The following is a 72,089-nucleotide window of genomic DNA, read 5'->3' on the forward strand; positions in this document are numbered from 1 at the left end:
AGCTGTGACCTTTGTAATGACCTTGTGCATGCATCATTCTGAAAATACAACGCAGGTAATTGATTAATTCCTAGTCTGTTTGGGTTAAAATTGAACATCTGACATATATCTTTGCCCAATAAAATATAATTTAATTGATTTTCTCTGACTACAAAACTACAAAAGTCACGGTACGTAGTCTATACATTGACTTCCAAACAGTCAACAAAATCAGAGTGACTTTAAATTTACTGATCAAACCTCTCCCGTATGTTATTACTACTTCAATTCACCATGTAAATCAGCTCTGGTATTAATCGCTGTAAAACAGTAACAGTGTAAAGGAACAAATCTGTATACAACATATCACTAAAATACTTTTAAATATGTATTTATGTTTGTCTTGTTTTATCTATATGTTGTACATTCATAATTTTTAGCTCGACTATTCGAAGAATAGTCTAGCTATTCTACTCACCCTGGCGTCGGCGTCGGCGTCGGTGTCACACCTTGGTTAAGTTTTTGCATGCAAGTACATACAGTCATCAATTAAAGGCATATAGATTTGAAACTTATTTTTTCTTTTTCTAGGTCAATTACCAACCTCTCTGGGTCAAGTCCCATAACTCTGACATGTATTTTGAGCAAATTATGCCTCCTTTTGGACTTAGAAAATTTTGGTTAAAGTTTTACATGCAAGTTACTATCTCCAAAACTAATGCAGATATTGAATTGAAACTTCACATGTGTCTTCGGGGTTATAAAACTAGTTGATAGCAGCAAGTCCCATAACTCTGACCTTCATTTTGGCCAAATTATGCCCCCTTTTGGACTTAGAAAATTCTGGTTAAAGTTTTGCGTGCAAGTACATACAGCTATTTCTAAAAGGCATATAGATTTGAAACTTATTTTTTCTTTTTCTAGATCAATTACCAACCTCACTGGGTCAAGTCCCATAACTCTGACATGTATTTTGAGCAAATTATGCCCCCTTTTAGACTTAGAAAATTTTGGTTAATGTTTTGCGTGCAAGTACATACGGCAATTACTAAAAGGCATATAGATTTGAAACTTTTTTTTTCTTTTTCTAGATCAATTACCAACCTCACTGGGTCAAGTCCCATAACTCTGGCATGTATTTTGGGCAAATTATGCCCCCTTTTGGAATTTGAAAATTCTGGTTAAAGTTTTAGATGCGAGTTTCTATCTCCAAAACTAATGTAGATATTGAATTGAAACTTCACATGTGCCTTCGGGGTTATAAAACTAGTTGATAGCAGCAAGTCCCATAACTGATATGCATTTTGGTCAAATAATGCCCCCTTTTGAACTTAAAACTCTTTTGATATTTAACCTTTTTGGGTAATATTTCCTGCTTCTGGGACAATATTTCGAATAGTCGAGCTTGGCTGTCTTACGGACAGCTCTTGTTTGTTAAATTGTTTAATACATTTTCTGTTTGCGTTGAATGCGTATTTGCTTGCATTGTTTGCAATTTATTCTGTAAAACACTTTTGAACATGTACATGTGCACGAAAAGAGTGCTATATAAATGTGGTATAAAATATATGTTATGGTTATGCTAGCAGGCACGTGTCCAGGTGGGGGGCAAGGCCCCCCTCCCCCCCAGCTGGCTGGCTAGTTACGATTTTTATTACTATGGGCCCCTCAATTAACAAATTTATACACCAGCGCAACTGGCTTGATTTGACAGCAATACACAGGCTGTAAAGAGCCATAAAACCGTGTCCAGTAGTGGAAATTAGCCCCAGGCATGTCTCAGGTAAAAGTTTATCTGTGCATGCTTCATTGATCGCTTGGTCGGTACTTGATTGGGTAGTGGAGAAACTATTATGTTTTTTTTTTTACTCTTTGGAAGTGTTATAAAATGATCATTATTCATTGTTGGTTTTGTTAAGTAAATCATAAAATGAATTTGAAAATTGAAACATTATGATGGTTGTATTTTGTTTTTACATTAAGGCACATTCCCCAAATTTATTAAATTGATAGATATTTATCCTATCTTTTTATTTTACAACAATTATGAATTTGAAACTACTGTATCAATTTTACTCTTTTGGGTCCAATAACCTTACTTAAAAACTCTCATAGTTTTAAAAGTAGTTTCTCAGTAAATCTTACAAAACGCATCTAAAACTCGTTACTTATGAGGGGTTTTATACATAAAACAGGCCCGTGTGCAGGATTTGTTTGCTGGGGGGGAACCCAATCTGGGGTGGGTTCCCCTCCCGATTGCGAAATTTTTTTAATATGGCACATGAATAGATGCATTTTCCTGCTACCTGAAACACCTTTAAGGATGCATGAATGTATCATATATTTAAGGAAAAGTCTACTTTTTAATCATTTCATCAAGCCTTTTTTCAATATATGTATGATTGTACAGTCACAGTGTATGGACTTATTTTTCTGTATGATACCCAGTTGAAAAAAATGTTGAAGTTTTAAGATGATTATTAAGAAGACTAGCTCCTAGACTATGATAAATTTTTTTCCACATTTTTATGATTTCATGTAATGAACTGAGCCAGTCTATATACTATGTCCAATATCACAATTTTAACATCAGTCCTCTTAGAAAATCTCTAGAATAGACTGGCTTTTGTCTCTATGAACATAAAAAAGAGAAAAAAATCATAGAAACTAGTGGCTAGTCTAATTATTAAGGGTATCCTATTTGCAAAATGGCCAAATGTTTTTAGATTTCCAACAAAACAAATGAAGTATTATGACAATTACTATTTACATCATAGATTTCAAATGACAATGAACTCTTAACTGTACCAAAGATCTATAAAAATAAATAGATGTGTATTTTATACTTCTTTGACTGTACAAACTATAACATCACAGCACATATTAAATGATATTTTTATGTATAAAACCCCTCATAAGTAAAGAGTTTTAGATGCGTTTTGTGAGATTTACTGAGAAACTACTTTTAAAACTATGAGAGTTTTTAAGTAAGGTTATTAGACCCAAAAGAGTAAAATTGATACAGTAGTTTCAAATTCATAATTGTTGTAAAATGAAAAGATGGGATAAATATCTATCAATTTAATAAATTTGGGGAATGTGCCTTAATGTAGAAACAAAATTCAACCATCATAATGTTTCAATTTTCAGATTCATTTTAAGATTTACTTAACAAAACCAACAATGTTCTGATCATTTTATAACACTTCCAAAGAGTAAAAAACATAATAGTTTCTCCACTACCCAATCAAGTACATGTACCGATCAAGCAATCAATGAAGCATGCACAGATAAACTTTTACCTGTGACATGCCTGGGGCTAATTTCCACTACCGGACACGGTTTTATGGCTCTTTAGCCTGTGTATTGCTGTCAAATTAAGCCAGTTGCGCTGGTGTATAAATTTGTTAATTGAGGGGCCCATAGTAATAAAAATCGTAACTAGGCAGCCAGCTGGGGGGGGGGGGGGCGGGGCCCCTGGCCCCCCACCTGGACACGTGCCTGTAAAAATATCATTTAATATGTGCTGTGATGTTATAGTTTGTACAGTCAAAGAAGTATAAAATACACATCTATTTATTTTTATAGATCTTTGTTACAGTTAAGAGTTCATTGCCATTTGAAATCTGTGATGTAAATAGTAATTGTCATAATACTTCGTTTGTTTTGTTGGAAATCTAAAAACATTTGGCCATTTTGCAAATAGGTTACCCTTAATAATTAGACTAGCCACTAGACTGATAATTACGATATTTCTATGATTTTTTTTCTTTTTTGTGTTCATAGAGACAAAAGCCAGTCTATTCTAAAGATTTTCTAAGAGGACTGATGTTAAAATTGTAATATTGGACATAGTATATAGACTGGCTCAGTTCACTACATGAAATCATAAAAATGTGAGAAAAAAATCATCATAGTCTAGGAGCTAGTCTACTTAATAATCATCTTAAAACTTCAACATTTTTTTCAACTGGGTATCATACAGAAAAATAAATCCATACACTGTGACTGTACAATCATATATACATTGAAAAGGCTTGATGAAATGATTAAAAAGTAGACTTTTCCTTAAATATATAATACATTCATGCATCCTTAAATTAAAGGTGTTTCAGGTAGCAGGAAAATGCATTTATTCATGTGCCATATTAAAAAAATTTCACAATCGGGAGGGGATACCCTTCCCCAACCCACCCCAGGTTGGGCCCCCAGCAAACAAATCCTGCGCACGGGCCTGGCTAGTATCATGCAATGCGTCTTTGATTTCTAAAAAAAAGTGAAATGTGAAATAAACCTAACAACATTGTCAGTTGGATAGCATAAGCGTTCAGTTTAGTGATGTCGTTCATAAGGTTAACAAAATGATCAATGATGAAGTATAAGCTATCCCTGTCCGTACTCCTATTATCATCAAGCGTTTTAGAAATATAATTCAGAAAGACTATTCTTAAGTACATCTCTTTCACTTCCATTGATTAAAATGGCAAATATTTAAAAACTGGCAACGATTTTGTTGAGCAGAAAATAATAATCGCAAACAACCATTACATAACGACTGAAAAAAACTTCTTATTATCGACTGAGTACAAAATAAAGCACACTCACAACACTAAACATAGAGCTAAATCACATTTTATTATATATATGTTTTTTCTAGCTGACAGTTCAATATTAGCCACTTCAGTAACATCAATCTGGCTGCCGTTTGGGAACTATTCCAGACAAAATATTGGCATCATGGCAATAAAATATATTTTCCAACAAAATTGCTTTTACAAAAGTTCCAGGTTTTAACATAAAGTAAAGGTTATTGTCATTTTTAGGCCAAAACGAGACAATATATTGTATTTAATACAGAAACAGCAGTAAGGAATCTGTCGCTAACTGTACATGACTTCCTTAAAAGATCTCTGTAAAACTATAGTGATTTATTACATAGAAGTATTGTGCTGTCTTAATGACGTATATTCTAAATATAACAAGGTCTGAATTACTACATTACTAGATACGTGAGGTAAATATCCCTGCCCCCCTCCCCCCACCCCCCACCAGATCTACATCAAGATATCCTACTTTCTCAACTTATGAGGCTGAGCAAATGTTAACATATCCAATGTCACATTTCTAGCAGCTTTTAAATACAATTAGTACTAATTTAATTCAAAGCAATAACATTTGAAAAAATAAAATCGTAATTATTACAAAATTGCAAGGTCTAAGGTTCCTGGCTTACGTACTCGTCTAATGATGGTAAAGAAGTATATAAGAGGTCAAGGATGTAACAGTTAGTTTCAAGAAAAAAGGACACAACCAAAATTACTTTACTTTACCAAAACTGACGCAACGATCAAGTAATTATGATGCCTAAACCACTTATACTGTAAGTTCAAACATACTATCTACTTTTTGCTTTATTAGAGAATCTGCGCACGAAGGTATTCCATTGGCAGGTGCAGCGAAATCAATAACTTCCCATAATGTCGTCTGCTCAGTTATGTGCTTCGTCATTTGTCCATACAAACCAGTCCATATTTAGGGCCCTTAAAGACAAGAAAAAGATACATTAGTAGTCGTGTTCTAAGAATACAATCCTCTTAAAGAGAAACCATACAGAAAAACGCATTCAAACAGTGCATATTGTACAGAGTGCTGTAAAACCTAGCTGTTTCATTCAAGAATCAATGCGCTGATAGCGCTGCAAGAACAGGGTTTTACAGATGTTGATGCGAACTGCCCAAAATCGGCGAAAGAAAAATATATAAATATATATAACACATATAAACAGTGTATATAGATTATTACGGAAAAAACTTCTTACACTATGGCTACAAATAGACATTGTCGGTTTATGTGAAGTCTGACTGTGAACATCGAATACGGACTGTCTAGGGAGCGTTTCAAAACACATTTATTCATTTGTTGGTTTGTTTTGGTAAGCGCCGTTTTTTACAGTATTTCTGTTATGTAACGGCAGGCAGTTGGCCTAACCAGTGTTCCTGGATTGTTTACCGGTACAAGTTAACCTGTTCTCAGCAAGTAACTGTTGCTGTTTTTTTTTTTTCATGGAAAATGTTAGGCCTAAAATGTACCAAGCAAACTATTTTTAAGTTGCTTTAACACAGTGACAAATCGCACCCATTAACTGTGCATACTGAAATTAGACTGATCGGAGACCATGTTATTACAGTTTGGTGATCATCTGAAGTTCACTTTAAGCTAGTGTTGAAATTTTAAACTCTCACTTTTTATAAATGTGTATCCATAGTTGATGAAACTGGTAGAAGCCGTGCATTTCATTTTCATGTGCTTAAAGTGCGCAATCCTAAACAAATTATCCTCTTTTTTACATTATTTTCTCGATAGTCTCTTATACATGAAAGTGCTCTCCCATATATAATCATGCTTGAGAGATATTTCATAAACGATTTTTCTCTCTTGCTGAGAAAATAAAACGGGGAAAGTAATGTTAACTTCCCAACAATGAAACATATACTGTAAGGGCGTAGCAAGCGGTGAGAAGGGAGGGGTGCGACGGGTGCGATCGCACTCCTTTTTCGGCAAAGCTTCCATTTTTCATTATATCAAAATATCCTTGGATGTCCATTCTTTTTTATTCGGCTCGCTACGCTCGCCAACTTGCCTATATTTACTATTATTGACGCTGTAACCTTTATATAAAGTTTGATGATGATTCTTTATATTATAGAATATGATTTTTAGAAAGGTCAGAGCATTACTTTTATGCGAAACTGATTAATATGTATAACTATTTACCTTTTCACAATAGCTGAATGAAATGTATATAAATGACAGTTTACATTTACATTAAGTTTCTAAAAAACGATGTAAAATAAATAATGTAAACTTTGTAACTGAATACTGAATGAAATTTTTAACGGTGTTATGTGAACATTAGTTCATATATCAGTGAAAAATTGTTTAGCGGCAGGACCCATACCTAGGTTTGCTACTCATTTTATTCAAAAATTATTTTAAGAGAAATAACTCCGCAAACAATATTTCGAGCGGACGTGCCAATGATATGCTCAACAAGGCTTTATACCAAGCACTTCCTACTATCATTGAAAGCTGGACTAGAATTTTGAAATGAAGCGTTGACAAAAATTTCTAGCAGGGCTTTTTCCCCTATAAATCTGCCTCCAGTAAAAGGAGGTAATCCCAAAGCAAAGAAAGTATTTTTTCCACAATTCTGAATTTAGTATACCCAAATTAGTGTTCTGCTCAACCTGGGGCTAGAGGGCGTGGACGGTAGCATGCATTTCCACTACCGTCCATGAACAGGCTCAATCAAACCGAGCCTGCAACATTTTCGTTTTTGTCGTGTTGAGCGACCTGTGAAGTTTCCACTTTTCTCTATTTTACCTTTCTGAAATGCAGTCCATTAATATTTTAAACAAAAATATCTTTACATAGATTTTGTTTATTTGCAAATTTTCTCAAATAAAACAATTTTCAAGAGGATTTTCCTAATTCCACTGGTGTTGATGACGTTCCCAAAATGATGAAAAGGACCTGTCTACATAATTTTTATCTCTAATAATGAATTAATATTAATTCGTCAAATCATTCAACGTACAATCCATAACTGATGAATAATATAGACCTGCAACTATCATTCCTAAGACGTTTCAGTCAAATCATACAAACAGTATAATAGGAGTAGTCCGAACATTTTTTTTCCAGTAAAATGAATAATGGACATAAGTCCGAGAAAATATTTAGAGCAGTATGTACCAACGATATGCACATCTTATTTCAATAAATCCCTTAGGCTTCAATGAAATTTGGAGATGAATTACAGAAAAAATCTCTTCATGGACTTTATGTATGATAATCAAATGGCCATTACTCAGTACAAGATCATTTAAATATGAACCTCGTGATACATGCTCAGCTAGAATTTGTACGGATCATTCCTATGAAATTTGTTTCAAATCCTGCTAATTATAAAGCAGTTTGGACAAATTTCATTCAAAAACTACTTTTAAGGGACCCTTACTCCACAAAAAACCGAGGATACGCACAACAAGGCTTCATAATATCATTTCTGTGAAGTTTAAATCCTAGCAGAGGATTTTGAGAAGCTAGATCAGGCTATATGAAGACGGACAGACGGACTTACATATGACGAAGGCAGAAACGAAATGTATCAAATGAAATGGGAAACACAGTGTATGGAACTTTTGTAGAATTATTATCTTTTTTTTAAAGAAATCTTATTCTAAGTACATGTACATTTTGGAGAGCTCTTGATAAAACACTTTACTCATGCTTGGTTAAAGCAACTCTTCTAATGTCTTATGAGAACATTCCTTTACTAACATTCATTTATATTGTCCCAAATTTAATTACTTCCTATACAAACATAGAACATAACCAAGACTCAGTTCCATTCAGTCTGTTTATATAATACTTGAAGACGTTCTGTCATGAACAATGTCAGCTAATGTAAGTTACTAACAGTGAATGAAATATTAGTATGCCTTGAGAAGACCCCGAGTATTTACAGCACATTCACAGTTCATTGTCCACATCAACTTAAGCCGACAATATCTAATAGGAAACAATAGACCTACATATTGTAAACAGTCATAAAACGAAGACACCGAAATTTTTCACAGTCCGTGGTCAGATATTGCTTAATAATTTCATTGAATTATTTTCCAGAAAACGGAAAAAATAACAATAAAAGATTAAAAAGATGAAAAAGTAAAAAAAAAAATAAGAAAAAACAAAATGAAATTACTGGGATTCGAACTCACGACCCTAGGTTTGGGAAGTTTGCATATCTTTACTACTCAATTTGACAGGCGCTCTAACCGACTGCACTATGGAGTCAATTATATAAAACACTCCGGAACACGGCGCAGTAATTATTAATATTGATAACCATAACTATTTGAAATGATGCAATCGTAACCACAACATATGATTCAACGTAATACAAACTTGGCTTGGTTTGTTTCATTTTGATTTCCTACTTGCACAAACATGTGTAATTAAACACTGACGCAGAGCTATCTTGCGTTGTTTGGCGCATGACAAGTTTTTCTAGAACAAAACTGTTGCTCGACTTCAAATGCTGGTTACACTGAACAGAATTGCAAGCAACCCTGTTCAAAAAGGACAAAACAAAATACACATAACCGGAGCTGACAAGCGAATAATTATAATACCATTTATAACACACTGGATAACCGGCTATCCTGACGCCCGCTGGAAATGTAACCCAGCTGGAAATGTAACCCAGCTGTAAATAGGTAGGTAAAGTGTTTCATTTATTTCTATTAAAACGAAGCCAATTCTTGCAAATCAACTTGACAGTTTTGTCAAGGAATGACCATGGCTTACATTTACAATTTCTGGACCAAATACGATCGTTACGTTTTGAGATATTCGCTAACAATTTCTTCAGTTTGAAAAAAAATCGATCAAAAATCCAAAGTTTTGCGCAAATTGTTTTGTTTATGAACAACCTGTGAAATTTTGTATCATCTGGTTTAACAGATTTGTCCTTTCGGAAGACGTGTGTAAAGTTTCCGGGTTCTACGTTATTCCTGAAAAAGAATATTAGCCGTTAAATAGGCATGGTCGAAAAAAAAAGACTGTCGGAAACGGCCGCTAGTGCTGTCGTTGAACTCGGATGTTAACATTTATAGACTATCCATTAACTCCGATGATTTTGAATACTTTTGTATGTAAAAAGTATTACTGGCAGTGATTTGACGGAAACGTAATTATTTTTAAAAATGACACTTTCATTTCAAGAGGCTTTAGGACTATATTCCTTTACACCCGGGCTGAATTTTAATCTAGTTCACGCGTTCTTGCCATTTTGCCGCCATGCGGAAGCCAACCATATGAGCCGTGCCATGAGAAAACCAACATAGTGGGTTTGCGACCATCATGGATCCAGACCAGCCTGCGCATCCGTGCAGTCTGGTCAGGATTTATGCTGTTCGCTTTCAAAGCCTATTGCAATTAGAGAAACCATTAGCAAACATCATGGATCCTGACCAGACTGCGCGGATGCGCAGGCTGGTCTGGATCCATGCTGGTCGCAAACCCAATATGTTGGTTTTCCCATGACGTGGCTCATATATTTTTTTGCACTTACACCGAAGCAATATAGTACATATTGCCTTTTTGCCAGCTTTTGATGGTGGAGGAAAACCACTACAGGTGCCTCCGGACTACTGCAGAAAGTAATTTCACCTCGGGTTTTGCAAGTGCAAATGATTGCTTCTGGTCGTCAGTCCTTTGAATTTCGTTTGAAGAATTCAGTATCTTTAATGAATCTCAAATGCCCGTTCTTGTTTTGAAAAGTGTTCTTGATAGGTGTATAATCTTATTTGCTCATACATAATTATTTGATTGCTCCTAATGTAAATCTGCCATTTTGTTTTATTCATAAATACCTTTTCAACAGTTTATTCATGGTCTAAAACTGCAAGTTGTTGATGTATAGAGGCAAACGATTGAAAACGATTGTTTCAGATCTAATTAAGCAGAACTTTGCAAAATCTCACATGACTGTTAATCAGTTATTTCTTAACTTGGCAGCCACATGAAGCTTTAATCAACATATAACAAGGTAGATCGGAACTCTTCTTTGCTTGTTTACGATCTTACACAGTCAGCTATCAAATAAAACCGCATGAAAATAAAAGCTATACTATACGACACAATATATTTGAAATTTTGTCTATGCATGTAGGAATTGCCAGTCTGACTCAAAATACTTATTTATAGCTCTGTGTTAAAGATTTTTTTTGTTATACTGACATTGGAGGTGGTCATTAATGAATGGGCCTCACTGATACTTGTATCATTGGTAACACATGTTTGAAGTATAAAAATCAATACTTAAAAATCAGTCCATGCATGTAGAATCAGAGCCCGGACAAGACACTGCGAACGGACGGACGGACGAAAGGAACAAAGCAACTTTTAGACCCTAAACCAAAAGGACAATGATAATGAAATCAACCAGAATTACTCGACATGGCAATAAGGACCATACATAAGTATAAACAAACTGTTTACTGACTGCAAGTATACACATTTTACACAAATGAAAAACGAAAGAAATCGCAAAAAACACAGACAGACTAAACAGATACAAAATATACATCACGAACAAGAAGAGACACTACGGGGCATATAAAATGTCTACAAGACAGTTTTTTTTTACTTTTATACAGCTGTATTCTCGATAGCCGACAGCTGACTTCAACGACTGCCTATTTCAAATACAGCGATCGTTTTCGACAGTCTTTTTTTCTCGACCATGCCTATTCAACGGCTAATATACTTTTTCAGGAATATCGTATTTGGCCCAGAAATTGTAAATGTAAGCCATGGTCATTCCTTGACAAAACTGTCAAGTTTATTTGCAAGAATTGGCTTCGTTTTAATAGAAATAAATGAAAAACGTTACTTACCGATTTACAGCTGAGTTACATTTCCAGCGGGAGTCAGGATAGCCGGTTATCCAGTGTGATGATGTAAGTCCAAATTCTACCTACTTTTTGCCTTATTACAGAACGTGCGCACGAGGATATTTATTGTCAAGATGCAGTGCAATAACTAATAATGTCTATTAGATAATTTTATCTGCTAAATTATGCATCATTTGATTGGTTTTGTTTCGGCTTTTATAAAGCCCCAAAAATATTGGAAAGATACAGCAGTAGAACGCAATACCATACAAAATAGCGCACTCAAGTTGTTATATTGTATAATATGTTGTAAAACCTTGGTTATATGGGGCCCAAGTTGTTAACTTAATTACAAAATTGATGATTGTAAGATATTTTATTCCCAATACTGGCCTATACAGTTTTGTAATCATAAGACTTAATTTTAGTATAATAAGTTTTGTTTTGTCTGTTTAGAGATTTAAAAACATTTCCAGAAATAGTGTGATATTCTTTCTAAATATAATAAAGCCATTGCGCATAGTTCAATAGATCGAGCGCAGATCTACGGATCGCATGGTCGTGAGTTCGATCCCATGGCAAGTCGATTGTTTAAAAACTGAGCCCTCGTGAAATTATTACGCTCGACGTATAACCGCCCAGCGTGTATAAATAGCGTTAAAATACGGATTTGCTATAAATCATTTCTTAATTACAAAACTTTCAGAGAGAAACAATATAGCTTCTCTGGTCCCGATCTGTTAAAAAGACTAAAATGTCACTGCTGATTTGTGAGACATGATAAGAGATTTGAGTGTACAAGCGAATGTAGAACCAATACGATTGTGTAGCTTTTAAAAAAGCATCGAAACTTGTGGACTTGTTTTGGAAGATACACGTCCTTTGGTAATGCTAGGCGCTTTTATCGTAATTTGTCTGGTATATTAGGGTGGTGATAGTTACTATAAATTCTCTCTACTTCATCATCAGCGTAATTACGTTTGAAAATTGAAAAAGAATATACTATGAAGTTTGTGTTATCCTCTACTACAAAATCATTTTCATGAAGTTTTGAAAATCTTAAAAATTTAGAATGTCAGTATTATTTTAAGGCATTTAAATTCATAACTGATCTCATTTTAGTTTAAAACGATTGAATTAATACAGAATACGCATATGTTACATGGATCGCACTATCTTGATGCTAATCTCTCATCTATTGTCAGACGGCTGCAGAGAATTGTCTGGTATAATTCAGTGTATTGACAACGACATTTCAATAAATTTATTTGATTCTTTGAAATAAAATCACATTTACATTTCAATGAAATGAACTATTTGACCGAAACAAATGTCGTACAAAACACTCATACCTCGGAATAAAATATTCGTCCTTTTCAAGTGGGTATGAAGTTTCCGATTCAACATCCGATTGGATAATTGTTTGACCCCCTAAGATATTTGAACATTAAGGTTTCTGAATGTTTTATACACCTATTTTGACAGAAATATGATGGTGCATGCGTCCATTTGTCCGTCCGACATTTTTCGTGTTCGGGCATAATCTAATAAGGATAAGTCAAAGGTCAATGTTGCAAATGGAACTCAAAAGTCAATGTCACAAATGGAGCTCAAAGGTCACCCCTGTCCATTATATTTCGTGTCCGGCGCATAACGTAGCCATTCAAGGTATGTATTGTCATTAAACTGGACATATAGGTAGTTGGCGATGAGGTAAAGTGCATAGTGCATTACCCGGGTCAGTAGGTCAAAGGTCAATAATTCAAACTCAAATGAAACGTTAAATTTATCATTCGTATTTGGAATATAGGTAGGTGATAATGAGACGATATGCAACAATCCATATTACCATTCCCCTCCACAGCCAAATATTAACTCCACGCCCGCCAAAATTTCCAAAAACATCACTTACATTATTGTGCCTTAGTATCCCGTCATCGCCGCCACACAGAACTGTACATATATATTTGTAGGATTTTATTAAGACTTGCTTATCAATGTCACCATGTTACATTAGTAATGCTTTCTTAGTAACAGTTGCATTTCATTAGAAAGAGTTGTATCAATTATAAAGAAACAATCACCAGAATACAACACTGATGATCTTGTTCCTTATGCCAATGACTATGATCAAGATGGAGAAATTATATATTATATCTTAATTTTAATTACTTTTTATCGTTGGAACACGTAAAAACCAGATATTACATACTCGTCTACGGCTCGGTTGCAGCTTTTTAAATTTTGACCTTCACAGGAAAAACATTACCGACACCGCTCTCTGCAGATGCGAAGCCCCTGAGACTGTTTCCCGTTTCTTGCTTCAATGCTTTACACCATGCATAGACAAGAAAACCTTGGCAATCTCCCATGTGCAAAAACAGTTAGCAATCTCCTTTATGGAGTTGAGCACCTCACGTTCGATCAAAACAGTCGTGTTTCTAAAAGTGCAAAGCTTTATATCTTCTTCTAAACGATTCAGTCAATGTATTCGTATTTTGGACTGATGTCAAGAGCTGTGTGAGCCCCTCCTTTTTCTTCTTTTCTTTTCTATCGATTTTATTGTTCTAACTGATTTCTCACATTAAATTTTTATTTGATTGTAGTAACGTGACATATACACATGTTTAAAAGAGTCTGTATAGTTAGGTTATTTCTCAAGACGCTTTACCCCAAACAACTTTAAGTTACCAACTCTTGAAACATTATTCAAGTATAGATTTAATTACCTCGTTACAATGTTTATAAATGTCATACTGATCGCAACCTTGTACATTCTGTGTTGTAAATTTGTTTATTGGAAAAGAATTTACATAAGCTGTCAGCTTGTTTTTCAATCCATGTATTTGACATGTAAAAATTTGTTGTACATGTTACGTGTATGTTTCTTCAAAAATAAAATATTGTTTAAACTAATTTAATTAAGTTCAAAGTTGCATATTTCCTTATTCAGGCTTTCACAAATCACAAATCAGTTTCTTCATGACATGGATTAAAAGATTAATTTTTAACTACCACTTTGTTGTCTGCCAAATACAGTTGGTGTTATTTTAACATAGGTGTTTGATTACAGTTTTCAATTGGGTAGCTAAACGTGCAGCTATAAACAGGATGGTCCTGTTAGATGGTCAAGTTTGGACAGTTGATATGGTGTTACTCAAACAGTCGTTTTCATAAAACAGGAAAGGTTGGCCCTCTACCTATTTGAAAATAAGAGCAGTACATTTAGATGTCATGAAATACAGTGAAACACCGCTCGCTCGAGGTCGCAAGGGGATGAGCAAAATACTCGAGTTATCCATGGTTTCGAGCGACCCAAACATTGACCAACATACGAAGAAAATTGAAGTTTGTTTTACCAATTGTCACCGGGACCATTTGCAGAGGAAACGGTGATGCGTAATAATAACACACTCGTGACATTTTCAAAAAACGTATTACAAACGTTATTTATGATAGATCGTAAATGGCACATGTGAAAAAACAGCTAAGACATTTTATTTATTTGAAATACTGTAATCGAATTCGCAATTTTTTTCTCCAAATTAAGATCTCATAATTGTCGTCTCATTTTTATGAAAAGGCTATATTATTTCCTTTATTTGCATGCAAACAATTGTTGAATAAAATATTAAGATCTCATAATTATCTTCTCGATCCCACAAAAAATGTAATAATTAATAACAATTTGGATCAATAAAATTTTTCTTCCACCTTTCATCAATAATTAATCTCATTATCAGATCAAATATACCAACAAACAAACATTTAAGACAGTCGGGGAATAGACCATGCAATTCTCATGGCGTGAGAAAATTTTAAAATAACCGATACATTCTGACTGCCGAAGGTGTGAAAAATTTTGCTCGAGTTTGCCATAAGCAACAAAGAGTAAATTAATACACAGGGACCAGGTGTCATGCTCGAGCGATCGAGTTATCGATGCTCGACCCAGTCATGGTAATTTCACATAGAAAATAGAAGGAAATCGGCCGGGACTACATGAATTGCTCGAGCGAGCCCGGGTGCTCGAGTCATCGATGCTCGAGGGAGCGGTGTTTCACTGTAGCTTCAGTTCTGCTTTGATGAGTGTTTGTGCATATTATCAAAGCAGTGAAGACGTCGAGTCGACGGGTGGGGATGAAAGTGTGGTATTGTAACAAAGCAACATTGATAGGAAGGTTGTTGTAACAAAGCTATATTGCACTGGAACGCAGAAAATAATTCAGTATTTTTCTTTTTTTCCATTTTCTTTGAGGGTAAATGGAAAATATGACAAAAAGATAGAACAAAAACCTAAACAATTTGCATTTGTTCAACAATTTTTTCAGCTACATAAATCAAGCTATGAAACCTTTATATCTCTGTAACCGCTATTTATGTAGCAACTATGTCGACGAACATATATTTAATATATGCAATGTCAGATATTCAGGGGAAATATTTTTCAAAGGCTAGTATAATTGTTACCCTCGCCCAGATTTGTCAATAAATATTTTCTTAATGGATGAAAGTAGAACGTTAGATCAAACAAGGTTGTAATTATTACACCGTGTTATATACTTTTATTTTTCGTTCCTGATGTACTCTCCATCATATCTCGTTTGTTACGAGAAGATAAATAGTCTAGTATTACCTAGTCATTTTATTCTGCTTTTGTAGCTGAGCCTGTCTTTCCTGCCAATATATAAATATAGATTCTGTTTAAACCAAAGAATAAACATTTGCAAAGAGTTCGATTAGTGTTCAAGTATTGGCAATTTAAGAAGCATCGGAATGCTCCGAAGGGAATGATGTATCGGAACGCATATACAGTCATAGAGAGAGATGCTCTGTAAGGGGAAACTTAACATCATTGCATGCTGGGGAAAGATCAATAGTGCTTGCCTTGCAAAAGCAATGTTGAGTTGATTGCTGGAAATCTGCTTTTAAACGCGGTTGAGTGGTTACACTGACAATAGCCGCTGCAGCGGAAGATAGGTGAATCGTATCTACCCGGCTGGATTGTGCAAGGTGCTTGCTGTACACGACTAGGAAGCTGTCACATTTTTCTGCAGCGGGACAGATAGGTTCTATCGGGCAAGGAAATACACCTGTTAAGGCTTCAGTGACTTTTATTGTGCAAAGCAGTGATTAATAAAATATTGATTGTACAGAGGACGTATGACAAATTCTGCTCATTATTTCTCCGCGCTTATTGTAGTTATAAATACCTGGCTTGCCTGTTTCAAATGTTCACCTGGCATTTCTTAGCTGCATGCTGCATTTGGGCATGACAGGACTGGTATCATTTATGACTGTATGAAAATTTGAACTTTTAAAGAATTGTTTTAGTTATTGCTTGTGAGACAATATATTAAATATCAAAGAAGGGAAGTAATCATGAAGAGGTCCCTTATAATTATAGGAATCATATACCGTATTTGTGAGGTAGCGAGTGTGTACCATAGACATCACAAGTCGTCAGGCGGAAATGTTGGTAAGTTTTTATTTATTTTTGGTTAGTTTTAAAGCACGCCGAATAGAATTAGTGCATATTGCGACTTTCAAGCCTTATAGATGAAGAGAAACACCAGGAGCCTAGCAGAATATTATTTCAAGTACGGGCAGACACCCGTTGAACCACCAGCACGGAATTCCTGCATGTATGTCGACTACCTTTAGAAGCTTGTAAATTTTTCAAATAGATACTTAAGTTTAGTTAAGAATACATTTTAAAAAATGCGTAAATGATTATGTCGTATGCTTATGTTAGTAACACACGCGTTCATTGCAAGCTGCCCTCCTAAAGACCGAATATATCTCGAAATAAGACAGACTGGTAACAGATAAAAAACATGGACTGAGAAGACATTCAGAAGTATAGCATGTGTTCTAGATGGATCATTTCTGTCAATCATTGTTAATTTTAACTTAAGATGAAACTTAAGTTAAATATGAAAAACATAAAATATAGATATATTCACCAAAATATGATATACAAGCCCAGTCGGATTCTCTTTGCAAAGTTTGAATTTCGCAGTGACAGTGAAATGTAGGAGGTCTTTTGGAAGCAAAGAATGCAACCAAGAATAATAATACAGACTCGGTTTGATTGTATTAAATATATAACGTTATATTAGATTGATTCGGCAGAATGCAGTGTTCTTGTCATATGTAGTTATGTTTAAACAACATTTTCTTTCCACATTATGTAAATATTAACTGTACAATGTACATAAAATAGATTCACCAGTTATCAAGGCTAATAAAGACCCACAGTTAAATTGTTAAAATAAGATTACTCAACTAGGGCATCGTGTCTACTCGTTATTTCGTGGAACAGGATCATCAGTGTGATTTCATGAATAGTGTATGGTGCGCAATTTCAAATGACACATTTTCAAAAGATACGTCTCTTATTCCTTGATAGAAGATGATATTTTATGAATTTATTTAGTTTTCATAAGTATTTGTTTTTATACAATAAATCAACTAAAAAATCTGAATGCTTCTTTTGTAAGCAAGTATTTGAAATTCCTTACAGTAAAATAGTATGACTGATATCTAACACAATTTCAAAATTTGCATTGCAGATTCTGTTGTTCCCGCTCCTATGATACAAATTGAGAGTGATGACAAAGATGTCATTGACTTAGACGATACTACGTTTGACATTGCCTTAGAACATTACCAACAATCCATCGACAAAAATGGAGAAGATATGCGCGAGGTTCGAATTGATGGTGAGGATGCTGGAGAAGTTGGAAATAAGTTCAATGTTCAAATCAACGAAGGTGACCATGTTACACCGATTGCGATATCATCGGAAATAAAATTTAGCGGCGGAAGTATTTCCTCAACTCTTAACGCTACAGATGACGAAGATATGACTTCTGGCTCGGGGTCTGGAGATTTTATGATAGAAGATGCAACTGGGAAATTCATTAATGCATCTGAAGAATCATCTGGTGAGTAGTTTATTCTTTTTTAGACAAACGCACGTGATCTGAAAACCTGAGGCAATGTCTCAAAACAAGAGAAAATGAAATGTTTGAACATGTTTAGATATCTCAACGTTTAAATGCGAAACTCCAATAAATAATGAATTAATGATTGAAAGTGTCTTGTTACACAAAATTCACGTTTGAAATATGAAAGTCATTATAACTTGCGACGTCGGAACTGCCAGCGGGAAATGTTTAATTAACATTTAAAATTTCTTAATGTCCCTAATATCTTGAAGTATATGGTACATCTATCTAACTTTACATATTCATTTTTCATTTGCACACCATCTCATCATTTTTGTCGCACATATTCAGAATTGCATGTTTCAAAACGTCGAGAAGAATATAATGTGATATAACCCCGTATAAATGCTAATATTTTTCTCTAGTTCTTGAAATCGAGAAAATTCTATAAACAATTTGACAACAGGGAAATTTGTGATCAGTATTAAAGGAGAGATGCCAATTTATTGCCATATAATGCCAATAGTTCGTCTGGAAGAATTCCCTACGGACAAATCAACAATCTTTACACATATTAAATAATGCTTTTCTTGCAGAAACCGATGCTATTTTGATATAACGCAATTACGAATGAGTAAACCTTGCTGTGAAACATTTCGTAGAAAAATACTTTAGAAGAAAAGAAACTGGTAAATTGAAAGATGCTCTATTTTCCATTTTATAAAACTTTTGTTTTCAAACAAAATGCAGGTAGAGCTTTGTAAACATCGGCTGATGATTTTTTTCATCAGTCTTAAACTAAAAGTTATATCCGCTCCAGTAACTGCCATGCGAAATGTAACAAATGAGAGAGAGAGAGAGAGAGAGAGAGAGAGAGAGAGAGAGAGTTACATTGTATCATGATATTCTTAAAAGGGCACAATTCTGTATTTGTACAAATTTGAATTAGTCGATGTCTGAAATTTCTCTATTAACGAAGTACCTTGACTTTACTTAAATCATTTTAACAAAGACAGAAAAGAGACAAAAATAAAACCTTTGAGGAAACACATCAAAGATAAGATAAATATGGAGTCTTGGATGCACGCAAGAATATAAGATCTTACATGTCTGCTTGTGTAAGGTAGTACCTGAGGGACAACATGAACGTTAGCGAGGTTTTTTATCTAAGCTGTCCTGAAGGTGGTTCATAAGGATTGCTTTTTATATTTATAGATATAAAAGAGTATTTTTGCGTTTTACATAACATGCCTTCTGTTGCCATTGCGTAAGTTAGCGTTCCACCTGGCGGGGATTCTTTTTATTTACACTGTCCTGTGACTTTGATATTCGCTCTGTGCCACGTGAAGCTCAATGCGGTCTCCTGCCAGGATAACCCTGTTTTTCCCAGCGTGATAGGCAAGACAGGAATATCTATCCCTGGCAAATAATACGACGAATTATACTTTCCCCGCCAGGTAGGCAGGAATAGCATTTTGTTGTGTATTCTGAGATGGCTTTAAAATGTGAAACGGTAAAAGCATATAACGCTGTAATAGTATATCTGAAATGAAACTGAATGATATTACGTTAACCGTCTATTTCTTTATTAATGTTTGATTTCAGAGTATCAAATTAACTTTGAAATGTTTATTTCCTTAGACTTAATGTTCCTGAAAATTCACAGTTCAGCTGTTGATACATTGAATTAAACCAACATTATTCTCTGGTGTCATTTGAATATAACTAAACAATTAGCATCACGACAGTGCAATTTATATGATATTTTAATGATTCAATCTTTTTTTTTCTAGTACAAAATTAAGATATTAAGTTTTCAAACGTTTTAATCGTTTTTAACTCTCTGATATGTTCAACATGTAAACAATGAACTCCGAATCTCGTAGGATGTTTTCCTATAACCTTTTTCCGTCGCGAAGACGCTGACTTACTGAATTTTTAACAGTTCAAACACCACAAGCCCGAATTGTCTTAATGATTGTAGTGGACTCGTGATGACATCGATTGACAAGAATCTTTTAAAATATGTTTCCATATTTTGGCATCATATTTATTTTGTACGCGTGTTTTTTTTTTTTTATTTTAAGTTTGTTTACTTTCTAATTCATGTTTTCCGCTTTTTTATTTTATTATTTTCTCGTTTAAGGCCGATATTTCCTTTAAATTAATCAATGCTGTAATTTATGACAGAGCAATTCTACTTCAAGTTATATGAAGCAAACATATATAAAACTAGCTATTTGTGTGTGCTTTAAAATATACTGATATACATGTAGCGCATATATCGCATAATACATTTGCTTATAACTGACATAGTATACAAGTTCAATGAATGACGACATGGATTTAATATGAGTATCTAAAAGGACTAACCCGCACAGTCTAGGCGAAAAATTATTTCTCTCAAAAATCTTTAAAAAAAGGTGTGTACTCTGAAAATGACTAGTGGTACAAAATTATTGACATAAGATTTTTGCAAGATATTCTTATAAATAACCAAAATATTGTACAGAAGTTCTTCTTGCATTTTACCAATATCTAACTTTTATTTTCACATACTTTAGCATTTTTTCTGTGTCATATATGCATTTTATGCCAAACTTGGTGGAAATGAACATGTTGAAAAAATTCACCCAAAACTGTGGTTGATTAGCTTTAAGGAAAGTTACAAAAAAGACATATTCAAAAGAATAGAATAAGAATTTTCAGAGTACAGTTTAATATAAGGAAACATAGAATACAGAAACCACAAATAATTCTACGCCAGTAGATATGAAATGTTAGGTTTAAAAACACATGTTTGGACTTTGACGACATCATTCTTGCATACCAGATGGGGATTTCAGGTATTTTTACCGGTGCTGGAAAAATCCATCTTACACCCCGGGTTGTAAGATGACTGTCGTACTGTAAATGACATATTACGAACTACATGTGTAGAAGATTCATGTAGTAATTTATATTTTATTTCATAGAACGGAATAAAATACATAACCTTGATAGTTCCTCTTTGTTCCTGTATATTTCTCGATTCAAAAAACATTATTTTATCAAAAATTCATATCGTTTCGCTGCAACTGAAAAAACAAAACCGGAACTAAACATTGTTATTTGTCTTGAACCCTCATTACGTCTTTCATGTTTACGGACGTTGATTTCCCGTGCTTGGTTAAAATACACTGCTATAAGAAATAGTTCTAAAAAGAAAGTCGTTTGATTGATCTTTTTAATATGGTATGCAAGAAAAAGGTTCTATCATTGGCTGTACGTGCAGATGGGAATATCCGGCTCTCGGATAAATGTTTACGCGGTAGCTTGGCAGAGCCTCGTTACCGCCTAAACAGTTACCCTCGAGGTCGGATATTCCCATCTGCACCTACAACCAGTGAAAAAATCTTGCAGTATTTTGAATTTATGTATATTTTGCCAATGGTAAAAGTATGTCATGAAATATCATTTCTAAGATCTCGATCCACTTGGCATACTAGTAGGAAATGGTATCCATTTTCAATTGTTTTCATACAAGATTTGCAGATTCATTGTTCTCTTGGGTATAGTTATAAATTCCAGTTCTAATTCACAGATACTTGGGGTTTGGACCAGCTACAAACCTGTATTGGTCTCAAGTTTGGTCAAATGTAACAAAGACCATCGACCAACATCATAACATCTCCCAAAAGAACAGTTTCATCAAAGTCAGTCCAATTTTTAAAATCATCACAATACCCACTCGAAATAGAAAAATGTTTTCCTTACTCCCAAAAGGGAACTGATAAATTAGTTGATTTTTTCCCTTAAAATACGTCTAAAACTTTTGTATCGATGAGCTCAATATAGGTCCTCAAATTTCAAGAGAATTGGGATAATTCTTCGGATAAATGTTAAAGTGTGAATCAGTTTTATTATATAGGCATCATGCGAAATAAAGGACAATCGAGGGGTATATAATTATTTGCTTTATATTATGCCAGTGACATTAAAATATTTTGGTCGGACTTCTTTGTTTTACCTAGTTTATGTAGTTGACAAGTTGTAAATAATAAATACGTTTCCAAGATCAAAAACATTCTAGCCGTATATAGAGAGTTGTTCGTCTTGTACAATTGTTTCGGTTTTGTTTTCTTTAATTAGACAGACTATGCATTTATGCATTGCACATCCCCTACAATGTTTTTGATGTACCAACATTTACAGTGTAAATGAGTATTACTGCTATGCAATCCGTATAGTCAATAAAATACAAATCTAGAAATATTGCCGACTAGCTGATTAACATACGAATGGCCTTGAAACGAGTTGTATTGCCCATTGTTTAATACTGAATCCTAACTGTAATTGGATAATGCTGTTTATGTTATGTTTACTTGATTAAAATTAATACTGTTTAAACTAACCTCAAATTCGAACTGGGCAAGTAAACTATTTGATATACCAAAATAGTTGTAAATGACACAACAATAGCATTCTTCTTTGATTCGGTATTACATTAACTGCCCATCATAGAGTAACTGTATTCTATTGTATTTCCACGATTGTAATTATGAATTGATTTTTGTTTTACAATTTCAATTTTAGATTTCATAATTTTTGGGAATTTAGTATTTTTTTCAAATTACCAAATAAGACTGAGTATTGACAGTATTCTTTAGCAACGCATTCATTTGTAAACAAAACTTTTGTAAAAGACAGGCGCTTACTTAGTTGGTTAGGATTTGTTAGGCGGTAACTTCAGTTTTAAAAAGACCAGAAGGTACAACAAATAGTCGTAATTTTATATATATAAGGCTTAAAGTATCGGCTCGCATAATAAAATTTAAATTCATAAGTCTGGTGATGTTCCCAATTATATTTTGTCTCGTAAAACACGTATATTGCAGACCTGTCCATATCAGAGTAAAACTGTACATTATGTTTAGCCAATTTTACGCAGATCTAAATATTTTAAAGGAACTGGTTTGCAAAAACGTTGGATTTTGTCCTTTTGTTTCAGGCTTTATATAGGCAGAGCGGTGAAACATTATAACATCGATACCGGTGTATTTCCTGTTGTTACAGGAGACAAATGACGGCACAAAATCAATCAAATCATGCATTATTGAGTAGAGAAACGTATCTGATATACAGTACGGGAGTGTTCAATTGCTGAGCTAGACCTTGCCAATTAAATACGATCCAGTGCAGGCTTCGTATTGGGGATTTAAAGCTTAAAATGTGCACATTTCATTTTTTTTCCAAGAAAAAAACAAAAGAAAAAAATACACAATCTGTTGCAAATGTTCGGCTAATAAAATGAATTTTAAAGTGAAAGTTTCAGAATTGTCGTACTGATGCCTTGATAACAGTTTATGAGTATGACCAAAAACCTCACTTAAACAAATAAAAAAGACTCTATACAACACAAACATTAATGACAATGATAAGAATTGGTTTAAAACATGTTTCGACGAACATGTGACTTCTGTAACAGAGTGGGACATTTCAAATAAAGGCTGTTTCAACTTTTGATATATTACATCCGCATTAATTCACTTTTTGCTTTACCATCTTTATAGTGGAACTTGCTTTAATGTTGCTTATTTGTCTCCGTAGAAGTGACTACTTTATTCTGAAAACAGGAAGAGCAATCACTACTGGAAACCTGAAAACACAACGTTATTGAATTTGGAAACATGAGAAATTTACGGAATTCCGTTAGGGCCATCGCTTTTAAATGTGTTGATCTGAAACACGATACTCGATAGTACGATGATGAAAATGCGAAATCACGAAACTGCGATAACGAAAACGCGACAACACGATGGTGATAACGCGATACTACGATAACGAAAACGCGATAATACGATAGTACGATGATGATAATGCGATATACTTTCGCGTTTTCACCATCGTACTGTCGCGTTTTCACCATCGTACTATCGCATTATCGCGTTTTCGTTATCGTAGTATCGTGATTTCGCAATTTCATTATCGTACTATCGCGTTATCATCATCGTACTGTCGCGTTATCACCATCGTACTGTCGCGTTATCACCATCGTACTATCGCATTATCATCATCGTACTATCGCCTTCCGGTACCCATGCGCATAGAAGAATTTCCCCTTCAGTGTTCTGGTTTCTATTTGTCTTGTTATTTAAATACTGTTAGAATTCAAAATGATATCTATCGCTTTTTCATGGGTTGTTAAACGTTTTTCAGGTAAAACCAAATATGTAATTTGGCAAAAACTCTGCAGGTCAATCGCTTTAAGTTTTCTATATAGTATAAAATTAACAACAACAAAAGAGAATCTCATTTGTATCATGATCAGAGGGGTTTTTTTTTGTCTGACATGAATATTTTCACAAATATGATGATGAATATTTTCACAAGTATGATGGCTTTTATTTCTACACTGAAAATTGAAGCAAAAGTGCGCCATGTAAATCTCAACTCATCGATGTTGAGTTCCATAAGACGCATAACCCCACTGAAATCGGAGCATCGAAGACACCATTCGAAAATATTTTTTTGCAGTTTTCATGGCATATACTTTCATTTTAAGGCATCAAAGTCTGGCAATTTTCTGAAAAGATAGATAGCATTTCATTTTCGATTTACACTTGTCAAAATAAAAAATAAAGCGATTTCCAACCAAAAGTGACAGAATTAACGCCCCTTTACTTAGAAATTTTAATTACGAATTTACAGGAATGAGAAATGCAGTCGAATTATATCTGCATAGCATTTTGAACCTGTTCAACAATCAACATCCCTGGCACACGCTTCGCCTCCTTAAATTCATTCTCTGTAAATGGCTCTTAAGTTGCCGGTACAAAATAAATGGTTAACTATGTTGCTTTTGGTTAACTAGCAGCTGTGGCTATAGTAGGATCATCAATAAAATCATGATTTTTACACACGAGGACCCGGGTTCGAATCTGCATATCGCCCTATCGCGAGAGCTGAGCTATAACTTCAAATCTTCTAATCTTTAGCATGCACATGCGCACCGGAAGGCGATGGTGCGATGATGATAACGCGACAGTACGATGGTGATAACGCGACAGTACGATGGTGATAACGCGACAGTACGATAATGAAATTGCGAAATCACGATACTACGATAACGAAAACGCGATAATGCGATAGTACGATGGTGAAAACACGACAGTACGATGGTGAAAACGCGATAGTATATCGCATTATCATCATCGTACTATCGTAGTTTAGTTTTTTTAGTTTTATTTATTTCCATCCAGAAGGTCTGAGACCCATGAGGCAATACAACAAATACATATAAATATGGCGACATGTAAAAGACGTATATATCCTAATGACATATGTAAATTTCTCATAATAATATTATTATTTAACAAGCTTATCTACCAACAACATTCTATCCAATAAGACATTATGAATATACATGCAAAATACCAATTCACACACAATCTGAATTATAACGCTCTGTATATCACACGTACAAAACTAACATTTTCTATTAAAATGTTTTCATAAATGTTTCTGTCATTTCTTAATATTCCAAAGTTCCAGATCGACTCACAACTTGCTCGAAAACGAAAACTAACAAGGTGTGACATCTGGATTTTTAAAATTTTTAAATATCAGACAAAATAATACATTAGATACCCGGAACAATATATTTTCTATGTAAATATCTAACATGTCCATATCGTATTATCGCGTTTTCGTTATCGTAGTATTGCGTTATCATCATCGTGTTGTCGCGTTTTCGTTATCGTAGTTTCGTGATTTCGCGTTTTCATCATCGTACTATCGAGTATCGCGTTTCAGATCAACACATTCAAAGGCGATGGCCCTAACGGAATTCCGTAGAAATTATCTATAGATACGCGGATCACAAATGGGCAATGGGCCATGTTTAAGAAAGATTTGGACAATATATTTGCAATACATGCTCTGTGATTAATTATTCTGTGCAGTAATCAAAATTTGCACGAAAAGTAATGTAGAAATTACTTACTTACTGGGAAAGGCAAAATTGTTTGCTATGCATCATTTTTTTGTCTTTGTCATCTATCATATTTTATAGAACAGAACCGAACAAATTTTACACAGTCATGTCACATTCAATATATTTTGTATTTGCTTGAAACCTTTGATCAAATATACAGAAATTTTATGCAGCAATGGTTTACTATTAGTTTTCAACATGTATACCAATTTAGCCATACTTGGTCTAACTCGATAATATCTTGGTACATGAATAATGCGTAACTCTTTAAATGCTTCACATTCCAACACAAAGTGATACTCGTCTTCATCTACTCTGTTATTACAAAGTTAACATACTCTATTTTGTCTTTCTATGCCTCTAAGGCGACCATATTCAATATTAAGCCAATGAGATGCCGTTCTTAGCTTTGTTAAAATGTGCCGATGTTTCTTATTTTCAGTTGTTAACAAATATTGAGACATTTCATAAGTTTCCTTCAGCTCTTTAAATAACATCAAGCTAGGACTATTGTTAACACTAATCCGCCATTCAGAAATGTAAGTGTCTATGAGTCTGCTTTTGAACACATGTATGTATTATATAACATCTACCGAGTATGAACATAACCATATTTCACCAAATCCTAAAAGGTTTAACATAGTTTTGACTTTATAAAGCCAGTTATTATCCACATTCTCACAGCACGAACATATTACTATATACATTTTGTAAAATACGATTGGTGTTATTATTAACAAGTTTAAACCAGTATTTTAATTTTCTGATTTTCCAGTTTATATAAAGAGGTGTTCTACCTGTCTCCCCATATTTTATAGAGGTTTGTTCATTTGCAACGTGAGGCATTTACCATAAAGAATTGATGCACCGTAACAGAATAATTTTAATTTCGAGTCATTGTTATTATGTATACGTAAGAGTGAAATTAATTTCCCTTTACTTTTGTGATAGAGCAGTAAACAAGTACATACATATACGTAGTGACCCTTACCACAGCACGTATTGAGTATATACATAGTGATTCTTACCACAGCACGTATCAGTTATATACATAGTAATCCCTTACCACAGTACGCATCATGAATATATATTGTTTATCCTACACAGCACGCATCATGTATATACATAGTAATTCTTACCACAGCAGTATCATGTATAGTAAAATAGTAATCCTTACCACAGAGCATACATGATATACTATATAGTGACCTTACCACAGCACGATCATGTATATACATAGTGATTCTTACCACAGCACGTATCATGTATATACATAGTAATCCTTACCACAGTACGCATCATGAATATATATATAGTAATCCTTACCACAGCACGCATCATGTATATACATAGTAATCCTTACCACAGCACGCATCATGTATATACATAGTAATCCTTACCACAGCACGCATCATGTATATACATAGTGGCGCTTACCACAACACACATCATGTATATATATATGATTCATCTTTTGTCCCGCTATATGTATATATATATAGTAGTCCTTACCACAGCACGCATCATGTATATGCATAGTGATCCTTACCACAACACGTATCATGTGTATGCATAGTAACCCTTACCACAGCACGTATCATGTATAAACATAGTAGCTCTTACCGCAACACGTATCATGTATATACATAGTGACCCTTACCATAGCACGTATCATGTATATACATAGTAACCCTTACCACAGCACGTATCATGCATATAGATAGTAACCCTTACCACAGCACGCATCATGCATATGCATAGTGATCCTTACCATAACACGTGCCATGTATATACCTAGTAACCTTTACTATAACATGTATCATGTATGTACATAGTAACCCTTACCACAGCGCGTATTAAGTATATACATAGTTATCCTTACCACAGCACGTATCAAGTATATACATAGTTACCCTTACCACAGCAGGTACCATGTATATACATAGTTACCCTTACCACAGCACGTATCAAGTATAAACATAGTTATCCTTACCACAGTAGGTATCATGTATATACATAGTTATCCTTTACCACAGCACGTATCATACATGTTATCCTTAATAGTGTTCAAAGGAGGAGCAAGATCATTAAATGCACTCTCATCCAGGTTCTTGCGAAAAAAAGGCTATTCGATACAGCTTTTTGTCTCTCTCTTGTTCTGTGGTAATTTCGTTTTCAGATGAGACAAATGACGGCTAAAAATTAATTAAAGGACACAATATTAAGCAAAGATGTATGCGAGATGTTCCGGATTGAATCTTATGCGCACACAGGTTGCAGCATGTGTAATGCATGCACTGGTCTTAGAGGCAGTAGATGTTACACAAAACGTAGAGACGTATGTATGTAGACATTCGGACATTGTGCTGTAGCAAAACATATCAGCGACACCTCTGGAAAAAATATTAATAATTAAGATTAAAGAGCAGTGCAAGCTGTACATGCGAAACAATTACAGGGAAATATCTTTTATCGTTACTGTGCAAAATAGCCATGCCACCGACGTCGACTAAGGTCTGAAAAACTATTTATTCTTTAGTGGCGTGGATCGACCTCTGGTGATTTCTATGTGATAGACATTAATCACAAAATGTTTCTTTAGCTTAAGCAGTCGCCACTTCATGGGAAATATATTATATCGTCAATGAAACATGTGTAAAATAGATCTAACTGTCTGTCGCTACTGGCGGAAATGGACAAGTCGTCCCCAAAAGTACATTATAGCTCAAATTAGCTAGATAGTAATGAGCTTTGTAATTATTCCTGGAAAATGTGAGAAAATATTACAGCTATTAGAATAATCAATATGCATGGAAATAGCTAGAACGTCTGGTGATTTTTCAATGATAATTTTGTTATTGTTATCATTATGCCTCCGCAATTACAATTTGGAGAAGGAATTTGGTAAAACAACTGTCCATCTGCCCGGGCGAGCGTGTGTCCATGCAGCTGTGTTTTTGACCGTGTATTTGGAAAGTTATATCCGTCGTGTAATTTTTTCATGATTGAAATATTTCGGCACGAATGATCACCATATAAAGGCAATATGTCGTGCCTGTGGCTCAAAAATGTAGGTCACACTAACCGGTCAAAAAGTATTTTGCTCTAACTTTTCCTTGCGTCTATAACTCTTGTATGCATAGGATACCGGAACATAATACATTAACAGGAACGTGTCACGTGCAAGACATGGATCCCGAAATTGTATGTAAGGTCACATTTAGATCCAGTCTCTAACAAGTATGTGCATAAAAGAATAATCAAATAAACAGTCTGCATCCCTAATTTAAAAGTCAAATATGTAAGACGTTTTTCTTCCGCAGTCCAGTCATAATTCAGTTCAAGAAGGCCACATGTCCCTTTCAGCTTAACAAAACTTCAGTTTAAATATTTTATTGTCAAAGTGTCACTACTCAAAGGATATACGCTATTGTGTCCTACATCACACGGCGTGGGCATTCGTGTCCAACGGACACACTTTTAGCTTTTACGTAATTCAGATTTTGAGTTACAATTTCACTATAGGATGACTGACCGTAGACGTATAAAGAAGAATCTGGAAACACTGTATTTTAGAGATTTTCTGACATTGTATTTTAGAGATTTCAATGCATTGTTTCAGCATACAATAGGTATTATGGTTTGCGGAGCTATATAAGCTATATTTATGTCATGACATAAATCCATGTACCCTTTTCATATGCATATAATTGCATTTGAGGGAATAGAATATTAATTAAGTTATTGGATCCCTAATAGTTATGTTTAAAAATGGCTTTTGCTTATCTGGTATTCTTAAAGTTGACCGTGTTTCGCACTGTGTTGCAATTTTTAAACAACTTTTACTTTGCCTTTTTTTTTTTTTATAAATTTTGCATAATTTATGGTATTTCCTCAAGCTCAAGTAGAAACAAATTTCAATGTGATGGCCACTGTCCAACGCTTGCAATGTATTCATTACACCATTAATTTTGATAAAAGAAACATCAAACTATTGGTAAACAATAATAAAATACAAAATAAAACTGTCAATATCATTTTTTTCTAGGGTGCCTCAAGTAAACGTATTTAATGAGACACAATTCTAACTCCAACATTGAAAAATTAAGGTTGAGTCCTGTGAGACTGTTTTAAATTTTGCTCACTTCATTCAAAAATAACCTTGAGGCAGAAGTAAAACCTACCTAGATTTCTTCCACAATATGTAATCTAAAGAGTAAAGGCAAAATAGAAAACTTTTACCGCATGTAACTCTGTATTTTTTTTTAAAAATGTCTAAATCTGCCGCCTTCTGTTTCAGAGGTAAATTCACTTTGAACAGCAAGAAATGGCTTGTCATATGAAAAATTTCCACTTTTGTACAATAAATCAATATTAAGTCTTGAAAAAAATGTAAAAGCTTACTAGAAAAAAGGAAAATAAGAAAAAAGTCCCAGTGGGGCTTGAGCCTACGCCCCTTCCCCTGAAAATTTCAGCCAAAGTAGGTTTATGGTAGGAATTAAGTACTCTTCAAAAGGAGGTACTCTATTACGGGTCTAATACCTTAAAATACTATTACAAACTGTGCGATATTTTTCTGTCATTCCTATGGGGTCAAAAATCATGGAAATACTTTACATTAAATAGAAAAGTTCATGATTTGCTCGTCAGAGTAAGGGCTAATCATATGTTGTAAAACAAAATGAAATGTCCAGCTAATAAAATACATACTTTATAATACTAGGGGCCATTTGTTACACACATTTTGACGATCTTTTGACTAATTTAGTACCCGCTGTGTATCATCTGCACACGTTGTATCTCGAAATGTTTCGGCCAAGTATACTGCTAAGTTCATAAGACTACATGTTATGATTGGTTTCACAAACTTTGTCGTTTTATCATTTCGTTCTGATTTGTTTTCTTTAAACTTAAATATGTATAAACATTCAAATATTTAAGATTTCATCACGGAATAGCAATACCCGGTAAAAGCTAAGATATTTAAGATATAACTCTTTCGCATCTGAACAATGATTTTATTTTGGATATATTATTTCGAGCCTAATACGACGTCAAATATTGTTATCTACACCCCTGACGACATCCACCAAATATTTGCCTGTTTTCTTGGTTATATTTTCCAGCGCGCCACTATGATATATAGGGAAACAAATAGGGTCGTGTTAGAATTCTCAGTAATATCCACCTAAAGCAATATATTTGCTCACTTCAAAGGTTTCAACGATTGGCTGAAAACTTGTCTCTGTCTAGCTGCGTTTCTCCCTGAAATTGTCACAGATCTCAGTGTAGCAGTCAGTTATATTTACTGTATTTTATTAAGACCTCATTATACTTTAATAAATATCTGCGGTGTTAATGAGACAAAATGGAAGAGGACAAAATAGAAGTGAAAATCTACAAAATTAATAAACAGTCCACCGGAAATGAAGTAAACAGAAGTTATAACTAGACCAATGCATTTCTTATAGGTCATGTCGGGCGAGCAGTTTTCAGATCTGACAAGTAAAGAAAAACACAAATTTAATATCCTTCATATTGCTTACACACGAAACATTCTTATTTCTTTAATTTTTATAGGCCTAGTCAAGGTCAGTTCGACCAATGTCCCATATTAACGTCAGGGTCTAATTACACTAGTGAAATAACAGAAAAATTTACCAGCTTTATTTCACTTCCACGACGTCAAAAATGCATTAAAATAAACCTTGCAAGTTTAAGTAAATGGCCGACATTTACACACTTAAACATAGAAAAAGGGTCAGTTGGTTTCACTCAACTCGGGACATGCCGATCTCGTGAGCGCAAGAAAAAAATCTCACCGGTATATTAATAAACGAACGCTTCGGCGTAGGCCGGCCACGTGAGCTGCAAGAAATAAAAAATAGAATTTGTTATGATTTTTTATTGTGGCCTGTTCAGAAATACGTTAGCAAAATATTTCTTGCATCATGTTTCTACCTTTACTGGTCTTGACCCAAATTTTCAAATGTTTACCCGATTTTATATCCCGAAAATATATGATTTGCCGCTTTGCCTATCTCGCAAGACCGGCGAAAATGGGCGTACGCCGGATAGACCCGGGCAGTGCCGGGAAGCCAAACAAACGCCTAGCCAATTGCCCTCGGCGAAATGGTGAACGCCACAAATGTGCAACAAATTGGCCCATAGAAAAACGAATCACAGTAAAGGTCAGTGTGGAAAAGCGAGTGGAGAGTGGTGAGCACTAAATCGCTCTCAAATTACTTTTTACCTGTTTTATGTGTAAACTTTATTTTGTAGCCGCAAATTGAGGGTAAGGCATATCTTCACTCTCAAAAGTTTTGTGTAGTTATGTATAGGCATGATCATGATACGTTGTCGCTTTTTCTAGATCATATATTTTGTAATTTCTCGTGTCAGTGGTTTTAAAAGATGATAAAATGAAGCTTTTAAACGTAATTTTATCGGAAGGTTTAGTAAGGTGGTGTACCCTAAGGTCACTAGAAAGTGTAAATATTGAACTGTCAGCTAAAACAACATAAATTAGTGGGGTAAAAAATTAAATTTTGCTTCATATCAGTAAGGTCTACTGTACATTTAATGACATGATACTCATGAATGATTTCTTACACAAATACTAGACTCTCGAAATTTTTATTATTTAGTTACAATATTCCCTGTCAATATGGTATAAATTCCTCAGCTAAAATTAAGGCTTTTATTGTACACGAACAAATCTGTACAATCTACGATATTCTGCTATAAAGCAGTGCATCTTAAATTTTTCACAATAACCGATAATAAAGCGAAACAAGACATTAAACTAATGCTACTTTGGCAGCTCCATCTCAAAAGTCTGAAAACAATCATTATTCGAGATTTACCAGGGCAACAGAAACTAATCGCGTGTCTGTCAGCACAATCTATTAGTGTGAACAGTAAACATACTATTTAATGTTGTCGAAACGTTAAACCCGCATAAATAATGTGACAAGCCATGACAAAATGGTCCCAAATGACATTTTTATGGAAACTGAGTTTTTCACATATTCTGAACTGTAGATGTGTACTTAACATAAATTCAAAATTTTAGACCTACATGTTTAAAAATAACAAAATTACAGCATTTTTTTTTACAATAACTCTCTATCGCAAACTTGCACTTTTTTTTAATAATAATTATAAATACTAAAATCATGTATTTTTATCATTTATTTTAATTTCATATTTTGCCGTCAATATCAAAAGTATTTAACATGATTAGCACAGTTGATAATGCCGACTTGCTATAAATGTGCTATTTCATATTTAAAAAAAATGTCATAATTCAAGTTTCATTAGCAACAAAATACAACAATTGCTTTAAATGTCAAATCAACAAAATTTTCAGCCTACATTTGATGCAAAAAAAAGTAAATTTTAAAAAATCACTGTTGTATATGAGTTCTCTAGAATAACAAGAATTTTAAAAAATCACTGTTGTATATGAGTTCTCTAGAATAACAAGAATTTTAAAAAATCACTGTTGTATATGAGTTCTCTAGAATAACAAGAATTTTAAAAAATCACTGTTGTATATGAGTTCTCTAGAATAACAAGAATTTGTGGGGTTTTTTTTTTCTGATTCATATTCATCTAAAAACTATCTAAAAGCAATTCCATAAATATCTAATATTTTCAATGTGTCACTCAACTTCAAATGTCAAACGTATCAGTCTGTGTTCCCGTCTGTATCAATAATGTTTAGTTTAATCATATTTTATTGCGTATAATTTTCATTTCTACATATATACAAAACATACATAATAGATAATCATATATTGAAATGAAAAGAGCAGCAAATGGGTTGGACTTAAAGTTATGCCAACATTATAAACAGTCCTCCCCACAATAATGCACTGCCGGTGGTCACGTGTGAGGAGTTCTTCGTAATTGTTCGTATTCTTTAATGTATTATTTAATAACTTTCATAGATAAAATGTGAAAATAAGAAACGAAAGAAAACATAAATATATAAAAGATATTTGATTGTTTCAATGTAAGATCGAACTATATTTCGCAAATGAACACCATATTTATGCAATATCTTCACGAGTGGCGCAGTCACAGGTCCGATTGTCATTTGAAAAAAACATTTCAATCTTATATGTAAAACAAACTAATGTTCTTTTGATTTGAGGATTTTCGATGCTTATAAAGAAATATTTCTGATGATATTGGATAAGAATAAACCTTTAAGCTTTATTTTCAAAAAAGATGCAATACCAACACCCAGGAAAATTCAAGTTTTGCAGAATGATGACCCTATGGTCGTTTTTGCTGCAAATACGTCAAAAGTTCTCATTTGTGTCTAATGTGCAAATATGATAATTATCATAATTTTATACTAATGGAACTTTACTGCATTGTATTTTTCTTAGGAAACAAGGACAAAAGTCCAATAGGAATGCGCACATTTAGTCTAAAAACTTGCTAAAACTGATTTAACTAAGAAACTGATATTGTCTGTCACAGGTGTACAAAAAGTACTCCAGTGAGAAATGTTGTACAATACTAAGTATCATTTCCGATTAAATCAGAAATGAACAGAGTAACAAATTTCTCCAAATATCTAATAAAAAGATTTTCTTAGCGTAAAACAGTTATATACAGCTGTACAGTAATTAAAAGCAACAACTGACTTTATAAAATATTATTACATTGAGCTCTATTAATGGATCTCAAAAGGTTTAAAACTTGTTAAGATCTCAGACATGACTATGCTACATATTTTTTAAATATAACAAATTATTTCTAATTTTTAATATTTCAAAACAGGTTTTGGCTAATAACCTTGTCAAGTCTGGGTGGTTAAACAAGTATTTTAGTTTTTCAGACTCGTTTAGACTACTAAAATCTTCTAGATATAACTCATTCACCTTGGCAATTAGCTGTTGCCTTTCCAACCTATAAACAGGACAGTCAAGCAATACATGCTTTTCATTTTCAACTGCACCAGCACAGAACGGACAGACCCGCTCATGCTCAGGTGTGTTAGTATTTCCTTTTGATTGTGAATAACAAAGGATTCATTTTTCAGTAGTCATTTAAGGTATTAGCTCTACCTCACGTACACTTTGTCTTTCGAAAGTTTCGGCTAATCATTTTCGAGAAAAACAAAGAAATCAAAAGTGTAAAGATTAATTACAGTTCGAATTGACTATACGTCTTTGATCTGTAGTAATTATTTCACTTGGGACATTAATATTTCACAGTGCAGCAGCTTTTACCGAACTCCCAACTCCAAAATTACTTTTCTAATCAATCTTCTGTTGACTTTCCAAGTACAATATTGGCGGCCGTAAAGAAGACAATGAGCTGGCAACGCAAAGCAAATAAGCTCTCAAGATGATTTGTCAATCTGAAATCCAAACAAAATGTCTTTGCTACCTCTGATACGTTCTTGGTCGTTTGGTTTTCAGTAAGTGGCACCAGTTACGTTTACTGTATTCATTGCATCCGCTGTAGAATTTCTTCTCTTACATTTTATCCTATAATATTGTAATGGAATATAAGGACAAAATATATACATTTGTATTTTATGATGAATAATACTTGCACATCGACTTCGGTCACTGTTTTCACAGCAGTTTTATCATCTCTTTCTGAGTTAGTTTTCAGTTTTAAAAGTTACGTAATGATTATATAAACTTGTCTCAACGAAATGGCAATAAACTTTTCAGGTGATGAACATTTAACTTTAAGAATCTATTTCTTCATTTCAAACGTTTAAAAGTTCTACTGATCATGTATTACTAAGTAGCTCAGTCTCTCCTTGAAAATGTCACAGGTAAAGTAGCGTTATAAGAGAGCCAGACAGACCTACAGAATTTCAATCAATGAGACATTAAAATTTAATTATTAACTGTCGCATTCAAAGACAAAAGACGAGACAGGGAAACGTACTACGAAACTAAAAACATAAATTAAACCTCGACAACTACACAAGTATTTTATACATGTAGCTTGCAAATTCTTGGAGCGATCAGAATGAACCTTATCTGTTCAAAGATCTTACACTTTCCGAAATTATCTAAATTATTTTCTTTCAATATGACGTTTTATATGCAGACATGTCATTAATTCGGGAATTCCTTCCCCGCTATAAAAACGCCAATATCAAATTCTGAACATGTAATCATATGTACGTCATTGATTTACTTTTAAACATAAAATATTACTTTATTTAAAGAATCAGATTACATTTGAAATGCCTAACTGCCTGGAATTAAATTTCTTGAAATTTCGTGGTCGATAAATTAAACAATGCCAGACAATTCCCTGGAGTCATCCGAGATAAATGAACCGTTAGTGACACGATCCTGAAACTCAGTCATTCAATCTTTTTAGTAGAATATATAGATTTTCAAAGTTTTTTTGTGTTTTTTCTGATTTAATGAAAACTGCGCGGATAATGCTTCTTAAATTACAAACCACTATAATTTTCGGCAGTGTGATTTCGTAGCAAACTGAAGCATATTGAAACCCACGTGTTCTTGGGACAGATGCTCAATGAATGACGTCTACCAGTTCAAACACTACACATCTGAAATGCATTAAACTAAAATAACATAAACTTTATTTCAACAAGTTTGACATACATGATATACAACAATAATTGCATGAAATTAATGGATTGGAAAAAAAGTTATTTAAAACTTTATAAATTCCTCTCCATGTATCATTACTTAAAAAAAACATCAACATCCACAATAACTGCTCTGTCATACCTGAAGGTATAAATTATTTAATCAATTCAAATGTTCAAAAACTATGATCATAATATTTCTACTATATGTTTTTATTTCAGTACATTTTGGGGCATTACTAGATTGGTACCGTATTTTTTCTACTATTCGTTTAAGAATTGTGACCCCTTTTTAACTCAGAAAAGGTATATTTCTTGGTATTAATGTATTTGTTCTTTAAGACTGTAATAGCTGTGGCTTATGGAAACACTCATCATTCCATGGGAAAGTAAAAATTAGAAGCCGTATCCATGGCTAGTAATTATGTCTCCCACACCACTGTGGTGGGAGACATATTGATTTACTCCTCTGTGTGTGTGTATGCGTGTGCGTGTCCGTCCGTCAGTCTGTCACAAATCTTGTCCGCGCTCTAAGTCCGATCTTCACCAAACTTGAACAAAATGTGTTTGCCAATAAGTTATTGGCCAAATTCGATAACTAGCCGAAATCGGCCGAGGCACTTATGGCCGTTGAATTACCAAAACTACTGATGCCAGTAATACAGGTCTTGGTGCATGGTTGGCTAAGATACATAATGGAGAAGAAATGCCAATCAAGATGATTATGCAGTTGTGGGAGACATGCGCCTTTCGCAAAAGCAGCTCTAGTTTCGACTTTATGTTACATTTAGAAATCACGTCACCACTGTCATGAATCTTAAAAGACAAGAAACTGCTCGTGCGTTCACGGTGCGTTCACGCCTCTGTAATTAATCATGTAACCTGACAGCTTGTTCGACATGACCTTTTAAGAAATATTAAGTCCTGAACAATTAGCGTCAGGATGCCGCCGCTGTTTTATATCAAACACGCAGAAGTTGCTCCTGTTTTCCTTTCTTTAATAGATGTTACAACAGGAAGTGTCATAAAAGCAATTTTGTTGGAAAATCCATTTTATTGTTGTCATGGTGCTAATATTTGTCTGGAGGAGATCCCGGAGGTCATAAAATAATGTTACAGAATTCGCCAATATCGAATCATGTGAAATACTAACAACAAAATACTTAATAAAGCGGGATATAGCTTTAGTTATGGCTTTTCTAATAAATGTGCTTAAATCATTTTCAGTGTTTTTTTCATTCACTGTATTATAAAGTAACTTTTATTTTCACCCACTTTAGCATTTTCAGAGTAATATATACATTCTATGGCAAACTTAGTGGAAATGAACATGTTGAAAAAATTCACCCAAACTGTGTGCGAAATGCTTTAATGCACGAGATATAACAGTTCGCGGCAACATATATGTTGCTAGTATAATGGCTTCCAGGAAATATTTTAGGTTTTCCGGATAAATGATTTATCAGAAACCTATGTGGGAGGAGCGGCCTTTACCACTATTGGAATCATAAAACATATTATGGTTTTCCAAATACTTTATAATGCACAATAAGCACACTGCTATCATGGGTTTATATATATATAATGCTATGCATTTTGTAAACTACACGTATATGGTTTTGACTATCTGATAGCTCGAATTGAACAATGTATATCAAAACGTTATTTTTATAGGGATATTGTGTATAAATATTGGATAATTCTGGGTCCGTCAAGTCGTTTAATCGCATTCGGTAAAAGTATATAAGGTTGTGTACCACTAATATTGTTCGTTTGTATTTTGTACTTTTTGCATGGCCTTGGCTAACCGACCACATCTGGTTTCTGTGGCATTTTTACAGTTAAATGAGACAAATGACGGTACAAAATCAATCAAATAATACATAATTGAGCGGAGATGTGTGTCCTATGTTTGACTTTAACCAGACAGGCTGGGAATTAATCAATTCTTTAATCATCTGCTCCGAGATAGCAGACTGATGTACGCACTTGGTAAATACAAACGTCTCTGACTCGGAACATTGTCTGTCATACTTGAAAAATTATCCACACTTTAATAGTCTTCTAGAAGTATCACTGATACATGCTACTGCAATGGCTACAGACACGTATCAGTCTAAGGCTAGTTTAATCATCTTAAGGCAGACAATACAGCAGAAATTTAGTTCCGGGTCTAGTTTCCCATGTTCCACAACAATCAGAAAATATTTTGTTATGTGCCAGATTTTTATATTTGAAATTCTTTCTAGTTTGACTAATCGCATGCCACTGTCATGCTGTGCATGGAAATGCTGCAGATATCAATAATTGAGACCACATTAAAATTGAACTGTGAAACACAGAAACTGAATTGCATAAACTATGTGTGCGACTTCTTAGTAAAACGTAAGCAGTATCTTCAAAAGGTTTGTCCAAATCTTAGTTTTTTTTATATAATTAGTTGAAACATGTCTCGTACTTCCCGCCTATGTATAGCGTATGTTCAAACATTGATATGTGAATATACGAAAATGTTAAGCGTGCAATCAGGGACAAGAAAGAACTTAAGGTATCCGATCCATAAATAAGCAAGTTCTATATACATGCTATTAAAATATATCAAATATTGATGCCCGGTTAGCTCATCATTTGAAAGTGTATTGTCTACTGAAAAAAGAAAATATTAATTACATGACAAAAACATGTTATAGAATTTTTATCTTTTGCATTATAGTTTTCAATGATACTTCAACAGAAATCATTTCGCAGTCAAAAAGCATGAACGTAGTGATTCGTGCATATTATTTATGGTAATTTTATTTACTAATTCTTGTTCAGCAGACTCAACTCTTTCAAATGATACCAAAAAACATTGGGTCACCAGGCATCAAAATGTTACCTATTTGTGGATGGGATACCGCTTACCCTATATATACTAGAGATACTTTAATAGAAATTTTTTTTTAATCATGTGGGGGATTCCATTCCCAATTCTAAGACATGCAAGTGCGAGTATTAAAAAAACTTGGAATGATGGTACATTTTGTATCAATCAACATTTTAGCAGATAATTCTCTATCTGGTGGAGAGATTTTCAAACGAACAAATTAAAACAAAAAGCTACTTTTCTGTCAGCATAACCCCTGCATTTGCTTAATTTAGTTTGCGTAAAGCGCAACGAAAACAAGTTTTCTTGGTTCCAAGCATGTTGGGTCTATTTCATTTGCGAAATAACATAGAAATCTAAAATAAAACGCGAAGTACTGAATATAATGTTTTACGACAGTTTGCAAATAGAAACATTAACGAAGTGCTATTTCAGAGAGTTTATGTTTGACTGTACATGTTTCGGAAGCAGCCTTTTCCGCCCTGTATCAAATGATCTAAACCAAGGCAATTAGTGGTCACAAGAATTTTTTTTTGTCCAGAAGTAAGACATTTCATGCCATTTTGCCGTCTTTTCCATAAAAATCGTGATGTGAAATGGTTACTGACACAAAGGTTTTATTACTCCATTTTTTTTAATATTTTTTTTACATACATTTATTGTGACCTTCAGGCGCAGTTTTACCATAACAACTAAATTTGAAGTTTTCAATATTTTGCCCTGAAAACCTCATCATTCATTCTTTCGAAACCGCGGTTTTGTTAGAATAGAACAGTCATTTTGGAGATCGAATAACTTGTTTACATATGTTTAGTTTTTCGTTCGTTTCGTTGAGATAAATTAATATTAATTAAATTTCTATTCTACATGATAAGTCAAGATATAATTCGATAAAAAAGGGATTTTTTAATTAAAGAAGAATATTTACATGTGTTACGTTCCATATACTGATAGGCCTGACTAGCAGGTTTGGTGTTAGTAATAGCTATTTATGCAATAAAGTGGTGTAAAATGTACATTTTATTTCAGAAGACACAAGCAGTGAAGCACCACGGGTCATTCTACCACCGTACTGTGACGAACCTATTAGTAAGTGGATTCTATTTCAATATCGACATAGAATGATTATAGGAACACACTTCTAGATTTATCTCATTTTGTTCTAATATCTGTTTTGTTAGAAGCTGTGAGCAAGAGGTAGTGTCAGTTACTTCGAGTTTGCCTTCATCTCTGTTATAGAAAGAAATGCCGTTTTCAAGGACTTTTTCAATACTGGTGACCAATGACTTTGATTGCATACCTTTGTTTCTTAGATTATTGTCCGTCAATATCCAAAGTTTGAAGAAATTCTGTTATTGGTAAATAGTAAACATCTCATATACAGAAACTGTAGCGAACGCCTTTAAGTGTATTTTAAGCTGTATTTTATATCCGAAGTATACTTGTTTTGGCTTTTTGCGGCACAACAACACTGTACAGATTGTATGGTGCCATGCATTTCATTGAAATAAAGATATAAGATATGGAACGAAAAACTTTTATACCTGTTGGATCCACAAAGATCGTTTAAACCCTATTATCTTGCAAGGGCAAGGTAGTTATTCCAATTGTTTTCACGTACAAACATGGGACCCGTCAAAAATTGATGTTTTTTTTTTTTTTTTTTTTTTTTTTTTTTTTTTTTTTGATGTTTTTGTTTTTTATTCAAAATACTTCACAGACATTTTAATTATGATATTCTGATGAATATGGGGTCAAGTCGCTTTAATTGGCTTTTAAACAATGCGTATGTATCGTTATATTTTGAAAGATGCCGCGTTTTGAAGAAAACAGTACAAATTCATACTGGACCATACATGTACATGAACGTAATTATCTGCGTTATACACACTAGAGTTTATGTTGATTGTTTAAAAAAAATAGGGATTATTCCTGAAGCAAATTTATTCGTTTAGAAATCAATATATACCCTCCGTTTGGCATTAAATAGGATATGACATATCATCATAAAACAGGTAACACTCGGGACCCTTCTTGAGTGGTGTTGTTAGCAAATACAGACAAAGCGTTTTGTTGAATAAACTAATAAATATTTTGGTATCAGCCAATTTGAAAAAGTACTTTACTGCAGATTTTAGTTTGGCAGTTGTTTCATTTTAAATTCTAATAAACAGATGTCACATGGGCACCGTGGTCGCCATGGATACAGTCAGGTGACCATGATATCAGGTTCAGGCGTTGCCATGACGAAAATAAGGTGCGAGTCAATGAAAATCGTTGCCAGGGAGATTATTTTGAACGCCGTCAATGTTCTGAAAAGGAAGCAGATGTATGCCGAATGACAGACGGAAGTGTAACGGAAAGGTTTCACGTGAGATGTCACGGACTAGATCTGGATGACGTAGATAACTCTGGTTGGTCTAATTAACCCACTTACTAACGTTTTGAAATATTTTTTCTCTAGATATGAATTCCTAAGGTTCTTAAGAAGTACAAATTTTAAGTTTATCTTATTGAAGACTGGTGTTCATAAAGTTTGAAAAGTATTACCCTGCTAAATTTCTAAAATGGACTGGTCCGTCATTCAGTTTGGGCAATACCATTTATTATTCGAAGGGGTGTTCACTGAAAATTTACTGACTAAATAGCGAACAGTGCAGACCATGATCAGCCTGCACTGGTCGCAAAGGTAGAATCACTTGCCGCAAGGCTAAATTGCACTTACAGCTGTTCAAAACAAATACAGGGAAAATTCTTGATTGCTGGAAAGATCACATTGTCACATTTAAACAGATATCTATGAACATTCAGCATTTGACAAAAAAACTTCAGCTATTCATTTATTATTCAACAAAGACGGTGTTTGTAATTTATTTTCAAACATACTTTCAAGACTTCGTTCGTTTTCATTGGTACTTCGATTTTTGTTTTGCAGTGAGACTGTTGAAATTATAGTATTCTTTTTTTAATGAAAACCCTTAAGTAAAATTGCTTTTCTATATTTAATGATTATCTACATACATAATAATGAATAAAGCAATTATCAGTTTATACTTAATACTTACATTTCAGATGTGTTAAGGGACCCCTATGATCGGAAAGGTGAGTGATGGGTTGTTTTCATAATACTTTGCATCTTATCCATCAACTCTAAGAAATGTTTTTAATGACAATAAAAAATCAGATTGGTCTATGCCGGATACAAGAAGGTAGGGTAGTCTTTATGAAATAGCGTTGAACTGTAATATTGAAACAGAGTAATAGCATGTGACACAAGCCCTCGTATGGTTAAATTGATTGAAAATTTGCCAATAAAAATCAGGCACATTCTGTCTAAAAATCCATTAATCTTTTTTGAATGAGTCAGATTTATGGAAATCTGGCCTTGAAATAAAGGTTTTTATTCATTCCATTTAATTGGATGGAACATTAAAGCTCTTTTTAAGATTAGTTGATTTCTTCGAGAAAAAGTCGTTTGATAAAAGGTTTAAAATGAAAAGGGGAAACTTAAATGCCATGGAACAAAGCTGCTTTGAAAATTGAAATTTTGAAAATTTGCTTGGGAGCATGTTTCCAAAACTTAAATGGACAAAAGTCTCAGTAAGTTAAAGAGACATTTTACCTTGTGTCAGTAGTAGATAATGTTTGTCCAAACTGACGGTTCCCATTGGACATCTCTATTCTCACTCTCTGTCATCTGATCTCGGTTCTCATAAGTTTGCAGCTCTGTAACATTTAACCATGACTGTTCTCACAGGGCAGCTATGTAACATTAGGCCATGCCAATTCTCTTAGGGTAGCTCTGCAACATTAGGCCATGACTGTTCTCATAGAGCAGCGCTGTAATATTAGGCCGCGACTGTTCTTATAGGGTAGCTCTGTAACATTAGGCTATTATGGTTCTCATAGGACAGATACCTAACATTAGGCCATGACTGTTCCCATAGAGCAGCTCTGTAATATTAGTCCACCACTGTTCTTATAGGGTAGCTCTGTACTATTAGGCCATGACTGTTCTCATAGGCAGCTCTGTAACATAAGATATTGCCAATTTTTCATAGGACGCTCCTTAACATTAAGCGATGACGGTTCTGATTGGGTAGCTCTGTAACATTAGGCAATGACGGTTCTGATGGGGTAGCGCTGTAACATAAGGTCATGACGGTAATATTAAGCCATGACTGTTCTCATAGGGCATCTCTGTAACAGAAGATATTGCCATTTTTTCATAGGACGCTCCTTAACATTAAGCAATGACGGTTCTGATAGGGTAGCTCTGTAACATAAGATATTGCCAATTTTTCATAGGACGCTCCTTAACATTAAGCGATGACGGTTCTGATTGGGTAGCTCTGTAAACATTAGGCAATGACGGTTCTGATGGGGTAGCGCTGTAACATAAGGTCATGACGGTAATATTAAGCCATGACTGTTCTCATAGGGCAGCTCTGTAACAGAAGATATTGCCATTTTTTCATAGGACGCTCCTTAACATTAAGCAATGACGGTTGTTATTGTGTAGCTCTGTAAACATTAGGCAATAACGGTTCTGATTGGGTAGCTCTGTAACATTAGGTCACGACGGTAATATTAGGCCATGACTGTTCTCATAGGGCAGCTCTGTAACAGAAGATATTGCCAGTTTTTCATAGGACGCTCCTTAACATTAAGCGATGACGGTTCTGATAGGGTAGCTCTGTAACATTAGGCAATGACGGTTCTGATGGGGTAGCGCTGTAACATAAGGTCATGACGGTAATATTAAGCCATGGCTGTTCTCATAGGGCAGCTCTGTAACAGAAGATATTGCCATTTTTTCATAGGACGCTCCTTAACATTAAGCAATGACGGTTGTTATTGTGTAGCTCTGTAAACATTAGGCAATAACGGTTCTGATTGGGTAGCTCTGTAACATTAGGCCATGACGGTTATTACTGGGTAGCTCTGTAACATTAGGTCTTGACGGTTGTCATTGGGTAGCTCTGTAACATTAGGAAATGACGGTTCTCACAGGGTATTCTCTGTGACATTAGATCATGCCAGTTTTCATACGGCACTCTGTAACATACAACCATGACGGATCGTAGGGGGAGCTGTATAAACAGGACAACTATGTATTACAAGGGAATGTCGGTCCTCATAGGGTAGCTCTTTGACATTAGGCCATGGCGGTACTTAGGGGCACCGCTGTAACATTAAGCTGTGACGGTTGTCATAGGGCAGATATGTAACATAAGGCCATGCCAGTTTTCAAAGGAAGCTCTGTAATATAAAGCCATGACGTTCTCATTTGGAGGCTCTGTAATATTAGGCCACGACCATTCTCATGGAGCAGCTCTATAACAGTTATACATTACTTATAGGCATGTCACATTGTATTCTTCAGCAGATCTCTACGTTTTATTTTTAGAGGACTGCCAGTATACATTGTATGATATAAAATATAGAATGGCAATCGGAATTCCCTTGACGACTGATGAGCTGCAGCATGCGGACCGGAAGTTGTGGTGTTTAGCAGAAGACAAATTTATTCCTTTTTATACACCGAAACAGCGTTGCCTGGACAATTTAAAGTCGTTCTGTAAAATGACGGAAAGTTGTAAATACGAAAAACCAACTGAGGAAGAAAGAAGTAAACCTTTTTCTAAACAGACATGCTGGAAGGATTTTGTATTGGGTATGTCGTGCACTTATTTTGTTTGGTTTTTGTTTTGTTTGTTTTGGGTTTAACACCGTTTTTCAACCGTATTTCAGTTATATGACGGCAGATCATTAACCTAATCAGTGTTCCTTGATTCTGTCAATGTACAAAACTGTTTTCCACAAGTAACTGCCAACTTCCCCACATGAGTCATAGGCAGAGGACAATTGATTTCAGACACAATGTCTTTTATCAAATCGTCACGGAGGACAAACGCAAAGCCCGGGGATCAAACATACGCCCCGCCCGTAGATATGCGCTCTCCCCAGCTCTCCCTATTAAGTTAAGAGGGCTGGCCTTGAACTTGATGTTAAATTACGAATACTAAAGATATCAACATTTTTTTTCTCCAGGTGCATAGGATTTAAAAAGTCGTTCCTGACATTAAGTTTTTTGTTTTTGTTGGGTTTAACATTGCACCGAGACAATAATAGGTCATATGGCGACTTTCCAGCTTTGATGGTGGAGGAAGACCCCAGGTGCCCCTCCGTGCATTATTTTATCACGCGCGGGCACATGGGTAGAACCACCGACCTTCCGTAAGCCAGCTGGGTAGCTTCCTCACATAAAGAATTCAACGCCCTGAGTGAGGCCCGAACCCACATCAAATGATTTGAAATCAGAGACCTTTACCACTCGGCCACGGAGGCCCCCCTGACAATAAGATGACACATTTTCTAACAGGAATTAGCTTTACCTCGCGTATGATTTACAAGTGCTAACTGCATTATTAGCTCCTAAAATCCTATTAATTCGAACCACTTATTCTTTTTTAAAGGAGGCGTGTTACCAGCTGGAATCCCCGTGTTCAAAAGTCAACAAATGATATGTCAGCATTTTGACAAAGAAAGCAAGTTTGGGGAAGTCTTTGGACACAAAAGTACGCACTTTGCGACACTGTACGACACACAACGCCGCTTACCGCTAGTTTCTATGGTTACCGTGAGGTCACTTGGAGATGAAAAATGGCCAAACGTTCCATTCATGATCGAAAGAGGTATAACTGAAATTGTCATCTGCCAAATGATAGGCTGTAAAAATCTCATAAACATAAGTACACCAACTATCTGAAAGGATGAAGTGTATAGTTACGAGGAAATTTTCAATATGCAACAAATCGAATAAACTATATTGAATAAATATCAGACCAAGAGAAAAAAATCAGTAAATATTTAGACATTATTTTGCCTAAAATTTGATTTTCATTTTATAATTTTTAAAAATGATGAAATTGTGATCAAATTAAAAAAAAAACGCTACTCTCTGATCATTAAATGTAAAATAGACCCAAATTTTATATTTGAAATATCAACAACTACTGCATATAGATATAAGTTAACATAAAAAACAAGTTTATTTCTATTAACAGAACTATACGTTAGGTGTTTGAAATAGTGTACACATTATTCATGTACAGCTTAATACAGTTGAAACATTTTCTAAGTTTTAAATAAACGACCGTTACTGTATGACTGTAACTCTACATATACCAAATTTTATATATCTTGAAACATTAATTACATTTAATGAGGATTTTACTCGACTGTTTGAATTTTTTCGAATAGTATAGCTTTGTGCCATCACCCTTTCGTCTTTTCACTGCGTCGGCGTCCGCGTCACAAATTTTATGTTAAAGTTTTGCATGTAAGCGTATTTCTCAGAAACTACCAAGCTGAATGATTGTAAACTTGACACATGTCTTTGGCATCATGCGATGATCTCCTAGGTTAAGTTGCATAACAACTTTATTTTGTCAAAATTATGCCCCTTTTTAACTTAGAATTACAGAATAAAGTTTTGTACGTAAGCAGGTTTTTCATACACTACTAGCTCCAATGCTTCTATATTTCACTCTTTTCTTTTGCATCATAGGCGACCACGTGTGGCAAGTTACATAACTCTAGCTTTTATTTTGCAAATATTATGCCCGTTTTAAGAGTTTTGCATGTAAGCATGTTTCTAAGGAATTACTTGACCAAATGTGTTCCGATTTTCAACGCGTCTTCGGCATCACGGGATAGACTCACCTGGCTAGTTTCACAACTCTGGTATAAATACTTAAGCAAAATCCTGCCCCTTTTTTCTACTTAGACAATATTGCTAAAGCTTTTGTGTATAAGCTTGTGTTAGGTGGAAGGGCTTCAAACAGTCGAGTGTGAAGTCATCAGATAGCTGTTGTTTCTGAAGTAAACATTTAAAGATAAAATTAGAACTATACATGTCCGATATCTTCGGTTCTGGTTCTACTTCAAATGTGGCCAGTCATATAAATGCGAAATGATATTTTTCACTTTTCATAAATTTTTTACAGATATTTAGTTCATAACAAGAGACCAGTTACATAGAGTTAGGTCCAAACTAGAAATATATGTCATGATTTTAGCAATAACCTCCCTTTAATATTAATGTTTTTCAAAGAGCTAAGTATTTCTTTAAGTTCAATATAATTTTTAGTTTTACATTTGCATTTGATAGATACTGAAGTATTTCAACAATCTGAACTAAAATGCATGCTTACAATTTGTGTCTAGCTTCTGACTGATTTTATTTTCAGTCTATCTTGGTTGAGCAACCAAGAAATGCACTTTATTGCTACACGAATCTCTAATTAATTCTAGATAAAAAAATTTATAATTGTAGTATCTGCCAATTTAAGTTTGAACTGCTCACAGTCCAGTTTTTATATCCTATTGACTGAGACTCTATAAGATTCAGCTTGATTGAGTGACTGAATTGTCAATAACACGGCCAGTAATACTAGTAGAGTTCAATCTTTCTCCAAACATTTTCCAATTTTGCTGAAATAATCTTTTCTAGGTCTAGTTGAAGAGACGACCTCATCTGTAGTGTCCTGGTTCTTCCGTAACAAGAAGAAAGGAATAGTAAACCCGGCGGAAATGACGTCACAATGTAATATTCCTACCTGTCAGTTTGGCAGAAAGCAGGCGCTTCCCTCCGACTTTGACTACAGCGGTTATAAAATGATGCCATTGCTGCCTCCAGATTTGATTGGCTGGGATCTAGGCCAAAAGGTTTCTACATTTAGTATGACTAACGTTGTGCCACTGGAACCAACCGTATATTCAGTTTGGAAAAGAAATCTTCAAATGGTAAGAAAATTTGCCATAGAAACATGCAAAATACCTGTTGAACTGCCATATCAAGATTATAAACAACATAGAAGGGACGGTCACGACCTACCAGAACTGTACCTATTATCTGGTACAGTCGCGCCGTTAAACCACATGGAAGTAATCGGAAATGACGTCATCGTTCCGGAAATTGTTTGGATGGCAGCATGTTGTGCGCATGGTGCGGATGTTTCATCGTTTGGTATCTATTCTTACAACCAGTATGGCCAAATACCAGCGATAGTGTCCATCGAAAACCTCCACGTTCTTCTACAGTCCATGTATTATGACAATGTGGACAAAATTAAAATAGATCTGTTCCCAGCTTTTGATAGTCTTTGCAGTTACCCAGGAAATGACATCTCGTTCGATTTAGTCATCACTTAAAATAGAAGAAGTGCAATATCTTTAACTTTCACGGTTGTGTTTTTTTTCTGTCATGTTTTGATTGGATAGTGATTTTGCTTAAGTTTATTTTACTACACAGCTACCGAAAGCATGAGTGACTAGTCTATATGATAGTTTGTGTGAAAATTTGTCTGTAAGACCTCACACTGCTTATTTCATTGACTGTATGTACCGTCCTGAAATGTTTATTTATCATATTTATGCAAGTCAGTAAAATTTGTTTCAAATGTAAAACAAGCTCGTACTGTTTACCAGGCTTTTAGGATATTCTAATTTGTTTTACGCCATTGGGACTACCCTACCGTTCTGGTTTACTGTTCTTTTGATATTATATGCTTCAGAAAAGAAAAGCGAGATTACACAAGGTAAAAGATTTGTACAGATCTTGACGATAAGAAATAATTTTCACATGAAAAATGTAACATGCAGGAAACGTTCATAGGTCATTGTGCCATACATGTGTTAAACTGCTATTTTTCCATATCACTCATAAAAGTTCTGATTCCTTGTATTTGTATTATTTTTTATTATTTCTGCTACATTTTCAATTATGTAATACATAAAGCGGATAAATTATGAAATTTCGATAAACTGGAAAAAGTTCATCCCCTGTGACCACCATCAAAATAAAATTGTTTACACTGTGTTTGTCATTTATCACCACCCTGTATGTTATTTTTATAAACATGACATTATCACTATTTTTTCATATTATTTAAAAAACTTTAATAACTTTATATTCGAGTTATTTTGAGTACGAACACATTTCGGGTACGGATGAGTACGAACGTAGTGACAAGCAATAAATTCTTCGAGAAATTAGATAAAAACTTACCAAAATCATCAATATGATTCCTAAAAACAAAAAATCGCACATGTTACAGGCGATACTGTATACATTCACGGTTACTGAAAAAAATTAAATCGACGCTGAGTAAACAAGGGGAGAAGCGAGTACGTACATTGTAACTAGTTTTGCACATCATTGGCATTTAACGATTTATAAATCTTAAACCTTTGGCGGAGTTATCGTCTCTGAAGGTCATCTTTGCATAACGTTTGTCCGGACTTCTTTTACAACTGATTGAATTTGAATGAAACTTCATAGAATTAAATAATACTAAGCCTAGTTGTGCAGTAAATTGTATCGTCAGTTTCGAGTTAAGATACGGTAGAGGTATTTATGTACGAAACGTTCAATACTAAGGCTACTGTGTTTCAGCATACAATTACTTATAGATATTGTACTTTATTACTTAAATAAGCAAATGAATTTTTGTGCGTTTATTAGTGCTATATTTCATAGTGTTGACGCATAAGGAAATTTACAATTCCGTAAACAAACAAATAAAAAGGCTGTCCTCAGATTCTGACCTTATTGGAGAAAACTACCGTAAAACTTCACCGGGGACTCCTTTTTATCTAAATTCTTTAATAAAAATCAGCTATGTATTATACGATTAAATAAAAGCGGAAAAGATAAGATATATTACAACAGAAATATGTATTCCGGCGAAATACGAAATAACCCAAGCAAGATATCTTCGGACGATTCTTTTCCGTAAACCTACGTGGAATTTCAGGTATAATCAGGAAAAAGTGATAAGTTTTAGAATATAGTTTCGTAGGTATGATATCAAAGAGCTCAAAACCATTTTCATGAACTTTAAATTGGCAACTTAAAAAATCCAAATCATATTATAGTTATTATTGCGTACTTGTTGAAAACCTGTCCCGTTGGAAGATGGCCACTATGTGTAGTGTTTGTAGCCCCTGTTTTCGACTACAGTATAAACACACATAGCAGTATAGCACATACTAATATGATTAAACACAATTACATTAAACAGTCTATCTAATTTTATTAAAATCTGTTAACATTTGGCAGAGACATAAACAAAAACAAAGTTTGAAAGAGGTGGTACTATTAACATTTTGAATTAGAAGGTACATCGTGATGAAAATAAAGGTTCTTTTTCTAAAGGATGTTTTTGTAAAAATATCTCAGGCACTTTTGGGCAAAAATAAAGGTTAAATTTCTGATCTTATTCCAGTTCCCTGCTGCTATTATAATACTTGCATTTTCTAAACAATCAAACCCTTTTCTCCTCACTCAAGGGAAATTACTTGATTATAAAGTAAATTGCTGACTGAATGCCGTCTGTCAAACTTAATTCAATTCATGATATTTCAATGCAATGGAAAAGAAATCTGACTATGAAACCTGCAAAAAAGAATAAAACAGTCATGCATCTAACATGCCTCAAATTGTTTTCTTTGACCTTTTCGTATTTCTTGACATCTGTCCCATTATTCGACGCATATATATATAGGCAGTAGAGATTCGGTAGCTTTATCAACATATTTCATTTGCTTAAAAATGTTATTTGTTGTACAAATTTCACTTGGGAAAATGTCACAATTTCTCTCAGGGATTTCTTCATTTGACTTTAACACATTTTTCTTTTCAAATTGCTGATCACTAACCATTCACTAACCCTAATAAGTCAGAAGTAATTGCGCATGTTTTTTTCCCCTCAGAACAGAGGTAACCATGAGGCCATAAAGGAATTAGATCACTCAACTGAGTTTCACAGCTCAGTTAACAAATCAAGTAAGGGTCATCTAAGAAAATTTCTGCCAAAAAACATTGTGAAAACTGTCATGCATATTCAAAGGCAGCATTGCTTTTTCGACAAATCAAGTAGGCATAGGAAATAGAGATCAATAAAATTTCACCTTTACTAATCCTACCAGGTGTTCTGTATTACAAAAGTGCTTCTATTGTGACATTTTGATACAAACAAAACTGTATTATCTGCACTATTATTTACCTACTGGAACTTCATTTTATTATTGGCTTGTTAAAAGTTAATGTTTTACCATATGTAAGTTGACAGATTTATAGGAACCATGTTTTGAGGGGTAAATCAAACACAAATGAATAAATCCTAAATGTTTTTGTTGTGCAAAAAAGTATGATATTGTGTTTGAAACAGTTTTCATTTTCCACTCAATTGTGTAATTGCAAGGGAAGTAAACTAACAGATATCTCTGCTTATAAGTACTAGCCCAAGGCAAGAGTTGTCATTCTTTGTGGATCACAACTTTAAATTAAAAATTAAAACTTCTGTTATTGATATTAACAAAACTATCATAAACTTCACATTTGTGAAATCATTTTTGGTTATTTCAAGGACTTGGAAATCAATTTCTAGACTTTATTTAAAGTATTACTATCATTGAAAATTTTAGGGTCTATCTCTAAATCAAGTTTGTTTAAATGAGTTAAAAAGAATGTCACCAAAGGAACATCTGTATAAAATTATCTAAAAATGGAACTTAAAGTGGTTTTATTGTTTGGGGCAGTGCGTTTGGGGTTGCCCACTGATACAGCAGAAGATTTTATGGATTAGATTGCATGTTTTATGCTACAAGAAGATGCTATTATGGAAGAAGCAAGACAAAGATACCAGATGTCAATCTGCGCAGAAATATATATATATATATACGTCGCTGGCAAAGCATGGGCGGCGGATCCAGTGCAAAAAGTAGTTTTTATGCAAGAATAGCATATTATGCAGTGCACACATTTCAGTATTTTTGCGTTATTTAAGAATTTCGGAGTTCATGCGACATGAACGATAGAATAGGATCGGCAAGCACGATTTATGTTAAAGTACGAAATAAAATGTTCTATTATTCGGACTTGATTTTGGTCTGAGATATTTCACCTGGTGTATAACCTTTATGCGTAATGTTCTTAATAACTCAGGAGTTTAATACTGGGTCATAAAATGTGTACAAGAATACTTATAAATGGACTTAGATTTTCACTGTTGCACATTCAACTAATAACACGATGGAAATATTATGAATATTATAATAGTAACTAGTTCATTCATCCCATGATAAAATATAAGCATCAATGATCAGAAATAAAAGGCTTCCTAGACAGATCTACTCAAATCGAATATGCGACTATTTTGCTTATTTGGGTTTCGAAAGATCTTCTTAAAAACTGATGAAACATGCGACAGTGAAAAAAGACTAAAACATATATATTAGTTTACAACTGTAAGATTGTGCCTTATATCTACAATGTAGAATTTTAGATATACGCGAAGTTGTTATCAACATTGTGTTTGATACAAAGAGCGACGAATTCTTTTGGCACATTTGTTTCAAATCAGACAAGAAAACAGAAAATGTGAAGCACACATTCATATCTTTTTTTGGCTTAATCTTCTAAGAACATGAATTTTCTTTGAAAATTCAGGGTTAAGTCAAATTCTACAGTCTACAAAATATTTTGATCGACACGTGCTTAACTACCTTAATCAGCACACTTTTCAGAACTTAGGCTAATTATTAGTATACAGACCAACGAAAGCATCAATACCTTCTCTATTAACTGCCAACTCGTATATCACAACATCCTTTGTTACTAGATCACCTTAAGATATAAGGAAATTATTGTAAAATACGTTTTTAAAAAATCCTTGTGTTCAAATTCAACGTATATGAAACAAACACGCATTTTGTTTTTATTCATGACTATGACTGAAAACAGTCCTGGAGCGCATGTGATATATTACAGGCGCCGGTATATACCGGGTTTCTTTAATGTATACATTTTGTAACTATGGTAATCCTTACTCTAACCTTTAGTCAGTATATTACACATATTTTACACCAAATGCGTGCGGGACATGCCGTGCGCTCCAATGATAATGATTTTGTGACATGCGCAGAACGATTGCTCCAGGTCTGTAGTGAGCAGCATCATTTATTCATAAACTCTTCTCCTTTGTGTTCTAAGTAACATGTAATTCTACGAGGAATTATCCCTTTATTTTGTCATGAACACTTCTCTCAAGCCTCTTTTCTTAGTCTCATCTTACCTTGTAACGCGACTTATCCGAGAAATAGGTTATAATACAAAAAGCGGTACTGATAAAGCCGAATAAAGAACATGGTATCTGACATTCGCTTTATAACGACACACAGAAAACAATTAGGACCTGTTTTCACAATGACAATTTATTTATTGATGTTGACCACCGACCCATAACAACAACTTGAACCAGTCAGGTAAATATGCTAAATTCATATTCTAAACTACATTAAAAATTATATATAGTGATTCAATATTTAGATTATGTTAACAATGGCATGTACTAAAACATATATACAGTATAACCCTGTGATATTTGGCACCAAACATGGGGCCGAACACTGGCTACCAAAGTGTCACAGGGTTAGAAAAATGTATAGGTAGACCGGGACTCGAACACGGGGTCGCGGAACACGGTTCTGATGCCGACTGAACTACCTGGCCGCCTACACAGTTTCTCCCCGTTTGAATAATCAAGTCCTATACCGTGACATACTCCAACACTATATGAGATACGTCCTCGAGTTTCTTACAGAGAACAAGGTTAACATGATCTCAGAGAATTTAGTTAGAGCGCTACGTTGGGCGCCATCTGGGACAGAGAGTTATTGTAGATCAAATAAATCTTGGGTTGTCACAACATAAGATAAAGGTTGTGTTCTTTCTAAATACTTGGAATTGTAATACTCTGTAGGCTGAATTGCAACTTGATATTGTTAGATTACAGCTTTGTTTTCTAAGTATCGTAGAAGCCAAAACGAAACAGCTTAATAAATGATATTATATATATATATAACGGTGGGTATTCTGGATGTGTTATCATACAATTTTCTGACAAAATAAAATCCTTTAAAAACAACGTATTCTAATTCTAAAGTATCATGCACAGATAAATAGAGAATATAAGGTTAGTATTTTTCTCAGCTTAAGTGTATCCAGTAAGTCGGAGAGAGCTCTATAACCTCCCGAGGCTAACAAAGTTAGTGTGATCTTATTGAAATTTCTAATCAGCATTTTAACTTTTAAGAAGCCTGTATATATTATTGGAAATGTTGTCTATTTGCTAATGACAGAAGTACCAAAAGTTAATATGTCCCAATTACTGTTCCATTTATTTACTTTTAAATCTGGCGTTCCAACACATTTCAAGTTGAGGTCAAGGTCATTGGTTAAACAAATACTTTAATACCATTACATACTATACTAATAGCTAATCCCATTTTGGTTAGCCGCAACCTTTTAAGCCCATGAAATGTTCACGCGTTTGTTTGAATGGAAAAATCATTGATTACGTCAGTGAAGAAAGTAATAAAGGTTAAAGACTTAAGGTATTGGACCCGTAATAGAGTATCTCCTTTTTGAAGAGTATTCAATTCCTACCATAAGCCTACTTTGACTGCAATTTTCAGGGGGGCGTAGGTTCAAACCCCAATGGGACCAAATTTTTTTCCATGTTTTCCTTTTTTTCTAGTAAGTTTTTACTTCTTTCAAGACTAAATATGGATGTATTGTACAAAAGTGGAAAATTTTCATTTTATAAGCGATTTTTTTGTTGTTCAATGTGAATTTACCTCTGAATCAGGAGGGTTAGAGCTAGACATCTTTAAAAATACTGAGTAACGTGCGGTGAAAGTTCTTCTTTTTGCCTTCATTCTTTAGATTACATATTATGGAAGAAATGCAGGTAGGTTTTACTATTGCCCCAAGGTTATTTTTGAATGAAGCAAGCAAAATTCAAAACAGACCCACAGGATTCGACCTTAGTTTTTCAATGTTGGAGTTAGAATTCTGTCTCATTAAATCTGTTTACTTGAGGCACCCTAGAAAAAAATGATTTTTACAGTTTTATTTTGTGTTTTATAAATGTTTAACAATAGTTTGATGTTCCTTTTTATCAAAATTAATGCTGTAATGAATTCTCTGCAAACGTTTTAAATAGTGGCCATCACACTGAAATTCGTCTCTTCTTGAGCGTGAGGAAATACCATAGATTATACAAAATTTACAAAAAACGGCACGGTAAAAGTTGTTTAAAATTTGCAACACAGTGTGAAACATGGTCAGCTTGAAGAATATACCAAGCAAATGCCATTTTTTAAACATTACTGTTAGGGGTCCAATACCTTAACGTTGAATCCTAAGTATCGACGTTTTTCGTCAATTAGCTTTAAAATGTACACGATAAATCTTCAAACAGATATGGCAATACTTTATACAGTGTAGTGTAGTTAATTTTGTTTTTAAATGTTGACTGAAAAAAATCTCTTTTTCTCTTACAGATAACCTACAATATATATATAAGCAATTTTACATTTTTATGTATGAAATGGGCAGTACTGGATATCAACAAAACACTGCTGGGAACAGCCATATCACACTTCCGTTAGGCATCATATAAATATGAGAACTCCTCGTTGTCGTTTATAATCTTTATTAAATATTACGACCAGAATCATGTCATTCTTATTGTCTCTGTTCAAGAAAAGAAGAAATAGCAAATAAAGCACCAAACACATTCACGCAGCCCCAGTGATATTTCTTCTTGATCTATCCTTGTTTTATCTCAGTGTTTAGGGAGGAATACTATACATGTACTAAACATAATTTCCGAGAGTTGAATAATGAATTGGATAAACGAACATTATATAGCTTTTACTGACATTAAATCGTAATTAAAGGCAACTTTTCTATACCACAACGTTACCAATGCCTCGGTGGTCAAACATTTTTGCTAGCAATTTGAATATATCTATTCAATAAAAGCTGTAAGAAGATCCTTTGGAAGCAAATAATGCAACCAAGCAAAATAACAGGAGTCTGTTCATCAAGACAATAATAGAACACATTTTTTCTTGTTACCCTCAATTGTCAGACTGTGTTAATTGCAACGGCGTAATTTTATTGGACGAAAATTCACAAAACGACGCTAATGAATTGTCTTTCTAAATTCATAAAATACTGTTTCCTTAAATCTTTAACCTTTAGATATCAAAATTTTGGAATATAAAACCACGTAGTCTTTTTCATTATTCATTCTTATATTTATATTAAACGATATAATCTCAACATTTTACTGACATTAACGGATAAATAACTAAGACAATTAAGTCTCAAAAATAATTTATATATTATAAGTAATACAAACTTAAAACGGTCGAAATGACTACCAAGAAAGATTCAAAATACTGTGTCTGTGTGTTTAACAAAGGTACATTTGTATACACGTTATACCCTTTCAGCTGTTCTATTATTCATACTTGGGAGAGAAATTCACACGAACGTGATTTATACAAACTTTATCCCCAATAAAAGATTGAAATAATAACTTCTGATTTTATACCAGGGTCATAAATGCACAATTCACAATATTGCTTTTAAGATTAGACTTTGAAAAGAGCTCAGTTTAATTTTCTACAATGGCCTGAACTAGTACACACATATTTATGTAACTTTCTTAAGGTAGTTCTGTACGTTTGTGTCGAAATAATTTCTACAATGTAGAATTTCATTAAACCTTGATCTTTCAAAACTTCAGAATAAACTTAGAAAATTTGGCAAATTAAAAAGATAAAACTTTATACACTCAACAAAATTCCTAATTGGTCAGTTTATATTGTATTACTATTTTGTTAATAATGCATGTATTCATACGAAATTTCAAATACCGACATTTGAATAGGTACTGCAGCTAATTATTGATTTATTTTTGGCGACTCACAGCCAAAGTAACCGCATTATGCGTTTTGACTAACATTACATATTTTGCACGTGCAGGGCATGTGCACCAACATGCACGTGTTCGTTTCCACTTTTGGCATTACTGACGAAAGTCCTACTAGAAAAACACATATCATGGTCAAAATAACACAAAAGCAACGCGATCGAGCTGTCGGAATGTTGCTAGCCGGGACACATTTACGACACGTGTGTAATTATTTTTGCAATTTCAAAAGAATTTTGATATAATTTGTTTGTAGCTGTTACTTTAATGGTTATTTCCATTTTTAACCTTATTTCCGTTTACAAGAACCTTCAATCGTTGGTTACCTACCATCCGCGCTCTTTTGGCAAAATTTAACCCAAGGACAATTTATTGAAGTGACCGATTTTGAGTTTTGTTGTAAAATTCCGACAGCCCGGGCGCGTTGTTCTTGTGTCAATTTCACAATGATATGTATTTTTCCAGTAGGGCTTTCGTCCGTAATGCCAAAAATGTTCACTAACAAGTGCATATTGGTGCGCGTGCCCTGCACGTGCAAAATATGAAATATTGGTCAAAACGCCTTATGCGGTTACGCTGGCCGTGAGTCGGCCAAAAATAAATCAATAATTAGCTGCAGTACCTATTTAAATGTCGGTATGTGAAATTTCTTGTAAATACATGCATTATTAACAAAATAGTAATACAATATAAACTGACCAATTAGGGATTTTGTTAAGTGTATTCGATATTTTTGTTAGACTGATTTAAAACATTTTAAAACAAAACGTTTTCATAATGGGAGTCTATGTTAAAATCATAATCATAATTTTGATAACATTTTCGCGAACAGATTCTACAATATAGTTTTTAATGAAATTTTTTACAATTGTAAATAAACATTGGCCTATAATATGGTGATATAAAATGTATAGGTCCGTGTGCTTGGTGTGTGTGGTTTTTTTTTTTTTTGTTGGTTTTTTTTTTTTGGTTTTTTAGATATTTACCCATGATGAAAGTGATCCGCGCATTTCAAGCTGATTTTAAGACATCACCGGTTGCCATTAATTCATGAAATGATTTTCATTTTCGTACGCGGAATCCAGGCTTTATTCCACGTTCTCCGGATAAATGACGTAACGCCATCACTTCCGGTTTATCAAACGTGCAGAATTACCTTAAGTTGGATACACTCTATCTGTGGCTACTTAAATAATTCCAATGAATGTTCGCCTTCAGCTGTCGCCATGTTATGTCGTTTTCGGGCTTTGTTTTCAAAACCTCAAGGTCAAAGGTCATCATTTTAATAGCTTTTCCCCAGCTTTTCAAATGTTGTAAAGAATCATTTAGCTACGTAAGGGAAAACATTTTTACCTTTATAGAGAAAGGTACTAAGTATGTATATGCAATTACCTTAATGTTGCTCCTTTCCTAAAGTTATTGAAGCACGGCTAATTGAAATACGATGTTGCTCATTGCAGAGTTGGAGCGGACGTCTGCGCATGCTCAAACTCCAATCCGTAGAGACGCTTGAATTTATCACGTGATCGTTTTATTTTCTGTACATTGAAATATGTCTGACGTCGTGGGAGTGAAAAAAAACTATTACGTAATTTTGGTGTTACACGTGGTCTACAATAAAAAAAATAAAATGAAAGGCGAAATTTTAATATTTCAGCTGGAAAAAAAGCTAAAATTTAATAAAAAAAAAATACATTTGTGTCGTTCCACAATAAGTTTATTAAACTCGTTGAATAAAATTGACATAATTCTCGGCACAAAAGACAGTCGTATAATATCCTCTTTTCATGGAAATTGAGATAAAAATGGTAAATAGGAAACTAGCTGCTTTGCTATCAGTATATTTGAAAAAATTTGTAAAAATATTTTGGTTTTATGATTATTCAGTTATTTTAAACGGAGCGATCTATGTTTGTCACTGATAACGCAATGTTACGTATTTTACATGTTTTTCCTAAACATGCTAAAAGTAAGGGAGAAATAGTGGATTTCATCTTGTATAGTTATTTTGTATCTCTAACACTACACTTAAGGTTAAAGGTCAGTAATTCAAATCCTTCTTTGTTTCATATAAAAAACGACAACTTCATGTCGTCTTTACGTATCTTTAGAGAACATCACTTTTTCCTACACCAATTTTTCATGAAAGTTCTATCACAAATTAACGAAAAAATGAAAAGAAAATAGGGGCTTGAATAGTTCCTAGTGAAATGCCAGTCAGTTGTGGTCTGCTACCCTAAAAATGCCGCATATTTGCTCTCCTCCGCGCAATAAACACCTACTTCCGGTTTCGATCTGCAAAACTTGCCATGTGGGTTGTATGAACATGAAAACCGTCTCATTTCATGCAGAAAGTATTCTAGTAGCGAAAAAGTGTGATTGAAGCACTCGTTCTACACGAATTTGCACAGAAAATGGGAAAATTAGGATCTATTTATTATGGACTTCTTTCGACTACACCACGGAAGCACATTTTCGACCGAATTACTGACCTTATTCCTTAAGGCTGATCACTACCAAATAGAATGTAAGCCTCCGCAGGTCTAGTCACAAGTAGTCCAAATATAAATAGTACTAATCTTTTTTCCTTTCCTAGTGCATTTTCTCGGCAGCAACGTGCTTACTTTTGCCCTACCGCGTTTCAGTATGTATCACTTTGCATTCTAATGAAATCGGCATGTTCCTATCGCATGCTAGATAAAAATGGCAGCGTAAGAATTTAATGTCACGAAAAGAGAAATTGAAAGAAGCGAAAAGTAGTAAATTCAGCGGGTTGTATTTCACGAACTGTAGTTTTCTTATATAAAAGTTAACACCCCCTTTTCTTTTTGTTTTTCTAAAGTAGCGATCTAGTTCTTTATGGGAATATAAGTCTCTGAAAATCTGATATGCTAGAAAATGTCGAAACACCGTTATGAAGTGAGTGGATTTTATATGAAATAAAGAACAGCTGGATTTAGTGGTGTTCAGCCTTAAGGTATTAGAGTGTAATAGAGTACCTCCTTTTTGAAGGGTATTCAATTCCTACCATAAACCTTCTTTTACTGCAATTCTCAGGGGGGCGTAGGTTCAGGCCCTATTTGGACCAATTTTTTTCCCTTATTTTCCTTTTTTCTAGTAAGTTTTTACTTCTTTCAAGACTTGTAATTGATTTATTGTATAAAAATGGAAAAAAATTAATTTGATAAGCGATTTCTTGCTGTTCAAAGTGAATTTACTACTCAAACAGAAGGGGTAGAGTTACACATCTTTAAAAATATTGAGTTACATGCGGTAAAAGTTCTCTATTTTGCTTTCACTCTTTAGATTACATATCGTGGAAGAAATGTAGGTAGGTTTTACCCCAAGGTTATTTTTGAATGAAGTAAGCGAAATTCAAAACAGAAACACAGGATTCGACCTTATTTCTTCAATTCTGTCTCATTAAATCCGTTTACTTGGGGCACCTTAAAAAAAATGATATTGACATTTTTATTTTGTGTTTTATAATTGTTATGCTAGTTTTATAATTGTTTACCAATAGTTTGATGTTTCTTTTATTAAAATTAATGGTAAAATCAGTTCTCTGCAAAGGTTTTGGATAGTGGCTATCACTTTGTCCTCTACTTGAGCTTGAGGAGATACCATAAGTTATACAAAATTTATAAAAAGAAGGCACGGTAAAAGTTGTTTAAAAATTGCAAAACAGTGCGAAACACAGTCACCTTTAAGAATATACCAAGCAAATGCCAGTTTGTAAACATTACTATTAGGCATCTAATACCTTAAGCTAATTGATAAATCAAAGAAAAACAATACATTCTACGTTTATATTTACCGTACCGTTTGTTTAGTATGATAGGAAGAGCTGTTATTATGTCGTACGTAAGACATAGAAGTATGTAAGCCGTACATGACGTTCTACATAGGAGTTAGTTTAGTCATATGAAAGAGGTATTACGTCTCAAGTAGGTGTTACTAAATCGCACATAGGAAATAGTAAGCCGTACACAGGAGTTATAAAGCCTTACGTTAGACTTTCTACAAACCACACTGCTGGACCAGGACGTTATCACAGAAATGTGCAAATATCAATTGTTATGCTAGTTGATTAAACTACCCTATATATCCAAACGACGCACAAATAGCCACGAATGTGATTTTTTGTAACAATATCACCCACGAACATTGTCATGTTGTGAACCTTAATTTGTCACGCTGAGAATAACAATGAAATCATTGGATGTGTTTAATATGACAATGTATTGTGAAAATTCTTAGGAGAGAAGAATATTACATAATACGTAAAAAATGTCTAGTTAACTATAAATAAAAAAACAAGCCTGTAATTGAAGACCACCGAAACTAAATGAACAGAAATTTTCTATAAAAGAAATAGAGGATATTTGTTTGTTCCGGTTTAAAATTAAATATCGTTCACGAGTGAACACCAGATGTAATATTTAACCGAGTGGCATAGCCACGAACGACAATGTAAATTATGGTGTTCATGAGTGAAAGGTATGAAATCTTGTACTACTAGATCTCCCTTCGTGCATTTGGAGTTTTATATTCAGAAGGGTTGTTTACTGGACTTTAGGCAGTCTGACTGTCTTCCCTTAAACGGTCATAAATGAACACTTAAAATTTGTTTCTTTGCAGTTGTTTGATTAAGACAGATAGATAGATAGATAGATAGATAGAACAACAAACGAAACAATCCACTTTAGTTGCTAGCGTATACATATTTAAGCATTTTATTATTAATATTTTATTATTATACCAGATTTATATAGCGTCCTTTTCATGATAAACACGTTCAAAGGCGCTTTACATTATAGCAAACGCAGCCACACAGGGCGCGAAATTCATCCTCTACTAGCACCGACGCAGGGCGATCTGACCAGAGGGACAGAGATAAAGCCCCTAGAACAGATAGAGAAAAATCCTCTTTATATATAGACTTGTCCGGCTAACTTAGCCTAGTTCTTTGCGAATAGACAGTCTGGTTCTTTAACGTGCCCGGTGTATAGCACCGATATACGCGAAACCATCTGTCCTGGCAAGAACCAGTACAGGCCTCTAACTTAGGTGGGAGACACTCAAAAGCATCTCAGAAATTTCCAGTGTCTGGACCGGGATTCGAACCCCGGACCTCTGGATTGACAGTCAATCGTGTTACACCGGCCCACTTTAGTCAATAGTAACCTCTTCACTCATACGTAAAAGGAGACAATAATCGCAATATTAACTATTTTCGATGTTCAAAGTACAATTATAGAATAGTGGGTTTTTTATTCAAGACTCACGAAAATATTATCTATATATACTGGGCGTCATTGAAAAGTTACCACCTATTATATACCTCTTTATTTTTTATACAATTTCGACGTCACCTTTGCATGGCCTGTGCGCGGTCTATAACTCATAGACCCTGTCTGATCATGTCTCCTAACCCATTTTATGAGTATCAGGTGAGAACAGCCCATACGACGTGCAATTTGACAACATGAACGTTCGGTGTCAACCATGCCAATGGCCTAATGGCGTTGATCGTGCCTTAAACGTGGCATTCTTAGCAAAGATATTCTGGGTTTTTAACGTATTCCTTTTAGTCTGTCGACTAACTTTCAAGTGCGATGAATGATTTGCGATAGAATTTTCGTTCATGTCGACATTTCTCAAAAAATTCATTTTGCACGTGCAGCCCGTGCCTAAAATGGAGTTCAAATCTTTACACCAGTGACGTCTCAGCTGCGTCAAAAATGTAGTCATGGTATGCTTTTAACACAGTCCAATGTGTCCAGTAAAATATAAGGGCCATTAGGGTGGTACTTTTTCAGTGACTCTGAGTATATAAAGAAAACGTGAAACATAAAAACAGAACAAAACAAAATATTATATACCTATTGAAATTCTGTCAAAAGGTTAATACGAACAGGCAGAAAAAAGAACGGTGGAGGTATATAATAAAAGGGTCATTATAACAGTAGCTAGATCTGGGTTCTCGTGGATTTTGCCAAGTCGGATCCACTCGAGCCGAATGCAGCATCCCAGAACAAGCATATATTATGATCAATCTGACTAAAGTACATATCCTATTACGCTACGCATAGGATCTGACAACGACGTATTGATAGCCTCGTTCTGACGACCCTTCCGCTGGCCAATCGAAAGCAAACTTACAACATTCTGCAAGCTTTAAAAAGCCTTGGTTTTTGATATCTACAATTTTTATATCGACAGATATCAGATAGCCGGTTAGCTCAATCGGTAGGGCACTTGCTCTGTAAGCGAGAGGCCCCGGGTTTGAGCCCTGGATTGACTGCGAATTTTTCTTACTTTTCGACATTCGAACAAGTTGTGTGATTGGTTCAAATAAAAATAGATTTGCGAAAATAAAAATAGCAATACTGGAAATCCAAAATATACAGAAGACGAATGAGAATAGGTCGTTCTCAGATCATCGTTTAGAGGATCAAGTACTTTAGTCAGATTGATATTATAATAACCCTATTATATTTAAAGACACAACAGTGAGTCACCTTTATGTTATTATATGCAGTTCAAAAACTGTGTTCCTTCAATTGTATTAATGATGTACACATCTATACATACACTATTATAGGAGTACGCTTGTAGGGTACAACTTACTGGAATTCGATTTTTTATCTGATGTGTATGTATTATTGTTTCATTATAATTTACAAGGAACTTAAAGTACTTATATATTTCAACATACCTTTTTTCATACTTATAGCACACAGTTCCAGATATAATAGCAACATTTCTTTTAACGACGTAGTTCATTTCAACTTAAATTGGAAGAAATACGTTTTCTCTTTTGTTATTCCAAATTAGCAAACAAACACAGCTGGATGGATTTCACTAATACATACATTTCTCAAACAACCAGGTTGTTGTTAGAGCGGCACTTCCACAGTGTAGCATGTGATATCCTACGACGAGGCTGCTCCACCTGCACTTAACACGATCATTGAAATCAAAGTAATAAGCATCGTTAAAATGGTAAAAAAATAGAACTGAAAAGTGTCAAATAAATAAACAAGGTCATCAAAGTCATATTGAATGCAATCTTGATTTTCCTGGTCGTTAGTATGGTCATTTTCCCATGCCTTGCTTTTTAGTTCATCTTTTGACAATTGCTTAGGACAATTATTTTCTTCGTCATGTTGTGTCAATGCTCCAGAAGACCCTGGTTCATCTTTGTCGTCATCTTTACATTTCTTCCTAAAATGGATAAATTATCATTTTAATGAAGCAGGTCATTTAATAGATGTCGAAAACAGAGAAAAGATCAGAAATTTGTTCATGCTTTACAAAGGAAATATTTGTAATCATCGTTTGTTCGGGACACAATTATGATGTAACAGCCGTCATAAGACAATAGAACTAATGCCAGCAGTTATTAAATCCATTTATAACATTTATGTTATCAAAAAATAGTCGTACTGAAATCCTGTCAAAGCGCCCTAGTCTTAAACCCATTCGACTAATGGGAATTCCACAAATAAATTTAAGTGTGATATATTTTTCTCGTTTCGGTTGGGACTATTTCTAAATGTACCTGTAAAAAGTCACATTTGCTAGAAATCTAGCAAATTTTTGCATTCGTTTTCCCAACTTTTCTCCTTTGTTACTACATTCATGCAATTTGCACGTGACAACAGTGCCAAGCGTCTCAAATGAACACACAATAAATGTCAGCAACAGATACACACCTGAAAAATAGAAAATATACATACAGTTGCAAATAAGAACTGAAAATGATACCAATGTAACTTTTTAGAACTGTTTATGTCTGCCTTCTTGAAAGCTGTGATATATTCAAAACATATGTACATTTAAACAATTACAATATCTATTTAGTCAGATACTGTACTGAAGAGGAATGTATATGCAGTAATGCCCTGACACCTTTCAAGACTGTTTCACTAAAAAAGCACTTGCAAATATTCAAAGTACACAGTGCAAATTCATACAGAAAAATTAAAATTTGTAAATAATATTACACCTACTTAAGATACAAACATGTGTAGACGTTGGGGGAATGCTGTCGGACACAATTGTCATGACAACTGACAAAGACAAAAGAATTGTCAGTGCAAAGCCAATCTTTTCCCCACTCTCTACCGGAAGCATGAACACAAAGGGTCCCATCACTGCCAGAAATATAACTGGTAACATCATATTCAATAAATAATAGGAATATTTTCTCTTCAGATGGAAACTAAATTCTATAGCAGACATGGAGTTCCCAATCAACACTCTGAAGATAAAAGAAAAAAAAACAAATCATGCAAGGTACAAAATGCATTAAGCTAATGATATATGTCGTTAAAACAATTTGCATTGTACTTGTTACCGCAAATTCAGAATGTTTGATCAAAAGCACTAATATATGAATTGGGGTTTAATGTCAAATTGTAGTTATTTGTAAAGTTTATATTTTCAAGAATTTAAATACTGTCATTTTATTATAGTAAATCCTATTTATTTAACATTTTTGTCTCCTAAGTACATAGAAAACACAGGTTATAAAATCCTTTTCTCTCCGTAATAGGTAAGCTAGTTTTCTAACCTTTTTTGTCTCTTGGGGGCCTCCGTGGCCGAATGGTTAAGGTCGCTGACTTCAGATCACTTGCCCCTCATCGATGTAGGTTCGAGCCTCACTCGGGGCGTTGAATTCGTCATGTTAGGAAGCCATCCAGCTGGCTTACGGAAGGTGGTGCCCGCTCGTGATGGAATAATGTACGGAGGGGCACCTGGGGTCTTTCTCCAACATCAAAACTGGAAAGTCGCCATATGACCAATGATTGTGTCGTTGCGACGTTAAACCCAATAAAATAAATATTTTTTGTCGCTTACCTTTTTGTATCCTTTATAGAAGAGCTAGAGATCTCCCATTCGCCATTTTCTTCGTAAAGATCGTAATATACGGATGTTGCCGTGGAAACAAGATTTACTTGTCTTTCCAGAAATAACAAGGATGTTATCTAGAAAAATGAATAACAACTAGGCATTATTCACGTTCTTCATCACTACAGTAATTATTATTTGAAAATTATTCTTTATGTTCAAAATCAACTGATATTAAGGTGGAATGCGCCCCAAACTTTTTGTCGAATATTGACCTGAAATTTATACTGTACAAAATTCAGGATATATGCGATTAAGTTCCGGTTTTACTTTGTCGCCATATTGTTCGTGTTTTTTTGCTATTGTGTCAGAAACACGGCCCCTGACGTCAGTGTTTGTGCAACGCCCAGTTCCGAGTACTTTCGGCATTTTTCCTTTCCCGTGCTCGGAATGTCAAACAAATGAAAAATACAAAATAATGTTCATTTTGCATACAGAAAATACTACTAAATGATACAAAATTCAGCGAAATGGAATTGACACTTAGGATGTCAGTGACGATGTTGTGACGTTAGAACAGAAAAACTCACATCACGTTTTGCTATAAATTTTGCCTTAAAATCCAGTTTATAAAAAATCGGCTCGATAAAAAAACGTATAATTTTGATATGTTGTTTCGCAGTGTGTGTACGTCTAGTAGACACATGAATACTTAGGAGTCACCGACTTCATTTTTTCGCAATGTAATATAACTTTACCTCCACCCCCACATGGTTTGAGGCTATATGACGTTAGAGTTAAAAAGAATGTGTTTTCAATTTACACAACTCATGTTGGTGTTAAAAACGAGATGTATCTATAATAAGAATTTTTTACGATACATTCGATCTGAACTGCAGATGCCATGTACACCTCTGACAAAATGTATATATTGTATTATTGTCCGTAAGTATTTTACCTGGCACTCATTAATCTTAGCTAATATTTTCGGGCTTATTTAACAACATCCCTTTTTTAAGCAACATCTAATGCCAAGAGGTTTAATCATTTTATTTTGTCAGGTACTTTTCTACCAATCCTCTACTCTTGGCATGATCATATCTTGATAAAACACGAGAAAGTCATGAAATAGTTTATAGTAAAGAAACAGGACTGATTCAGCCGAATACAGAGCTAAATGTGTAAAGGATCGCTGTTATACCCCAGTCACACATACGGCGCGGATAGCTACGTCTAGCCACGGATAGAAACGTAGTAATCCGTGTCAATCCGTATCGATCCGTACCTGAGCCGTACTTTAAAGTAGTAATTCGTATCAATCCGTACCAATCCGTACGGCTCAGGTACGGATCGATACGGGTAACTACGTTTCTGTCCGTTGCTAGAGGTACCTATCCGCGCCGTATGTGTGAATGGGGTATAATGTACGACTTATTCATCATTACGAGACGCAGTAAAAGTTAGAACCAGTTCTCTCAATGACAATGACAATTCAGTTACTGATGTTCGCCATAAACATACTCTATGATAATTAATGCAGCTAATAAGATATTGATGCAAACATACTTACATCAAACAATATATGTACAGTGGTCCAATATTTGATTTATTATACCTACAACATTTTATCAGTAATGCAATATCTTGTGGTGAGTGTGGGTATTTTGTAACACACATGTGTTAACATAAACTTTTCAGATACATGAAATCCCTTTAAAACAACATATTCTAAATATAAATGTATCATGCCCGAAAAAAAATCATATAAATGGATGCAAATATACGTGTATATATATATACCACAGATACACGTATTTCGGTACTATTCATTCTTTTGCAACAATATTTATGCAAATTTCCATTGTATTCAATACATCTAATTTATTTAGTCCCATTCTTAGACTAAATATTTCATTCCTTGTAATACAATTCAATGTAATATTATATTTTACAGGTTTATTCTTACAAAGTAAGCGTATTCTTAATCAAATTTTAAATTATTAATATATATTTTTTCTGAAAGGCCCAGAATTTTAAGAAGCCCGTGTATAGTATGGTAGATGTTTTCTGTTGGTTACAGTCACCGGTACCAAACGTGTAATGTCCCAACTCTTGTTCAATCATTTAACTTTCAATCTGGCCTTCTAACAAACAAATGTTCAGTTCACGATGTTTAAATGAATGAATAATACTTTAATGCCATTAAATACGGTAAGCTAATCCCGTCGTGATTGGACACAGCCTTACGTACATTTCAATCCCTGGAAAATTCCACGGGTTACCCAAATAAAAGAGTCAATGATAACACCAGTGAAGAAATGTATAACAATAAAAATATATTAAACATTGAATCAACCTGTATCATATTCGTCAATATTCTCCGACAATTTCTAAAGTCTTTAGAATCATTATATTATATTGAAAATATGGTATTTTAGTCCCTTGTTTTACCCCTAGCCAGACTTTTGAAAGACTCGGGTTACAGAAGTTTAAGTAGAAAAACGAAAGTAAAATGAGGTAAAGACTTTTAAGACGATTCACAGACAGGCTTATTATATACGGCTATGTTTATAAAAATAAGTTTTAATTTGTCAACTAAAGATAAGTTTCTGTCGGTCCACATTTACTTTATAGAGAAATTGCGGTAACATTGTTTAGAAAAAAGTACGTAAATATGCAGTCGTTTGTATACATAATTTCCACTTTGTTTTATATTTGGTAATATGGAGAAAATAATATCTCTTATTTCATACCATCTATATCTCAATGGAATTTAAAGTATTGTGGAACTAACTGAATTTCCTCTTTTTTTCTTCATATATTGGAGATGGGGTTGTGATTTCAATGTATAAAATCTGTTTCTATAAATATGAGAAGTAAATATGACTGGAAGATTTCAGACATATTGTTAGTATTGATGCGGAAAACAGCCCAAGTTGTGGTTTAAAACAAATAAAGCTCGACACACGTCGACTGGCTAAATTATATCGAAATTTTTATACATTACTTTAATTAAAGTACAGACGCATACTGTACCAGAATTAATTTTGTACCATTTGGAAATTAACGTTTATTTGTACTAAAGAAATCTCGATGTGTTCCTTCCCCTTTTTCTTACCAATAAGACGAATTATATGAAATCTGTCGTGCTTAATAATTCGCTGATGGCGTCATTTATGATCAATAAAACTCACCGCAATTTTACATTTTTGTGTATCAAACGGGTAGAACTGGATGTCAACCGAGCACTGTGCTAAAATATTTGCTGGCGTCAGCCATATCACACTTCCGTTAGGCATCAAATAAACATGAGAACTCGCTAAATCTTCGTTGTCGTTCATAATCTTTATTTCGTCCGCTCTGTAATTATGAACAGAATCATGTCATTCTGAAGATCACTATTTGCTAGAAAAGATGTTCTATATGCAGACAAACATCAAATAAAAACATTACCTAGAATCATGTTAAAAATGCTGGTCTAGGTGTTGTATATATAGTTATAGGTAAAAAAAGAATAAAGGAATACTTAAAAGACATGAAATAAGCTGAAATTATTTGTTAATAGGTAATCTATCTATAACTCACCTGCAGAAAAACTTGTAGGATTTTAAATTTATACCTTTGTTTATATATGACTTACGCATTATTGATTAACAGCGGCGGAGACCATACGTCTGAAAGAAGAGTTAAGAATTCTTGCATATCTCCGTAGTCTGTAGCGTTCCACTGCAGGCGGTCATCGTCCCACATCTAAAATGTAAGCTATTAAGGTTATTGTCTGTGAAAAAAAGTTCTTTTACTCAAGCTGCTTGTTCACATGTTTCATATCCACACAGTTTATGAGATATGGATAGATAGCAAATGTAGTGAATATCGGTATTGAATTTTAGTAAAAAAAGCCTTTGTAAATTTTTGATGTGGCTTAATCAGTTTGTTTAAAACTAGTCTAAGGCGGCTTTCCCGTTTTGGAAAAAATGTTTTGAGCATTACACTTCAAAACTCGTTTCTTTATATGTTTTTACCAAGGTCATTTTACAATACAGTGGAACCCCTCTAAACCAAAGATCGGAGTAAAAGTTCAGTCTGGACGGGTTTCGGTTAAAAGAGGTTTAGTAGATGGAGTGTGTGTTGCACTACAAAAATAGTTTAACAATTACCATGCAATCTGATTTGATTTAAATCTTGATTTTAGTAAGTAACTGTATGAGACAGCACCATTGTATTTCTAACATACGTTACCATATAGAGTGAGGTTTGATAATTGTGATAAAAGGCAAGTGCTAAAGTTCTTATTGCATTAGAAATTATTCGGTAAACATGGGTAATTTTGTGTTGATGAATAGAGGTTCGGTATGAAAAATAAAGTTTGATTTCCAGTAGAGATGTGTTAAGGTTTACAGTGGTATTTTTGAAAGAAGAAAGTCAAATTTTGGAACCGCAAATTCGTTCAGTGTGGAGTGTTTTCAGATATTTAGGGGTTCCGATTTAGAGGGGCTTCAATCCTATACGTTTAAACAAATCCAATTTTATCCCCCCCCCCCCCTCCCCCACCTTCACCTCTTTGTTGAAAATGGATAAGCATGCAAAAGAAAAACAGGAGCACCTCGGGTGCCATCTCTCGTCTGCCTGTGCTGGTCAGTATGTAAGAAAAATGTTATAGTTCAGAATTTCTAAGTACAAAAAGGGCCGTAATTCTGACAAAATGCAGGTTAGAGTTATGGTTCTTGTCTTACATAGTCATCTAATGATGATAAACAAGTGTGCAAAGTATCAAAGCAATAGCTCTTACAGTTTTTGAGAAAATGTGGACATAAACAGAATTTTAAACCAAGAAACTCAAATTTTCTTAGTACAAAAAGGGCCATAGTTCCTGGCAAAATGCATATCAGAGTTATGGTTCTTGGCTTACTAAGGCACTTAATAATGACAACCAAGTGTACAAAGTTTTAAAGCTGTAACACTTATGAGTTTTGAGAAAAAATGGACCTAAACAAAACTTTTAACCAACGCCGACGCCGACGATCAAGAGACGACAATACCCTGTAGAATTCTTTCAAAAATCAGACAAGTTAAAAACGGCTTAAACATTTGAGTGTAATACTTACAGCAGTTATAAATCCGATACAGTGTAGCTGCTGGGTGATGATATCCTGTTGTGGAAATCAACAAAATGTTCAAACAGTTTGTAATATTAATTTCAGTTTTAATACTCATTCGTATGTTAAAATAAGAAAGGCATAAGGTTATTGTGATGCTAAGAGCTGGCTGATTCGCAAATGTCCACGAAGCGATTGCTGTAGGAGCTTAGGAGACAGGCCATATAATCTTATTGATATTTGTGAATACAATGAAACTACGATTTCATTAAATGTCTCGTATATCATTAAAATGCACATTACATACATTCAAATTACGCATATATATAATTGAATACTTACAAATTCCGTAATATGCATGAGACCCAAATTTATATCAATATTTGTTTGATTGGTCGGACGGTCCTTGGTGGAATAATTAGTAAACAGGTG

At 34.2% G+C, this 72,089-nt stretch overlaps 2 protein-coding genes across 2 annotated transcripts in view; one reads left to right on the top strand and one right to left on the bottom strand.

Annotated features, from left to right (window-relative positions):
- Positions 1-16,171: 16,171 nt before the first annotated feature.
- Positions 16,172-49,728, top strand: LOC123536571 (uncharacterized). Its single transcript, XM_045319873.2, has 8 exons — positions 16,172-16,920; positions 18,017-18,391; positions 40,874-40,933; positions 42,019-42,258; positions 42,917-42,946; positions 45,255-45,521; positions 46,324-46,542; positions 48,363-49,728. The coding sequence occupies exons 1-8, from the start codon at positions 16,824-16,826 to the stop codon at positions 49,061-49,063; spliced, it is 1,989 nt and encodes a 662-aa protein (XP_045175808.2). The 5' UTR covers positions 16,172-16,823; the 3' UTR covers positions 49,064-49,728.
- Positions 49,729-62,529: 12,801 nt separating this feature from the next.
- The window catches only part of LOC123537185 (neuronal acetylcholine receptor subunit alpha-10-like), a 14,298-nt gene continuing 4,738 nt past the window's right edge, over positions 62,530-72,089 (bottom strand). Inside the window, exons 2-9 of the mRNA XM_045320809.2 lie at positions 72,000-72,089; positions 71,667-71,711; positions 70,202-70,311; positions 69,756-69,921; positions 66,571-66,698; positions 65,721-65,971; positions 65,270-65,423; positions 62,530-64,932 (exon numbers count right to left, since the gene is read on the bottom strand). The exon at positions 72,000-72,089 is cut by the window's right edge and continues 59 nt beyond it. Coding sequence (XP_045176744.2) covers positions 64,641-64,932; positions 65,270-65,423; positions 65,721-65,971; positions 66,571-66,698; positions 69,756-69,921; positions 70,202-70,311; positions 71,667-71,711; positions 72,000-72,089 — 1,236 coding nt within the window. The 3' untranslated portion in view covers positions 62,530-64,640. The remainder of the gene's footprint in view (positions 64,933-65,269; positions 65,424-65,720; positions 65,972-66,570; positions 66,699-69,755; positions 69,922-70,201; positions 70,312-71,666; positions 71,712-71,999) is intronic.

The sequence above is a fragment of the Mercenaria mercenaria genome, chromosome 17 (genome assembly GCF_021730395.1).
Source record: "Mercenaria mercenaria strain notata chromosome 17, MADL_Memer_1, whole genome shotgun sequence".
Lineage (NCBI taxonomy): Eukaryota > Metazoa > Mollusca > Bivalvia > Venerida > Veneridae > Mercenaria > Mercenaria mercenaria.

What these genes read in the sequence shown, in the direction of transcription:
- LOC123536571 (XM_045319873.2), top strand. Translation starts at nt 16,824, where the DNA reads ATGAAGAGGTCCCTTATAATTATAGGAATCATATACCGTATTTGTGAG. An exon ending in GTCGTCAGGCGGAAATGTTG is followed by an intron (nt 16,921 to 18,016) that starts GTAAGTTTTTAT and finishes TTTGCATTGCAG; the next exon opens with ATTCTGTTGTTCCCGCTCCT. An exon ending in TGCATCTGAAGAATCATCTG is followed by an intron (nt 18,392 to 40,873) that starts GTGAGTAGTTTA and finishes ATTTTATTTCAG; the next exon opens with AAGACACAAGCAGTGAAGCA.